The 71,338-nt window shown below is 47.9% G+C and overlaps 1 protein-coding gene and 1 long non-coding RNA gene across 2 annotated transcripts; one reads left to right on the forward strand and one right to left on the reverse strand.

Annotated features, from left to right (window-relative positions):
• The first annotated feature begins 3,335 nt into the window (after positions 1-3,335).
• On the forward strand, positions 3,336-32,235 carry GPR26 (G protein-coupled receptor 26). The gene is made up of 3 exons (XM_004050239.5): positions 3,336-4,503; positions 12,187-12,300; positions 25,235-32,235. Exons 1-3 carry the CDS (start codon positions 3,836-3,838, stop codon positions 25,464-25,466), a joined length of 1,014 nt encoding a protein of 337 aa, XP_004050287.3. The 5' UTR covers positions 3,336-3,835; the 3' UTR covers positions 25,467-32,235.
• A 17,709-nt stretch (positions 32,236-49,944) lies between these two features.
• LOC129524910 (uncharacterized) lies at positions 49,945-57,402 on the reverse strand. The gene is made up of 4 exons (XR_008668874.2): positions 57,305-57,402; positions 50,773-50,882; positions 50,559-50,660; positions 49,945-50,019 (listed from the first exon to the last, which is right to left on the reverse strand). It is a non-coding gene; the product is annotated as an uncharacterized lncRNA (long non-coding RNA).
• Positions 57,403-71,338: the final 13,936 nt, after the last annotated feature.

The raw sequence follows: 71,338 nt of genomic DNA on the forward strand, positions 1-71,338 counted from the left end.
GAAGGTGGCTGAGGACCTCTGGAGTGTGCAGAAAGAGCCAAGCCGTGGAGCTAGAGGTACTGGCTTCATCCCTCACCAACTCTGTCACTTAACTTCTTTGAGTCTTTGGGTTCTCATCTGGAAAACGTGGGGCAGCAATAGAAGCTTTTCTTCCTGTCTTTGTTGCAAGAACTAAATAAAGTATGGTAATGTTTGGACATGTTTTATAAACTCCAATGTGCTAGGAGAATATTAATTGACATGTTATATTGTCAATATAAATATAAATAAATATTTATATAAAGATATAAAAAATATAAGTGGGATCCCGTGTGTCTAGAGTCTCTGGTGAGGCTTCAGTGAGTGCCTCCAGGCCAGAACATCAGGTCCTGGTTGGAGGATGTGCCCAGGTGATTGTCTGGCATCCAGTGGCTTACCTTGACCATTTCTCATAGAGCACACTCCTGAGAGCATGACCACAGACCACCCTCACCAGAACTATCTAAGGAGCTCATGAAAATGCAGACTTCCAGACCTTCTGATTTGGAAACCCCAGGGGGTGTGACCCAGGAATCAAACTCTTTAACCAGCACCCCAGGCTTACCAGGTGACTCTGATACACACAAAAGTGTGAGAATCACAGATCCAATAGTGACCCCAAAACATTGGCTGATTTACTCCACAGACAGTACTTGGGCACTATCTTAGTCTATTTTGTGCTGATATAACAGAATACCTGAGACTTGGTAATTTGTAATGAATAGAAGTTTATTGTTCATGGTTCTGGAGGCTGGGAAGTCCAAAATTCAGGGGCTGGCATATGGTGAGGGACTTTTTGCTACATCATCCCCTGGCAGAAAGTGGAAGAGCAGAGGGAGGGAGACACACAGGGAGAGAGAGAGAGAAGGAGGGGGTGGTGGCAAACTCATCCTTTAATAAGGAACCCATTCCCATGATAATGGCACTAATCCACTTATGAAGGCAGTGCCTCCATGAGTCAAACACCTCCCATTGGGACCCACCTCCCAATACTGTTGCATTGGGGGTCAGGTTTCCAACACATGAACTTTGGGGGACACATTCAAACTATAGCACAAATAGCTCCTATCTCCTGCCAGGAGCTATTTGTAGGGGACACTTCCTTGGCAGCAGGAGAGACACACAGATGAACAGCGTCCTCTGCTGTCATATACCAGGTATTTAATGAGACACGTAGCCAACACTAAAATCTGTAGGCTACATGAGGGGGCCAAGGGATGATGATATTGCTAGCATTCTGCCCTGTTTCCTTCTCTGGGAAGCAAAGCTAAACATACACATTACCTTATGTAGTCATCACCACAGCTCTGAAAGGTAAATAAGAAAACCTAGCCTCAGGGATGTTGAGTAACTTGCCCAGGGTCCTATGAAATCAGTGAGTGGTGTGTCGTTAAATGTTTAACCACAGGCTGGGGTGGGAGAAGCCCTGATTTATGGAGTTTGCTGATTTCTATAATGCAAAAACTCTCATTGTGGTGGATTTTAAGCAACCAACATTCTGTCACTGAAGCAGAGATGGAGAGAGATGCCCATAATGGGCCCTTTTGAGCTGGTGTGAGCTGGCTTCAGAACTCCACTGTCTGCAGCTGTCAGTCACTCAGATAACTGTCAATGAGTGTCATCTGTGGACACACAGAGAAGAGAGGGAATCTTGTTTCTGGCCTCCTGACACCTCATTTCATGAGCATTTAATAAAGTTTGGGTGTTTGTCCCCTCCAAATCTCATGTTGAAACATAATCCCCAATGTTGGAGGTGGGCCCTGGTGGGAGGCGAAGGCGATTGGACAATGGGGGCAGAGCCCTCATGAATGGGTTGGCACCATCCTGAATGACTTCTCAGTCCATGAGAGATATGGTGTTTAAAAGCCTGGGACCTCCCCCTTCTCTCTCTGGCTTTCACTCTTGCCATGTGACATGCCTGCTCCCACTTTGCCTTTTGCCATGATTAGAAGCTTCCTGAGGCCCTCATCAGAAGCTGAGCAGATGTTGGAGCCATGATTGCATACCTTGCAGAATCATGAGCCAATTCAACCTCTTTTCTTCATCAATTACCCAATCTCAGGTATTCCTTTACAGCAAAGAAAAATGGCACAATACAGCACCTACAATGTGCTTGGTACCATGTGAAGGAGATAATTAAGTATAATGAGGTCTCTACCTTCAGGGGGTAGAGTCAACCACGTCCTTGCTTGGCTTACTTTATCTAGTGGCTTGAGGCCCAGGAATGTCCAGCCACCACTGGCCACACCGGGAGGCTCCAGAATAGGGCCATCTATGTCCAGGACAGGGACCTGAGGTTGCTGACATGGTGCAGGGGGTCACTGCAGGGCAGTGTCTCACAGAGTTGAAGGGGGCTGCAGGGGCTCTGAGAGCTGCCCCTGTCTGTCCATCCCCACCCCTTCCCCACAGAGTCTTGGTTGAGAACAGAAGGGCCACAGTCCCTGCACACTTTCCTGAGGGGAGGCAGGGGTCCCCTGTGTCCAGGGTCTCTGTTGCTTGGACCATGCCTGCCAGCTGACACCCTCCCCATTTTCTGAAGAGTTCTGGCACCTTATATCAGGCAGGTCCCTCATAAACTAGAATGTGCTGCCTCACCAGTCTCAGGGCAGAGGGGTGTGTGGCTTCAGGGCTGCAGGAGGCAGCTGCTGGAACTTGGAGCAGGACAGCAGAGTAGCCACCACACTAGGGCTGCTGTTTAGGCTGGTTGTGGACAGCCTGGCTTGCCCAGGTGGGAGCAGTCAGGGTCAGAAAAGGCCTCTCCCAGCTGGAGAGATGCCCAAGGGATGTTACAGAGAGCCTCGGGGTCCCTGCAGCAGGCTTAGGATTCAGCCGAAGCTCTGGCTGTAGGGCGAGGGAAAGAAGGCACTGAGAATCGAGTAACCTCAGTCATGTAGCAGCTGTTCTTGGGACAGGCAGACTGGGACACTCACGTCAAGGTCTGCCAGGATAGCATGCAGGCGGGGACAGGTGGCACTGGGGTGTGAAGGTGTCCAGGCATCCCTTCCTTTTCTCAGAGAGATTTCCTTGACTCAGCCTGTCTTTGACACACACGGGGGGATGGAGGATGTTGGGGGAAGGGAGCCACAGTGAGCCAATCACCCTGCACCGGAGCCTTCAGGGCTGGTTCCCTCCGAGCCTGTAAGTGTGAGTGTGTGTGCGCGAGTGTGTCTGTGTGTGCACCAGTGGGGATTTCTGTGATAGAAGCAGCCAGATTCCAGAGACAGAGAGAAGTGGAGGGGGAAGAACAAGAGGGGGGAGAAAATTGGGGGTGGGAGAGACAGACGGAGAGAACAGCGCGGGGGGCGGGGAGAGGGAGAGAGGTGGAGGGGAGAGCAGAGAGAGAGAGCGAGCCAGAGAGCAGAGAGGGAGGAAGAGAGAAAGCAAGAGAGCGGGAGGGTGCGCGGAGCGGAGCGGAGACAGAGCTCGCGGGCATGAGATGAGAGCGGGAGGAAGCAGAGGCAGAGGCGGAGCAGGGGCGCAGGTGCCTGCAACCCAGGATCCCGGGGCGCTAAAGGCTTCGGGTTCGACCGCACGCTCAGTCGCTGGCTCCAGAGGTGCTGCTGGGGGCCAGGGTTCGCTGCCGCGCGCCAGGTGCCTGCCCGTGAGGCGGCGCGGGGCTCCCGGGTGGCTGCGCGCCCAGGCGCCTGCCCGGGAGGCCGCCTGAGGCTCCGGGGTGGCCGCGCGCCCTCCTGGGAGCCATGGCGGCTGGGGCCGGGGGTCGCCGGGCGGCGGCGGCGCCGAGGGGCTGAGCCGGCCGCGGGCAGCGCCATGGCGGCGCCGGGTTGCGGACCCTGAGCGCCGGCGCGGGGCGCGCACCATGAACTCGTGGGACGCGGGCCTGGCGGGGCTACTGGTGGGCACGATGGGCGTCTCGCTGCTGTCCAACGCGCTGGTGCTGCTCTGCCTGCTGCACAGCGCGGACATCCGCCGCCAGGCGCCGGCGCTCTTCACCCTGAACCTCACGTGCGGGAACCTGCTGTGCACCGTGGTCAACATGCCGCTCACGCTGGCCGGCGTCGTGGCGCAGCGGCAGCCGGCGGGCGACCGCCTGTGCCGCCTGGCTGCCTTCCTCGACACCTTCCTGGCTGCCAACTCCATGCTCAGCATGGCCGCGCTCAGCATCGACCGCTGGGTGGCCGTGGTCTTCCCGCTGAGCTACCGGGCCAAGATGCGCCTCCGCGACGCGGCGCTCATGGTGGCCTACACGTGGCTGCACGCGCTCACCTTCCCAGCCGCCGCGCTCGCCCTGTCCTGGCTCGGCTTCCACCAGCTGTACGCCTCGTGCACGCTGTGCAGCCGGCGGCCGGACGAGCGCCTGCGCTTCGCCGTCTTCACTGGCGCCTTCCACGCTCTCAGCTTCCTGCTCTCCTTCGTCGTGCTCTGCTGCACGTACCTCAAGGTGCTCAAGGTGGCCCGCTTCCATTGCAAGCGCATCGACGTGATCACCATGCAGACGCTCGTGCTGCTCGTGGACCTGCACCCCAGGTGATCTTGGCGGGAGTGGGAGGTCCCTAGCCCCAGGGGCTCTTTTCCACCGAGCCTCTGTTTCTTCTGAGAACTCGAGGGTGGGGAAAGCGGCCCAGCGGTGGGGCTTAAGGAGGTGCTTAGGGTATCAGCAAACCAGGGCCACAAAAAATGCGGGTGAGCCCATCTGTACATCGGTTTTTGAAGCATCAGGGTAGAAATCACAGACAGTCAGAACTCTGTTGGGCTTCTTCATGCTCATTTTCTGTGTTTGTAGCTTTCACTTTAAATGGCACATGGGAAGTCCGTGGTCTTTGTTCCCTATTAAAGACCTTCAAAGTGTGTGATTCTGGCCGAGAGGGCGGCCTCGATGCTTACGGAGCTCCTTAAGAGCTTTTCAGACCCAAGCGTGTCGCTTCTCTGAGTCTTTCCCTTCTCGGGTGTGTGGCGCTGCCTCTGCCTCACGACTGTGTGTGTGTGTGTGTGTGTGTGTGTGAATTCTGATGGACTCGGGCTGCGTCCTTCCCTGTGGTGGGCCCTGAGGGGTGGGGTGGGGGGCTCTTCCTGCCCTCCCCAGAGAGCACTGTCCAATGTCTGCCTGACTTGGTGCCTAGAGGCTCCTGCAGAAGGAGTGTGCCCCAAGGCTCCTGGGGCTGAATCTGCCCCCACCTCCGTCCTCACGCTGGCTGCTGTTCTCAGGAGGGCAGATGGAGTTGGGCAAGCACGGGTACCCTCTGGGAACCCCTGCCATGGCAGGAGCCTGTCAGGGAGAGAAGGAGGGAACTCTTAGCTGCGCTGTCCTGAACTCACCTCAGCTTTCCCCAGGAGAATAGGAAATCGAGGAGGGAAACAGCTGGCAGCGTCTGGACTCTGCTATTTTACATCCTGTTGTCCCAGGGGAAGGCAGGCTCCCTGCTCTGTGTCCTGGGACCCTAGATAAGGGGGTGCTGGGGTCCAGATGGTGTCGCAGGTGAGGCAGGCAGAGAGCTCTGACAGGGCCAACGAGGGCCTTCCGTGTGAGAGAACCCTGGGAACCCAGGGGAGCCTCGGGGCAGAGGAAGCTCTATCCTCTGGTGGATATGTTCCACACCAGGGTTGAAGGGGACAGGCTGGAGGTGTCAGGCTGAGCATTCTGAGTATTTCCTGCACGAGAGCAGTAACAAGCAGTCCTTGACCTTCACAATGCCGACACACTGAAGGGCAAGTGTGCACGTGTTCATTGTCCCCCTGAGCACAGCCATTCCTGATTACACACTGGACCAATCTTCCAGCCACAGAATCCCCACAGATTCAGGAACAGAATGTACATGTGAGTGACTGAGAGCACATAGATACCAGGACATGTAAATGTGGGCGCTCCACACACAATCTCATGTGTTCACACATAAACTGTATATGTACCAGACAGCTGGCCATGTGTACACAGGTTTACAGGAGTGACATGAGTGCATTCTGCCACAAAGACATACATTGGCTGTCACAGCACATGTCTCTGCATGGTTCAGTGTCCTTCAAGGAAATATTTGCAGCCACAGTTGCAGAGCTATTGCCCTTTCCATGACTCAGAGCTGAGAGGCTCTTCTTTAGAGGGTGCATCCTTAGCGCTTGGGCTGGGACTGCTCTTAGAAGATGTAGGGCAATGTCGTTTAACTCCTGGGACTAAAGACTCCTAGAGGGGACCTCTCACCATGAGTCTAACAGCGGAGGAGGGTCGAGCTGGGAGTGGAACCAGTTCTTATTTAGAGCAGTACAAACTGCATTCCCACTCTTCCTCCAACTTCCAGAAGAGGAGGGGCCGTGGTTCCTGTTCACCCTATTTGGGATGTAGGGCCAGCTCCACTCCTGCAAATCCCTCTGGCTGATGTCAGGCCAGACACTGCAGAGAGAGTCCTGGGGTCTCAGGAGCGGAGGCAGCTACTCTGCTTGCCTTCGATTTCCCCTCCATTCCTCTGGGAGGACCTTGATCTCTTCCTAGCCCCGGGCTGCTTTGAAGAGCCCCTGCTCCCAGTGCCCTGGGACCCTCCAGGCCCAGTCTCTTTGGAGAGAGAAAAGACTTCTGGGGCCAGGGTTGCCATCAGCCAGTGCCAACAGCCTCCCTGGACTAATGCTCCCTGAGGTCATGGAATAGTGGCAGACCTGATAGCACTGCCCCTTTAGTGAACACAAACTTGTCCTTCTCTGAGGGGTTGATCCCCACCAAGCATGTGGGAGGGACAACACAGGAGGGGATGACCAGTCCTCAAGAGACCCTGACAGCCAGTCCACCAGCTTCTATCTTGACAGCACTAAACTCTTCCTCCCTACAAATGAGCAAGTACAGAGCTAGCTCAGGGGCTGCCCCGGGCGCCACCACTCTCAGGCAGTGAGCCTCCCAGGGCCATTCGGTGCTGAGAGCCTGTACGACCCAGGAGTGCTGGTCTTGGGCAGCAGGAGCTGGCTTCTCCCTCTGGACAGCCAGGACAGCAGCCGGAGTCTTTGCTCACTGGAAGTTTTGTCAGCCTCCACACTGATGGCCTGCTGGGACTTACTTACAAAGGACCTGTTTTGAGGACCCAGGGTGGCGTTTGTCTTTGTCAGGAAGTTCCTGGTGGTGTCTGCTCTACCTGCAGGATGTTTGGCACCATAAGTAGCAGTCCTCACCACTTTGCTTCAGCCACCTCCAAAATACCCGGGACCCTCTCTTCTTAATTCAATCTGGGACCCTGGCCCTGGGAAGCATTCCCCACTCCTGCCTTTCTGTGGTGATTTCTTGAGTTACGTTTCTGAAGCAGTTTGGAGTTTCTAATATTTGTTAAACACCTGGTGCTCCACCTGAATGAGCAGCATTCACTTCTCCCAAACCACAGCTGGGGACTAGTTATAGGCAGCCCCTCTCCCTGGTGCTCCCAGGCATGGCAGAGCAGGTGGGCCCCAGGGTGTGGTTGCAGGGACCTTGCTCTTCCCTGACTCACTGGCTTGGCTTAGTGATTTAACAGAAACAGAATGTTGACGATGAGGTCTCAAAGGGAAGCAGTGCCAAACCTAACTGGAGCTTCCTCTGAGGCTGCCCCAGGCTCTGCTGGGTCCCCCAGTGTGTCCTCTGTGTCCTGTGAGCAATGTCTGCAGATGTTGGCTGAGTGGCTGACTCTGGAGGGTGTCAGAATTGTGGCTCAGTAGACAGGAACTACACTGTGCCCTTGACTTTACAGATGAGAAAATGAGAGACCCAATTTTCTAAGAGAAGAGAAGCACTCGCCTAATTCAACAGATCTAGAAAGTGTCTCAAGCTAAGACTCACACTCAGGTCTGCCCCTAAGATTTATGGATGGAGCAAATAGTGCAAATGGAGGCTCACCAACTGTGTCTGTAGAGACTTAGACGTTCTATATTAAGCTTACAAACTGTTAAATGAAATGTGTTCTGCCCTCCTGCCTTGGTGAATATACCTTTATAATGACCGGCAAGGCTGGGTTCACATTTAGAATTCTCAGGCTCCTTGGGGATCAACCTCATATGTGCTGGGAGAACCGAGCTGGCCCACCTGCCTTGCCTCCCACCCCAGCTCTACCCAGCACCACGAGGGGCCTCCCTTGCACATTGCACGTTGCACACCCATATTCCATGCACGTGTGTTGCTCACAAACACCACCCCTCAGTCGTCTAGCTGGGCACACAGATGGCACAGTCTATCCTCAGGAGGGTGGGACCAGGGGAGATGCCCACACACGTCTTGCAGGCAGGATGAGGGCGTTTGGGCAAAGAATTCCATGTTTTAAGCATTTAGAGCTTGGTTTGGAATGGAAAGTCGGGGCTGTAGGTAGGCACATCCCCTTAGCCCTATGAACTCTTTATTGTGTGGGGAGGGATGGGGGACTCTTAATGTGCAGGGCCCAGGGCAGGGGTCCCTCTTGCTGGATTTGAGGGCCAGACTGCTTATGCCAGTGTCCTGACCCCAAACTCAGGGCTCTTGCCCTCCATCAGTCGGCTTGTTCCCTTGCCTTAAAAGCCAGAAAAACCAATCTGAGTCACTCCTTAAATACTCAGAGCGTGGGCTCTGGCTGGACTTCAGTTGTCTAGGGATCCTTCAGGACCCAGGCCCCTTGTGGAGAGAAGGGAGGTGTCTGTGGATGGAAGGTTTTAGCTGAGATCACCTTGTTGATTGACTTTTCAGATATTCCCAGAATGTGCCATCCCCTCTGCCCTATGACTGGAGCCGCTGGGGAACATGTCTTCCACCCCACATGTCATAATGCTGGAGGGCCTGTCTCCTTTTGTCTCAAGGAAACTGTTGTGTCACAGCCTCGGGATCTCTCCCCTCCCCCGCTCAGCCACACCAACACACATGCTCGCACTCTGGCTGAACAGTACCTGTCACAATGCTGGAGGGCCTGTCTCCTTTTGTCTCAAGGAAACTGTCATGTCACAGCCTTGGGACCTCCTCCCTCCCCCACTCAGCCACACCTGCACACATGCTCACACTCTGGCTGATGGTTCCTGACCGGGTTGCCTCGGGAGAGCTTTGAACCTCACACCCTCTGCACCATAGATTCTGCCTGCAGGTCTGAGGACTCTGGGTACCACCACCAGGCCCAGGGATGTTTGAGAATGCCCGCCACTCAGTGATTCTATGGCAGGCAGTGGGGTCTCAGGCAGCCACCCCAGAACTCACTCAGGAGACCTGGGAAGAGCCCTGACTCTGTCCTGAACTCTCTGTGTAACCTTGGGCATGTTGTAAACTTCCCAGTCCTCAGTGTTCTCATCTGAATATAAGTAAAATAACAGCTCATAGGGCTGCAAGATTTCAAGGAGCTCAGTTTTGCAAAGCTATGGAGGGGGAAAAAATGACAGCAAGTGCAAAGTGATGTTGTTCTGGGAGCGGGTGAGCTGTTCTCATACTGTGCTTAAATAATAATCAGAATAATAAGCAAGAGGGCCGTGATGTTTCCCTCGGAGCCTGGGGACGGCTCTGCCTTGCTCACCTCTTGCCACCTCCCTGTTCTCACCTGGAAAGCAGGAGAGCCCCAGGCAGAGGAGATGGATTCATCCTTTTCTTTTGGAAGATTTCAGGAAATGAGTGATGTGGCTCCTGACTAGGAGCACCAGACTAGAAGCCAGTGACTGGATGCTAGCCCCACCTGCACTGTACTCCCTGAGTGGAAAAATCACTCTCTCTTTTGAGCCTCAGTTTCCCCCATCTGTGATCTGGGGTGCGTGGATGAGCTGACCTTTCATACTATACATGGCTGTGGAGTCTTTTAGCTGGTCTGTCCCAAAGCAGAGGCATGACCATGTGGATGTGAACCCCCGGCACAGCACCCACTGTATAGACTCCCTTCGGGCTCCATGGCAGGCCCGGTGCCATTAAGGTTAGGAAACCATGTCCACCAGGTCCCTGGAGGCCCAGAGAGGGTCACAGAGCCAGCACAAGCATCAGATCTCCACCTCGGGCCTCCTGACTCTTGGTTCACTCTTGCTGCACCTTTGGCACAGTCTCTGGTTACAGCTGTCTCTGTCAAATGCATCGGGCAGAAAGAGAACTTCTGCAGTGGGGGGAGCTCTGTGGCTTTGGAGGTGGTGCACATGGCCCCAGAGTCAGAAGGTCTGGGTTCAGGTCCTGCCATCACCTAGAGTGACGAACCGTCCTGGTTTGCCCGAGGTAGAGGAGGGATTCTCAGATCTGAGCCTTTTCCTTTTAAAACTTGGATAGTCTCCTGCAAACTGTTCAGGAACAGTCCCAGATAAACTGGAACAATTGGTCACCCTATCACCACCATTTTCCCACTGTGTGATCTTGGGCCAGTTTCTTAACACTTCTGTAATTTATATCTTCTCATCTGAAAAATGGGGACCATGATGATATCAGTCCCTCACTCACATAAATGTTGTGAGTTTTAAATAAATGAATAATTCCCCATCACGATATCTAGCATGGCACACATATTATAGACTCAAGAAATGTGGGTTGCTAATTAATATTAATTTCTAGAAATTAATTAATAATATTAGTCATGAGTAATACATTTTCAGCCAGGACGAAATCTGTTTGTACCAAGCCCAACTCCAGTTCTCAACTCTTTAAATTCCTGGAAATGCAGAAGTCAGGGGGAAAAATCTTGGAAGAATTTTAGGAGGCTTCAGTCTAAACTAATGTGAAATTGTCCATCTGTGATAGGAAATCTAGTTAAGAGGAGTTCTGATTAAGTATCAAAATCGTGAGTCTCCTGGCAGGCAGGGAAGGCTGCCCTGGCATTAGCGATGTACATGAACCTGGCTCATGAATATTCTCTCCACTGCTTGCATTTTTTGAACAGACTGGCCTATTTTTGGAGCCAGGCCACTGCAGCTCAGGCTTGGCACTGCCAAGTTATCTTCACTTCCTGGGCAACTGTGTCCACAGTCTTCTTTCCTGTTCATTTTTTATCCTCTGGAAAGGTCCCACAGCAGAGTGGAGCAAAACAGGGTTACAGTTAGAGGCACAGGTGGCTCTTGATTCCATCCTCAAAGCTATGTCATTGATTCCATGGGGACTTGGGAGTCTCTTAGCTTCTTCAAGCTTGGTCCCTGGAGGAACCAAGTGACTCCTTCAATGACCCCATCATGTGGTGTCCATAGCTCCAGGCAGGGATGAGGCTGTGGATGGAAGAAGCAGGGTTGAAGACATGGAGGAAAGGAAGCCTCATGCCACATACTGTGTGCCTGGAGTCCAGGCTGCCCCAGATGTAAAAGACCAGCTTTGAGTCATGCACGAGGGTTCAAATCCTGCCTCCACTTAAGCAAATCACTTGGCCTCACAGAGCTTATGCTTTTCATTTCTTCTTTTTTCTTCTTCTTCCTCTTCCTCTTCTTCTTCTTCCTCTTCTTCTTTTTTGTTGTTGTCGTTGTTGAGACAAAGTTTCGCTTTTCTTGCCCAGGCTGAAGTGCAATGACACGGTCTCAGCTCACTGCAACCTCTGCCTCCTGGGTTCAAGTGATTCTCCTGTCTCAGCCTCCCAAGTAGCTGGGATTACAGGAGCCCACCACCACGCGTGGCTAATTTTTGTATTTTTGGTACAGGCGAGGTTTCGCCACATTGGCCAGGCTGGTCTCAAACTCCCGACCTCAGGTGATCCACCCACTTCGGCCTCCCAAAGTGCTGGGATTACAGGTGTGAGCCACTGTGCCAGGCCGAGCTCATGGTTTTCATTGTAAACCAGGGCAGGTAAAAACTTTCCTTGCAGGTAAAACACACCTGCCAGGATTAATTGTGGTAAAGAGAAGAATCTGAGATACTACTTAGAGAGTGGGGCACTCTGGAGCCAGCCCAGAGCAGATGATCAGTGAATGATATGAGCAATAATAAGAGGTAATGTTTAATGTTTCTTTGTACTGACTTGGGCACTGTGCCGGTGGCTTTGTGTGCTTCACACATGGAATGCATTCCATGCATCTCTGTGCTTTATGCATTTAATTCTCAAAACAGCCTCTTGTAGCATTTTATTACCTTATGTGTAATACACTAAAATATATGATGCATATTATTATTTTACACACGAGGACCTTGAGGCTTAGTAATGCCACGCTGCTTGCCCAAGGTCAATAGCTACAGCCAAGAGTTGACGCTGGGTCTTTCCGACTCCATAGTCAAGTTCTCACACTAGAGACTGCTGCCTGTGTTAGTAAATAGTGCCTCATCCTGACCTAGCAAGGGTGCCTCGTAGTTCACCTTCTCTCCTCTCTCACATGCAGTGTGCGGGAACGCTGTCTGGAGGAGCAGAAGCGGAGGCGACAGCGAGCCACCAAGAAGATCAGCACCTTCATAGGGACCTTCCTTGTGTGCTTCGCGCCCTATGTGATCACCAGGTGAGCCTGATTGGCAGGTGTGTGGTGGGACTTTGAAGAGCAAGGCAGGGCCCAGTGACCTTTAGCAGTGGCAGCCTCTCTTGGCCACACGTTCTTCTGCACGGTGTGTTGTGGGGGGCAAGAGTGAACTTGCCAGATTTAGTGAACAGGAGGCTGCTTGCTTTTCCTCTCCACCCTCGAATTCTTTTGGATTCAACTCAGAACCCAAAGGGTGTGAAAGACTCTCTCCCACTCGATTTCTAAATCACATAATTACACCCTTTATCCCAGGCTCCCAACCCCCAGGAGGCCCTAAAGAGAAGGAGAAGGTGAGAGAAGACAGAGGGAAACATCATCTTCCCCAAAACCCAGCTCCCCACATCCTGCTTTACTGCCCACTGAATGCAAGATGGCCCAACCCCCAGGTGTCCCCAACCTGAACACCCAGGTCAACAGCAAAGTCACCTGCCACCTGCACAGGGAGCAGGTAGCATGCTCTGTGTCCAGCCAGGTGGGCATACTTGTCCTGTGGCTCAGGGGCTCTTCCACTGTTAGGCCAGGTGCTGTGAGGCTTGTCGTGTTCTCTACCAGATCTCCAGATCCTCGAGCCAGCCAAGGTTGCAATACACTAGCCTTGGGTTGTGTATCTCTCAAGCCAGCTTGCTCTAACTGGAGCACTCCCCACATGTGTTAGCCAGAAAGAAGGAAAATATATATTACTCAATCAGTTTTGTGCACTGGAGGGAAAATAAAAACTCCACAACTTTGCATCTAAAGGGGCTTAACTAGTTGAGAAGTTGACAATAAAAAAGGAACTTTGATGGTTATTAGAAGGTGGATATGGAAGCTTTCATTGAATCTGGGAAGCAGCATCTGTGCAGAGTTTTCTCTGTGTGTGTGTGTGTGTGTGTGTGTGTGTAAGAGAGAGAGAGAGACCCAGAAAAAGAACAGATCCCAGCTGCCAGCAGCCCCCAGCATCCTCAGCTGCAGGAACCAGGAGGGGCACCCCTGCCTCACCATCACTCAGCATCTTGCACACCCCAGTGAGGAGGGGGCCCTGTGGACAGTTCGCCCTGTTTCCTCCCATTTGTCCTTACACTCAGCTGAAGCATGATTTGCTCTGGCCTCTGCCACTGCTCCCAGTTCTTCTTTCTGCCATCCAGGAGGCTGTCCTCTACTCGCAGGAGCCCCTGTGGATTGCGGACACTGGGCCTGACTTCCTGGAGACCAGCTCTCTTCTTCTTTTCCCCAGATAGACAACTCTGAGGTGCCTCCCCCTGTCTTCTGTGGCATGCTGCTTTATCTAGGGGAGATCTAGTTAGCGTGTGTCTCATTTTGAACATGGAACCAAGGCCTGTCTGCAGGTCTCTGGATGGGTCTGACTAGAGCAGAACTATTGGTTCTTCTTTCTAAAACTGTCCGCTAGACCTCAGCACCACCGACATTCTATGCCAGATACTTATTTGATGCCAGGGGCTGTCCTGGGCATCATGGGGTATTCAGCAGCATCCCTGGCCTCTACCCAGGGGATGCCAGTAGCACCTCCTAGTGAGGCAGGGGTACCTTTCCAGTCCTTCTAAATTTTGATAACTAAAAATGTCTTCAGACATCACCAAATGCTCCCTGGAGACCAGAATCACCCCTGGTTGAGAACCAGTAGTCTAGACCCACCACATCTAGCCAGGAAGCCACAGCTTACATCATTCAGGGTTTTCCACAAGACACAAAGCCCAGGCGACAGAGGAGAAAGGATTTCTGTTGCTCCCCAAGTGAGGCGTGGCAGAGGACTTAGCAGCATGACTCTGGAGTGTGCCTCTCCAGAGCCCAAACCTCAGCTCCCCCACATCCTGCCGTGTGACTTTGGGCCAGTGATGTGGCCTCTCTGGGCCTCCAGAAAGGAGTGCAGTGTTGTGAGGATCTAAGGACAGGGACCATGGAGACAGGCAGCACAGGCCTGCAGAGGACATCTGTGGTCTTCACTCTCCTTCCCTCTGGCACTTACAGCACCATCCACAGTGCCCCTGCCCCGGACTGGCTGCTGCACCAAGAGGGGATTTGATCCAGTGCGGGAAGGTGCATCAGACAGGGAGGGCACACAGAGCGCCTCCTCTTAGGTCCCAGAGGCCGGACAGCCGTGGGCTAATGAGGTGAATGGGCACCCTCAGAGGATAGGTGACACGGCTCCAACTTCAAACTATTGGACTTTTCTCTGGCTTAATTTCATTTCCCAACAACATTTTCCTTTTTTTAAAAAAAAAAATTACAGCTAGGTTCTCTCTAATAGTGCCCAGGAAGTAACGTTTCAGTAAAATGGATGATGATAGATACAACTCAATATGCTCCCTCCAAATGGATTTGATGCATCTTGGGTTTTAAAAACATTTACAGAACAGTTCATCCTCCATGGGGATGAGCAGCACCTTACCCGGGAGAGAAGCAATGCCCAGGAAACCTCATGAGTACAAAATATGTCTGGCAGAACCCCGCCGGGCCCCACTGCCACCACCCCGGCTGCTCCTGCCTTGGCTTTCTCATGTGTGTGGAGGTGCCATCCTAAGAACACCTCCTAAAATGAGCACACACCCACATTCCAGGCCAGCACATCTCTAGAGCACCTTTTCTGCAGAGCATAAAAGAATCCCTCCAGCGGAGGCATGGGTTGGTGCGACCCCGGGAGTTCCCCTCTGCTGGGGACATTGATCTTGTAGTCCTCTAACCCAGATGGAGCACTGTGTCATGAGAAAGGCCCAGGCTCCACAGGTTCTGGGGCAGGAATGAGCTCTCACAGCTGGGGCTTCACGGACAAACCTTGTGAAGTGGGCCTGGCTGTTCAGGGCAACTGTCCAGGGAGAAGGGACAGCATGAGCCAGGTCTAGAGCTGTGCTGTCCAGCACGGGGACCACCAGCAACAGGTGGCTACAGGGCACTTGAAACATGGCCTGTCCAAATAGATATGCTATAGGTTTAAAAACACACGAGCTCTGAGACTTAGCATGACACACTCTATATATGAAATTAATACATTTTTGGCCAGGGTCAGCAGCTGACACCTGTCATTCCAGGGCTTTGGGAGGCCAAGGTGGGAGGATTACTTGAGGCCAGGGGTTTGAGACCAGTCAGGGCAACAGAGTGAGACCTCTTTCTCTGAAAAAACATTTAAAATAATAACTAGTAATTTTATATAGAATTCATAGTGAAATGATAAAGTTAAATAAAATATGTAATTAAAATTAATTGCACCTGTTTCTATTCACTAGCAGAACATTTCAGGTGACACCCGTGCCTGCCTTCTCTCTCTGTCAGCCCTCACTGGCCTGTGGTCAGGGAAGTCAGGGGTGTGAGGTGTGCCGGTGCCCTTCTCCCCACCCCCTCCTCCTAGACCTTGAGCTGCTCATATCATTCTTCAGTGGCCAGGACCTCCATGTCAGCCACTCTAAGAGGATGCTCAGAACTTCCTCCTCCACCTTTCTCTCCCGTCAGGGCCCTGCTCGATGTCAGGGTTTATCTGGGAATGTTTAGTGAGCAGTCAAATCAGTGTCTTCCTCCTTGGGGTCAGGAGGCCTGAAGGGAGGAGACATCAGACCCTGAAACAAGGCAGCAGGGAGAGGAGTGCAAGGCAAATAGAGCCTCCTGGTGTGTCCTCCTGCAATCACACCCCTCTTGGAGCCACCTGACCTTGCCAATCCCTCTACCCCCACATGGCTTCCACAATGTCCAACCAGATGCTTAGTCTTTAGGGTGGCTGGGAGCCCCCACCCCAGGCACACCCTGATGGGCTTCTGTGAATTTATATTTACTGCACCAGGGGCCATCTGAGCCCCAGCTGTACATGGATGTGGCCAGGACCCCATCAGAGTTCCGCTTCCCCTGCCAGGACATGGACTGCCAGGCTGGGCAGGGTGTGGAGGGGACAGGATTAATCTCACAGCCACCTCCAGGGAGCCTGATGCAAACACTTCCATATTCCTTTGAGTCAGGGTTGAGAAACACACATTGCTTGTGAGGAGAAGCCAATTAATGGTAAGGAATAAATAAGATCGCCCTGCAAAGCATTCAGCACAGTGTGGACTTATCATCCACTCTGGAATCCGGATCACTGACATTTCCAGTAGCAACTTTTTATTTTTCTGCTGTTCTTTTCGAGATGATTTCCAAGTGTAGACATGACCAGTCTCAGAAGAAGCTGAAGGCAGGCCTCTGAAATGTAGTTGAAGATTTAACTTCTTACAGAAAATGAGCCCTTGTGGAGAACCAAAAGCCATGGGTTTTGGAGGCAAAGGACCCTCTAAGCTATCATGTCATGCAGGGAGGGTGAGCTGGTTGCACCATGCAGACCAACTTTAACCCACTGCTGGTGACTAGCAGAGCACTGTGTTGAAAGCAATTCTGAAGCCAGGCTGGGATTAGCGGGAAAGTGGTAGGAAAGGCTGGGAGAGGCACGCAAGCTTGAATTTTTTCTTCGGTTTGCCAACTTGGCTTTATGTTAGAATCGCCTGGAGAGCTTTACATCCAAACCCATATCTGGACCTCACACTGAACCAGTTCAGTTAGACTCCCTTGGTGTGGGGCTGGGCATGGGTGGCTTTAAGGCGCCTCAGATGATTCTAATGGCCAGTGTGCTGATAGCCATGTCTCTATTGCATCCCAACCCATTTTACTGCTGGAGGAACTGAGGACTGGGGTGAGGGAGTGTTTGAATAATTGCCCAGAGCTATGCATCTAGTCGGCAGTGGAACTGGACTTCCAACCTCATTGGGTGCTCCACCTGCCCCTCAGGCTCTCAGAGGCCTCTGGGGAGTCTTTGCAGACCCAGATCTCCCCTTCTCTCTTGTGTAGATCTGTGGCTGTGGCATTAAAGCCCATGGCAAGCAGAGAGTGCTCCCAAACCCCTTCCCCAGGATCCTCTACCCACTCCCAAGGCAGGTCTCCCGAGTCTTGCTGAGCGAGTCATACTCCTGGACTCCCATCAGCCCACTGCACTGCAGCTGCAATCGTGGACTGCAGCCTTAGGGCAGGCAGAAGCCTGGGGGAACATCCAGGGGTAGGTCCTGGAAAGTTCTGGAGCTCCATATGGAGGAAGTCACTTCCTTGGCTGCACATACAGGCTCTCTTGAGAACAGCAACCCGAGCTGCATCCCTCCAACCTGCCAGGTGCTCAGTGGTGGTGGCCCAGGGGCATTGAGCTCAGCTGCAGCCCCAGCACTAAAGAGGCAACACAGAAGATGTGGCAGGTGTGAACCCTGTTCCGGGTCAGATCCCTGAGATGGGAGACTCCTGGCCTAGAGGGGATTAATGGGGACCAGGAGGCAGCCCTTGGGTGGAGCTTGTTTGAGCTAAGAAATGTATTACCGCAACAGGTTCAGCTGGATCTGACGTTGCTGTGCCTTCCACAGCACTCCACAGTTTGCTCGGGTGTTTTTCTCCTGGGCCCTACAGCACCCCCAAGAGATGGACTGGGTGAGCTATGTGAGCTCCACTCTGCAAATGGGGGCACCAAGGCTCAGAGAGGAAAGAGACTGCACAGGTCATTTAGCTAGGAAGACTCAGGGAACCAGGCAGCCTGAGCCCATCTGCAGATGCCACTGGGCAGCTCCAGGGCCCCCTGGGCAGAAGGATGTCTCCCTTGCATGCAGCACCTCCTCATTGTTCTCAGCCTCCTCACTGTCCATAGAAATAAAAATCAAAACCCACCAAGGCAGTGACAGGCTGATCCCAGGGAATTCAGAAAGGAAAAGTAAGGACAAGCTCTATCTCCTTAATTAATTCAGGAATGTCCTTTCATTTTTAATCCTGTAAGTCCTCACTCTGTACCTGAAGCTGTACCAAAGCTGTCCAGACACCCTCTGCACCTAGTTAACATTCTCTTGGGTTTTTTTTTTTTTTTTGAGACAAAGTCTCACTTTGTTGCCCAGGCTGGAGTGCAATAGTGCGATCTCAGCTCACTGCAACGTCCATTTCCCTGGTTCAAGTGATTCTCCTGCCTCAGCCACCCGAGTAGCTGGGACTGCAGGTGCGCACCATCAGGCTGGGTGATTTTGATATTTTTAGTAGAGATGGGGTTTCACCATGTTGGCCAGGCTGCTCTTGAATTCCTGACCTCAGCTAATCCACCTGCATCGGCCTCCCAAAGTACTGGGATGACAGGCATGAGCCACCGTGCCTGGCGCTAACATTCCCATTTTAAAGATGAGGAAACTGAGGCTCAGTCAGGTTCCAGCCTTCCCCAATTCCATCAAGTGACTCAGCCTCAGTTCTAGTGCTCTGCCTGAAACTGGTGGCCGTGCCCAGCCCCTCACAATGACTACTCTGCTTCTTCTCTCAGCAGAAGCAAAGGTTCCTACTTTCCTCCCAGAGGGATGTGGGGAGACACGTTGAGGCACGACCTACTCAGAAACGGAATGCTGCAGTTTCCGAGATGACTGAAACCAAGTTGTTCATGTGTCACTTACACCCTTCATTGAGCTGTCAGCGCAGAAACTAATATTCCCCACAACTCCCCAGTGACTGTATCTAGGCAGCCAGCCTTGCCGCTTCCACCCGCCTTGTACCTTATAAATGGAGACGTGTCAAGAGTGTAGGTTGACGTCAGATGGCAGCTGGGAATGCTGGGAGCTGGGAGGCCAGGATATTGAGGAAGAGAGGAGGATTCTGCTGTAATATCTGCCACCCCTTTGAGTTGATGGAGAAGATCCCACTGGCTGGGCGGGGGATTCCCTTCTCTTCACATTTGCCTGTTAACTTTCTCAGATAGGAGAGCATAATTCTTGGGTCAAGTGTTTAAAAGAAACATTCCAGTGTTCCTGTAGGTTCTCAAGCTTTCTATTGGAGAGCATGAAGTCTTTATAACCATACCTGTCACTTAGTGAACACCTGCCAAGCACCTGGGGCTATCATCGCATACCTTATTGTATCTGGGATAGCTTTAACAAGGCAAGTGCTAGAATCCTAGTCTCACAGAAGTTCAGAGAGGTGAGATGAGTTGCTCAAGGACATATGGGTAGGGAGTGACTGAGACAAGAGTTAAAGGTCAGCGTCAGGCCAGTTGGCTATAACTCAGCCTTTAGGCCATGCCACAACACCAAAGACTGGGGCAGGCACTGGAAACACAGAGAAGCCACATGTGTATGTTTTCGGCCTGATTTCCAGTAGGGCTACGCATAAGTACCATGACATGAACTCAGATGGCCTCCAAGCTCCTGTGAGTGAAGCAGGCATTTGAGTTTCTCTAGCAAAATTGGTGGGCTCCCCTGCAGTCATCCCCAGTCTCCCATGTCACTGACAGTAGTTTATGTAGCTGGAGTTCCCAAGAGACCATCAGCACTGGTAGCCAGAGCCACTGGCAGATGCAGTTGGCATCTCAGAAAGACAGGACATCCAACTCTACCAGCCAAAGAGCCGCCTGTACTTGTGTACTGGGGCACACGAGGCCACAGTGGGCAACATATTTGCAAAGCTGCACCTTCACTCTTAATAGAAGTCTGACACCTCCAAGTCACAGTCACACAGGCTCTGTGTCCTCAAAGCCCTAGGTCACAGAGGACTCTTCCCAGAGTCTTTGAGCAGGGCCTGCACATACACAACAGGTTCTCATCCAGAAGCTCAAATGACATATTTTCTGAATTAAAATCCACATGTCTGGAAGCATTTGTAAGGCTATGCTCTCCACAGCAATCTACACTTATAAATAATTGTGGTTGTCATAAATCATTGGAATCAGGCTTTGAGGCACTTGAAAATCTGACAGTACCATTATTGTGGCTTTTCAAAGTCAGGAAAATGTGTAGATGGGAAAGGGGTCTCATATGCAGGGGATTCCCAAAGATTGATATTCTATTAATAAAATGACTTCTCCATTCTGTCTCATAAAAATTTAAAGCATCAGCTCATTACTTCAAATATGCAGGTCTTCAAATACACAAGCTGAGTTCTCCAGAAGTCTTGGGAAGACCCTGGGCTGGCTGTCCAAGGAATGTTCTGTGACCCAAGTTGCATTTAGTACACAACGTATGTGTGTGTGTGTGTATACATGTGTATGTATGTATGTGTGTGCATGTGTTTATGTGTGTGTGTGTGTGTGTGTGTGAGTGAGAGGGAAAGAGGAAGAGAGAAAAGAAGAGAGATGATGGTGGCATAGAAGGTATAAATAAAGGGTGCTAATTTGTCACTTTAAATTCAGGATTTGAAAGTACAGGTGCTTGATCACACTGAGGAATGGGAACCTGAGTCAAGGAGGCCAGTGGGGCAGCCTGGCACCAGGAAGGCACATGGTCGCCGGCACCTGCCTTCCAGTTTCAAATCCTGGTTCCTGCATGTTCCGGCTTTGTAGCTTTGACACTTCTCTGCCTTGGTTCCATCTTCTGTACCATAGGGAGAGTGATACTGGGGTCCTGAGATGGTATCTGTGAAGCAGTTAAGGAGACACAGAGCCCCTGGGGGCCCACAGGAGGTGCTGGGTCAGGGGCTGCAGGGGTTACGGTCCTGTTCTCACTTCGGAACTTGCTTCCCTTGGGGATTCCCATTGTGGAGCAAGATCAGGACACTGGTCTCTCCAGAGGCTCAGAGAAGGCCTTGGAGTTCTGGCAGACATGCCTCCCTCCTGCCTCCCAGGACTGCCTAGGCTGCTGGGTGGGAATGTGAGGTCCCCATGGGTGAGGAGCAAGGGTGGGCAGCTTCCTGTCTCCATCAGCCCTGGACTGCGGCAGCCAGCTCAGATGCGCCAGTCCCCCACATCAGAGGGGCTTGTCACTGAGAGAGGAGGCATGGCTCCATGGAATAGTTCCCTGGACAGCTGTCAGAACATAAGAGTACAAGCACACAGGGTTTGGGGGTCTGGCAAGATCTGTGGGTATCTGCTCTGTGTCTCACCCTAAGTCAGAAAAATACACATCTCTGTGCTCTGCTTCCTTTTCATCCACAAGCTCTGCGCCCTGCAGCACTTTGTATCCTCTCCAAACCCACACACCCCAGGCTTCCATAGGGGCTGGGCTCCTGTGTCAGAATCCCCTGACACGCTTGGAAGAGGGGATCCCGGCCTCTCCCCAGCTCCATCCCCTCCCCCAACCTGATCTGCTGACCGAGGGTGTGGACCTCACCCCAGGGGATTTTCCGGGGGGAGCTGTGTCAGGACAGGCATGTGAGCCTTTTGAGCACATAAGCATGAACGTTTCCCCCGAATGGAGCCTCATGCCCCAGAGAGCACACGGAAAGTCATCTTGTGCTCAGTGGAAGGTCTGGGCAGGTGGCAGGCAGCGATGTTTGTGGGGACAGGCCCTAATTTCTAGAGGGTGGCAAGGGCGGCACCCTGTTCCTGGGGCTGCTAATCTTTGTCAGATCTCCAGGGTTGACCTTGGCATACACATGCTCTAGGAGTGGGGTGGGGCTGGTTGATGCTGTTATGGCCAGGGGTCCCCAGAACAACCACACAACCACACAGCCTCCCCTGCTCCCCATGCGGTTCTTCAGGTGGCATCTTGGTTTGCTAGGGCTGCCATAACAGAGTACCACAAACCGAGCGGCTCTAACACAGAAAGACCTCTCACAGTTCCCAAGGCCAGAAGTCCAAGATCAAGGTGTTGGTTCCTTCTGAGGGTTGTGAAGAAGAGCTCACTCCACCCATTCCCCGAGCTTCTGGTGGTTTGCTGGCCATTTTTGGATTCCTTGGCTTGCAGATGTCTCACTCTGATCTCTGCCTTCGTGTTCACATGGCACTCACCCTGTGTGTGTGTCTCTGTCCAAGTTTCTGCCTTTATGAGAACACCAATAGTACGGAATTAGGGGACTGCCTTACTCCATTATGACCTGATTTGTATCTGAAACAATCTTATTTCTAAGTAAGATCACATTCCGACACTAGGGGTTAGGACTTCAACATGTGAATTTTGGGGGGAGATGCAATTCAACCCTCAATGGGGGCCATGACAAAAGGAAGCCAAGTCCTGCTCTGTCAACACCTGAGCCCAATAACCCCTCACTGTAGGGCTTTCTGCCAGAACTGAGCAGGAGATAGGGCCTTACACTGGAGACTTCTGCTCTGCGAGCTGCCTCCCTCCCACGTCCCGTCCTGAGACCATCCACTAACTTTGACTGTGGAGGGGGAAAGGCATTAAATAAACTGACAACATGGAGGAGGAGAGGCTCCCTTTAGCACACTGTGACCCTGCCCACTAGTGACATGTGACTGGGCAGAATTGTAACGCCCCTTTCCTGGAGGGAAGGGCACAAGGAAGGGGTGAGCAGAGCTAGATCTGGCAGGAAAACATGGACTGAATTGTCCCTCTCTAAAAGGTCATCTGGAAGGGATCTGGTGCTTATCCAGATGCCTGCCCGGATCTGGAATTAGAAAGAAGTCGTTGTGGCAATATCGAAACCCTTGCCTCTTCTCATCAACAAAAGGAGCTGGGGGCTGTCGGAGCTAGTGTGGAGCATAGCCAGCAGCCAGCCACAGCAGGCGCAGGGAACCACCTGCATGGGGCCATGAGAAAGCAGCTCAGCCAGCCACAGCCGGGCCTGGAGGGGGCATTCCAGCTACCCCCCGCCAGTGGCCACGTGGCAGCAGTGTCCAGGCCTGTATTCAGCCAAAGCATCTCTTTGCTTGGAGGCCCTGATAAAGGCCAGACATTGGCTTTTCAAAGCAGAAATTGTCATTGTGCACAGTGTGGACGGGCAAGTCACAAAAGTTCCAGACAGCATATAGTGACCTCAAGGGAAAGGGGTTCTTGGAGCTGGAAGGGACCCCAGAGCTTCCTTTGTCATGTCTGCAATGCTGAGATTCACATCTTGGCGTGGCCACTAGCCAGGACTTGGACTGCAGTTAGATGGAGCTGGGCTTCCCATGCAGGAGACCCTGACTTGCTGCTCATCTCTCTGAGCCTCAATTTCCTCACCTGTAAAGTGGGAATAATGACTCTCATTCTGCTGGATAATTGTACAGTTAGAGATTGTACACATAAGTGCTCGGCCCAAAGGAGACACTCAACTGGGAATTATGATGTCTGAGCCAGGTGGAGAGCTGAGACTTGCCATGAAATCTCTGAGAAGGAAATGCAATAGATTTTACCTCTTAATTACCTAAATGGTGAAATTTTAGATTGTCTTGAATAATTTTATTCTGTGAAATCTACAGAGCCTGCAAATAACAATTTTGATCTTGCTGGATGGTTTGATGATATCTGGTTCTTTCAATAAATCCTTTTGGGAGAGCCAAAATGCTAAGCCTGAATTTAGCAAGGTATAAAAAACTATAGACATTTTGAAAAAGCAATTTGGCATCGCATAGCAACAATGTGTTGGCATTCAGCTAATTCATTATTATTATTAGGTGTGAATTCTAAATTCAGGTTTTTTTGTCCCTTTGAATTCATCACTTCTCAAAATAGATTTCTTTAAAGTATAGATTTCCTAAGTGTTCACAGCTCCATTTCCCCATTCAGGCTCCCAAGCATATGAGAGGAGACATAGCCACAGTCCCCCACAGGATCAGAAGGCAAAGGTAGACAGTGGTGCTGAAAATGGGATGCTAACTAGAGGGTCCTCAGAGTGGACTCCTTGAGAGCCTGTTCCAGAAAGGGGCATTTCTGTGGAGGATCACAGTCCACCAGCTTCCTCCTCCTCCTCTTCGCCAGCTCTACAGCCCAAAGAAGGCTTAAGTATAACCAATTGAAGATAGAAGCACTGAGTTCCAGCTCAAGCTCAGTTCTTTCTGTACCTGGGTCCTCACCTGGGCAGATCCCCAAGCTGAGAGCCACCACCGCCTTCTATCTGCAGGTACTCCAGGTAGAATACAGGTACTAGACCCCCAGTCAGAGGGAAGTACAGGTGCTGCACCTTCCATGGCCACTGACTTGCTGTGTGATATCTGGCAACCCCTTTCCCTCTCTGGGCCTCAATTTTTTCATATGACAGTGGGTGGAGGAGACAGTGTTATATGATCTCCAGACTCTCTCCCAGCTCTGTGGGTCTTTTCTATTTCATATTAATGCTGGATAATGTCCAGATATGGCCAAGGGTGCTGGACACACTTGAGAGAGTAAATGGCCTGATTTGGGTGGAGGGTAGAATTCTGTTGAAGGCTTTCCCTGACCTCATAACATGGTATTAGCACCCTTGCCTGGAGCTGTCTGGTGGCACCGAGAGGACTCTAAGATTCATGGGCTGTGTCTTTCCTTGCCCTCCCCCAAAGAATGAAGGTCCCTTTAGGATCACCTGACCGTGGCTATTGTCAAAGACCACCAGGATCCGAACCCAGGGAAGAGGCCTTCCTTGCCAGCATTCTTTCCTGTGCATGACATACTTTGAGCTTTGCAAAATGTTTTCAAAATTGTTCTCAGCCCTTCCTTCCATGCAACTTCCTTAGGAACACAGAGCCAGGATCGGAAGCAAACAATGGGACCAGACTCTTCTAGTTAAAAGATCATTGAGACGATATTGTGCCACCTTTTTGTTTTTCACATGAGACATGCAGGTCCAAGGAGTGAACAGAGATGCCCAGGACCATATGACAAGTCAGCAGCAGAGTTGGCGCCAAAGCCAGGACAGCCAGCTATTAGCTAATAGCTGGGTTCTCAGTGCAGCTTGGATTTCAGAGTCAGACAGACCTAGGTTCAAATCCTGCCTTTACAATTACTGGCCATGTGACCTTGGGCAAAGTATTTAACCTCCTGGGACATCTGTTTCCTTGCATGTAAAACAGAGATGGTCATATCTCCCAGGGCTCAGCAAAACCACATATGGAAAGTGCTTAACACAGTGTGTAGAATAAAATACAGCCTGATGAATGTTCACCATCATCATCATTATTGGTGTAAACTGTTATTGTTATTTGAGGAGGCAGTCTCAGATAAATTGAGGGTTGGGCTGGGAAACCGTGGTCTGCAGGGCACAGACAGGCCCTGGCCCATGGCCACTCCAGGCGGTGCTTAGCTGTGTCCTCATTAACAGCTTCCCTGTCTCTCCGCAGGCTAGTGGAGCTCTTCTCCACGGTGCCCATCGGCTCCCACTGGGGGGTGCTGTCCAAGTGCTTGGCGTACAGCAAGGCCGCATCCGACCCCTTTGTGTACTCCTTACTGCGACACCAGTACCGCAAAAGCTGCAAGGAGATTCTGAACAGGCTCCTGCACAGACGCTCCATCCACTCCTCTGGCCTCACAGGCGACTCTCACAGCCAGAACATTCTGCCGGTGTCTGAGTGAAGGACCGCGCTCCTGCTGAAGAGTTTAGAATGAGTCAGCGGTGAGAAGAAGGGTGGGAGGGCGTGGGGGCCCCTGGGTGGACACCACCAGCCACCAGTCCCTGGCATGCCCAGTGATCCTGGTTCCCTGGCTTGTAGGGGCTCCAGAGCCTGCTTCCTGGTTCCTCAAGGGCAGATATTGGACATTCCTTATTTGTCACCAAAGGATGACTGTAGGCCGTGTGCTGGCCTTTCTTTCTAAGAAGCTGCTTTGAGCTCCTGGACTCACCTGAGGCTCCCTGGGGGATGACGCTCAGTTCTGTCACTGTCAAGGATGCAGAGAGCTGGTGGTAGGTGGGAAGCATGGTGTCCACCTGCCTGCTGACCACTGGACGCTGCTCCATGCTGAAGAAAAGTGAGTCTCCAGGGGACATTTCAGCCATGCTGAAAGGGAGGCTGGCAGTGGTCATTTGGCCCGGATCTAACATGGCACCTCGTCTCCACAGGGTAGTGGTGGCTGCTTCAACCCAAATATTATTCAGCTGGTCCTAACGACATTGTGCCCAGCTGGGACTCTTGGGCTCTGTGCCTGAGGGAAAATGTTTCACAACTAGTGGCTGCCCAATTGCTGCTGACCAGTTGTCTTAGAAATGGTCAATTGGATTCAACTTTAGTCCTCTCCTTCCCCCTAAAAGCGAATGTTTGTGTGTGCAGACAATCTTAGCATGAAAATGGTTTAAATAGGCTGGTCCTACATGTATTAGGTTCTTTCAAGTTTGACTGGGAGGTCACCTTTTTCTGATTTACAAGTCCTAATTGTTGGAGCTCAGTAAAGGTAGGAGGAAGGTGGCTGGTTGGTCCTCCCTTCCCCCTGTTTGTGACCTGAATTTACAGGAAGTGTTTCAACTTGTCTTATGCATCTTATCTGGCATGTCCTGGGAGATGGATGGGCAAGAACTGGCCTGAGCAGGGATTTTTGCCTTGATTTTAAGTCACTGGGTTCCATTGTCCTGGCACCTCCATTTCCTTAGTTTCTGTAAGCCTATTAACAGAAAGTAGAGGCTGTTCAAGGTTATCAAGAAAGTGCCCTGTGCTAATGATGAGACAGTGAATTTTTTTTTTTTTTCGAGATGGGAGTTTCACTCTTATTGCCCAGGATAGAGTGCAATGGTGCGATCTAGGCTCACCGCAACCTCTGCCTTCCAGGTTCAAGTGATTAGAGACAGTGAAATTTTTATGGAATACTGCACCTATAAAACACATGCCAATCTGTTAGCAGTCCTGACTTGATTTAATAAAAACCAAGGAGAGCCACCCCTGCTTTCTGGCCATCTCTTCTTTGTCTACCATTTCAAATTGACTTGTGAATACTCAGAGCAGTTATTTTTCAATCCTCCACTCTAAGTGATTCCTCCAGGGTGGGAAGCACGGGGAGCAATGGAATCAGATGGCTCATTCTCTCCTTCCAGCTCTTTACATCCTAACTTTGGAGGTATAGAAGGAAGGATGTGGTCCAACGGGAAGGAAGTGAAGAGTCTATTGGTTTTTACTTCTAGGCAGTCCCAATTTTTAAAGGCAGAGAAGTATCTGCATCTTTATTTGAAAAGACGTCTTATTAACTCTTAGCTCCTCAGTTAGAAAACAATTCACCTGGCTTAGTCTTGTCTAGTTTCAAAGTTTCCACGGAGACTAGAATGGAGACAGGTGTAGCTTCCAAGGAGGCCTTGGCATCTTGCAGTTGCTGTCAGAGATGGGCTCATGTCTGCTTGGGGAAGCCAATGGGGCACAATCCTTCCCAATTTCATGATCTGGGGCATCATGTTGGTAGCTGAAGTCAGCCACGGTGGGAGTGTTTATACCATGAAAATCAGCAAATGCTATAAATCAGGCCTTTTGCCCCACAGAGAGCTGATTTTGAAACATCTACTAGCACACCACTGCCAGACATGACTGTGTGTGTCCCTGAAACAAAATTGCTCTGGCTCAGAGCTCCTTTGGCCACTCATATTACAATAGCAACAGACATTTGCTTCCTGGTGGCAAGTAACTGTGCACCCTCCAACATCCCAACCCCAGAAGGACCAGTGGGATTGAAAACCAGCAGAAGCCAAGACAGGATGCACAGCTGAATTGGAGAAGAGTAGCTCCCTTCTCACACAAATGCTTTCAAAGTTGGGCAAAAGTGGCCCAGTGCATGAGGTCAGTCAACAGCCAAATTCCAGCAGCAAAATACATTTTCATCAATATCACTTTGGGAGAATAACTGTGGCACATGCTCTTTCTGCTTTCTCTGTACTATATAGGCAACATGTTGTACTCCCAGTAGCAACTAGATCTCTTTTACCTCTTCTTTAGCCAAGAAGCAAGATCTGTCACCCACAACATCACATATCTTGAAAAGATGCTTTTCATAATTTTCACTATACCTCTAAAACCAATTGTACCGGCATCACATAGACAAAAACTCCAGATAAATCCATTGATTGGGTATTTTCATTATTATTTGGACACATGAATTAAATCCCAAGGGAAAGTGAGAAGAAAATTAATGTATTAGCAACCAGTGTTAGCCAACTCTGCTGTAATTACCTTTAGATAAATGTTTATTTTCATCTCTATACAGTCTATCAAATTTGCCCCCTGGCTTTATTACTCCCAATTGAATTATCTACCTCATTTTGTTAATTTAATTTATCAAAGGTAACATTGTTTTCTCAGGTATAACACATGGAAACACCAAGATTTTCAGCGTCTGAATCAAACTAAAATTACTTGCTTGACTTCACTCCAGGGTGAGAGTTGACCTTTAAGGCCCAAACTCTGGTGAACTGTTGGACTGGGTAGAAATCTTTCAAGAAGCTTGAAAGTAAGGCCATAAAGGAGGGGCTTTCAAATTCCTAAATCCACACATAGGGCTGAGTTCCTAGTCCTACACAATCAGAATTTGCCTTTTTAAGTCACCCTGCAACTACTCCGGCTTTTTATATGGCACCTTTCTCAGGGAGGGGATTTTACAGCCGAGGGACCTCCAAAGGGAATGTCCATTTGCATGTGTGCCCTGGTATTTAGGGTTTGTCTCATGGTCAGCTCGCCTCTCAAAGATGGCTCACCAATCACCTGCCTGTTTTTACTTAGAAAGCAGGCTTGGGCAGGAGGGGAAATGGATTTGAACCATCTCAGACCAACTCTATCTCTTCTAGGACTCAGCTCAGCCTCCTGTCCCCATGAGCAATAAAACTCTCTCCTTATGTCTGTGAAATTCGTTTTCTTTTTCATGGTGCCTTTCTTTCTAAGAAAAGATGGAAAGAATGGGGCCAGGTTCATGTCCCGGTTGTCACCCTTTTACATGCTTGGGTGCAGGTAGCTGAGGCCTTCCCGTGGCTGCAGTGTGACCCTTGGAGGAACCAAAGCCTGTGCATTGTTAGAATTTAGCCCAGATGCAGGATAAACTAGTTTGCCTGAGTTTAATGAGGATATTATATCAGGTACCAGGAATCCCTTGGGTCAGCTCCTATCCTCTGGACGGGGAGCACCATGGGAAAAAGAGGTCCGAGTCATATTTAGGGCTTCATGTGTCTGGAAGGGAGCCATTAGCTCTTAAATTATTCACAGAAGTCACCACGGAAGGTTGTTTAAAATACAGATTCCAGCATCCCCTCCTCAGAGATCAATTTCAGCAGGGCCAGGCAGGACCTGGGTTTCCGCAGTTTTAATCATCGATGCCCAGGTAACTGATAGGAGTTTTCTTCAAACCATCCCCTAAGGAGAAATGATCTTAGACACTTGGATAAACTCTATAGAAAACTGAGTGTTTCTATGAATACCTATCTAGGTTTCAATTGTCTTGTATCTTTCCCTAATTCTCCAAACAGTTCAATCTCCAGCTTTATTCAATGGCTGGGCCATTTTGTTCTTGGAGGGACAAAATTGACCTCTCCATGAAATTGCAAAAACCCATCTTCATTCCTTTTTATGGGGCTCCAGGTCATAAGGATGAGATATATTTGGGGTACTGGCAGAGGATGGCAGAGCTGGCTGGCTCTGAGCCAGGAAACCTTGTTAGAGGAAGGGACTGTGGCATTCAGAGGGGTCCCCTTGTGGGTACTTGCTTGGGTCTTGGATCAAACTCTACTGGGGCAGCCTGGCTGTGGGAGGTGATGACATCCGCCACCTCTGCCACTACCCAGAGCTTGTCCTGCCCTCTTCCCAGCCAGCCTCACACATAGGAGCTGAGCCAGGCTGAGGCAAGGTCAGCGAGAGACAGTTCTGCATGCCAGTCTCTGGGTGTGGGTCTCTTGTTGGCTCCCAGCTCATCCCGTGTGGCTGACCCTTCCAGGTCACTTGGAGCAGCCAGTAATGACAGCGTCCTAACAGCTGGTGGGTATGGAGGAAAGACTAGACATCAGGCTATGGACTCACATGGAGGGCCCTGGTGTTGGCTCTGGGACCTGGGCTGGGCCGGACCTGGGGAGAGGGTGGGTGGAGCTTGGCCTCTGCAGTTTGCGCTTGCAGGTTCAGGGGAGAAAGTTGTCTGAGATCAGGGTTTAGGGGTAGTGTTTCCCATTAATCTTCATCATAATCTTTTGATGTAGGTGCTGTTATTATCTCTACGTTACAGATCTGGGAGGATTTGAAAGTCCTGGAGACAGGGAGGTTTTGGGGAGAATGCAAAACAGGGCAGGGCTCTCAAGGAGGGTGGACCAGTGACCATGGGGAAACTGAGTGTTTCTATTAATAAGTATCTAAGTTTCAATTGTCTTGTATCTTTCCCTAATTCTCCAAACGGTTCAATCTCCAGTTTTATTCAAGGACTGGGCCATTTTGTTCTCAGAGGGACAAAATTGATCTCTCCATGAAATCACCTGCACCTCACTCTGGGCAGCTCTAGGCTCAGCAGATGTTTTTCTGCCATTAGGAAACAGCCCCTTACTCTCAGCTCCTGCGCTAACACCCATACCCACCAGCTGGGCGTTGGGACCTCTCCCGTCATATGGCTGCCACTTGCTTGGGAAGGAATTCTCTAGACTCCTTTTACTTTGTATGTGTTTCTAGGGGAATTCTGAGGGAAGAAGCTTTGCGGCAACCTCTGTGCCCAGAACATACAGCTCACAAGCCCTTTGTGCCGACAGGGAATCTATCTAATTGTTTTAGTGTGTGAGGCTCATTGTCAGCCTAGATTTCCCTGAAACTCTGGGCCAGCAGCCCCCAGGAGCATCAGTAGGACCCAGCATTTCCCCTGGCACCAAAGTGGACCTCTTTGCACCTTGCAGCCGGGAGAACTGACTTAGAGGGCCCTGGTGTTGGCTCTGGAACCTGGGCTGAGATGGATTCGGGGAGAGGCTGGGTGGAGCTTGGCCTCTACGGTCTGTTCTTGCAGATTCAGGGGAGAAATTGGTCTGAGAGCAGTGTGGTTTGTAAGTTCCCCAACTTCCCCGCTGGCTCACACTGTCTCCCCAGACCAATGGCCTATTAGCCCCCAAAAAGTTAGTCCAACCCCAGGCCAGCTGCCTTTGCTCTGCTGTGGCCTAAGTTCTGGCCTGGTCAAAGGAAGGGGGCAGGAACTCCAGGCTTGCTCCTGCCTCCTCACACCTCATTCCACAAATGCGGAGCGAAAGAGCAGGAGCCAGACACTTTGGGGGGTTGACTGTCTAGAAAGGAGGAATCAGAGGTCCCAAGGAACACAATCGTGCAACTTCCTAGGGAATCTGCATCAGGAGAAAGAAGCAGCTAGGACACACGGTGGCTTCACTCAGCCTGGCCAAGATATCACTGCGCAGAAGAAGAGATCTGTCAGGGGTCCAGAGGAGCGGAGTCCTGGAGCCTCTGGGAGGGCAGCATGTGGCAGCTGCAGGCTGTGGTCCAGAACTATAAGCAGACTTGCCTGTCACTCTCCAAACATTTACTGAACACCTACTGTGTGCCAGGCCCTGTGCTTTGTCAGGCTCTGGGGGAGACAGGTCATTACTCTGCAGTGTGGGAAGCGGGGCTGCCCTGGAAGTGTGTACTCAGTGCTGTGGGGGTACAGAGGGAGGGCTGGAGAACTTAGCTGGTGGGAAAGGAGGGTTCTGGAAGGCTTCTCAGAGGTGGTGGCATTGGGCCAGAACTTACAGTAGGGAAGAGCATGTGGCAAGGCACAGAGGAGATGGGAGCCTGCCTGGTGAGGGGTCCAGTGGTGACAGAGCTCAGTGTGGGTCCAGAGATGGTGTCAGGTGAGGGCTGAGAGGGGAGGGCAAGTGCCCCTTGAGATGGGCTGAATGCGATGATGATCTGTGGCCAGTGGGAGATGATAGAAGTCTTGAGGTTGGGAATATAAGAATTAGGTCTCTTTTAGAAAGAGAGGACATGGAGAAAATCCATATATTTTTAGCTACCAAAAAAGAGAAGGAAGAAAGAAAAGAAACAAGAAGAGAAGCAAGAATGGGAAAGGAAGGAAGAAGGAGAGAAGGAAGGAAAAACAAAGGAAGGAGAAAAAAGGAGGGAAAGAAAAAAGGAAGGAGGGAGGGGAGGAAGGAAAAGAAAAGGAAGGAAGGAAGGAGTCCTAGCCACTTCTTTCTCCTGATGCAGATTCCCTAGGAAGTTGAACGAAGAAGGAAGGAAGGAAGAAAGGAGAGAAAGAAGGAAGGAAAATGAATCTCATTCATTTTGAGGGGCATCTTCATTACACAGCGTGGGGAGGGAAGCATAATTCACTCTTAAGAAACCAACCACACCAGCCAGGGCCCATCTTCTGACAATATCCTGAAGGGTTCGAATGTTTGTCTTCGGTAGGGAGTGCCACACATTTAATATCAATGCAGGGTCCTGATGGGCACTGCCACATACCCCCAGGACAAACGGAAAAATCCACACAGCAGAAACAAGCAGTTGGCAAAAGCTGTCCTCATGCTACTTGGCAATTCAATCACCCTCCCTTCACTCCCACACCTATTTCCGGGTGTTGCACAGTTTGCCCGTACAGTGTGTCATGTAAATAGCATCTATCATTTAAAGGTCAAATTTGATGAGTCTAATCAACCTTAGCAGTGTTCCAGTTCATCAAGTATACCCATATTTAAGGACTTTTAAAGTAATTTGGATTTTTAACTCAAAAGACGATGTGTACCCCTTGGGGCATGCGTGTGTTCTTAGGAACACCAGCGTGTGGTATTTCCTGTGTCCTCTCACGCATGCTCAGCATGTCACTGTTGTACTCATTCCCTGGCACGGAAGAATTGTTGCACATCTTTAATAGAAGCCAAAGCCCATGATTTGATGGTTTCAAGAGCCTAAAATCTGTATTTGGAGAGAGGAAGTCTACTCTGAACTGTGAGAGTTAAGAGTATCACCATCAAGGCGCAAGGCTTCAGTCTTATCCCGGACAATCCTCAGGGATTGGGTTTGATGTCGGGGGAGCATTGGATGCCATCACGTTGACACTCAATTGATTGGGTGACCCAAGATGGTCAGTTTCCTAAGGACCAGACCATAGTGACTGCTCATGCATCGGCTGAAATACCAAACACCCTGCACCAAAAGACTCAGCTTGACATTGCCTTGCACTCAACTCATGTATTACCAAATCTTTGCTTGAATTATTAATAGTAACCAAACCCTCTGCTCTAACAACCTTCGAATGTCAAGTTCCCTTGCAAGCTGAAATTGTTCCAAACCTCAACACTCCTGTTTTACAACAAACATGTAAATACAACCTCTTTTGGAGTGCAGAAACATTTGCGGAGTCTGATGTGCCACCAACCCCATCAGGATTTCCCCAGGGGAAAATGGCTAACTCTGGATCACAAACAGCACAAATTAAAAAGGTGCCTTGCCTGATGCCCATTACCACCTGGGGTGGTTTTTCTAGACACTGGAACAGGCCAGACTTAATTTTCTCAGGCTCGTCTGGGAGAAGGATCAAATCCTGCCATCTGGATGTGCATTATTCATGCTGGTGTTTGGTGAGGAAGCTCCTAGGAATGCATAGATCTCTCCTTCTGCCATAGTATGTCGTGTGTAGTGGATGCCAGTAGACAACTTTAGCCACTCCCATCCGTCCTTCTTCATGGAACACACTCATTTCGCCACACAGAGGCTTTACTCTGCCCAGTGTCCAATGGGAGAACCATCCCTTCCCTTTAGTGAGAGGACAGCTGGCTAAGTGCTATCCTCAGTCCTCCTGGAGGCTCCTAGTAATGAGGGCACTGAACACCAATTCTTTACATTCCTTGAATTTTCATAGATTCTACTTTTTTCATGTCTGTGCAAAGTGGGGTGGGGAACTCACACCAACCATAGCTTGGGGCATCCAGAGAGTGGCTAGTAGATGATAGAAGGGAGTCCAGTTAAGGAAACCTAAGGTATGTGCCAGCTGGTTTAGCATTCAATATGGAAATGCACTTTATATTTATTTGCACACATCAAGAATACTTTTGGAAACCAGGATTTAGAAAAGTAAAAGATATTTCTTTCCTGGGGACAAAGTGACCTGCAAATGATTGGCTTCTGTACAATGTTGCAATCCCTTAATGTCAGACTCTTAGGAAAATGGGTGGGACATCTGTGTGTTTGTGTTGGAGTGAATGTGCCCATAACCCTGTGCTCCCATAAGTCTGTGTGCCCGTGATCATATGCATGTGGGTGAATGTTTGTGTGCCCATGATTATATGCATATGGGTGAATATTTGTGTGCCCATGGTTATATGCATATGGGTGAATATTTGTGTGCCCATGAGCATATGCATATGGGTGAATGTTTGTGTGCCCATGAGTATATGCATACGGGTGAATGTTTGTGTGCCCATGAGTATATGCATATGGGTATATGTTTGTGTGCCCGTGATTATATGCATACGGGTGAATGTTTGTGTGCCAGTGATTATATGCATGTGGGTGAATGTTCATGAACACAAACAGCTACACTCGGAGTAGAAAACAAATGAAGCAAAAGTTTAGCATCCTCTCATGTGTGTCAACATTGTAGTTTTACATTTACTTTCTTCTAATCTATTAAACATAAGTATGGCTCCATTTTTTTAGTATTACCAGAAGCCCTCCCAATACGGCAATATTACCTTCTGTGTAATCCACTTGCCAACAGCTGTTTTCTGTTGAAATGGGACTCAAGAATCTTGAATCCAAGGCCAATGCTGCCTGCTCTGTTTACAATGGTTTGTGTTTTGTGGATACATATCAAATGCTGTAATATATTTTTATGATAGAATTGATGGTTAATACAGGGAAAAAGTATATATTGTGATTCTGTCCAATAAAGCCTCCTGTTATAAAATCTCATGCACACTTTTGATGACCTGATGTAAACACATTTTTAGGTACAGGTTAATTGCCAGAAATGTTAGTTCCATGTAATTTCATGGTGACACCAAAGTTTCTATTTCTTCTCTTTCCTGTCTTCCAATATTGTGCCCCTTTTCTCTCCCATTTCCAATGCCCCAGGTGCTCCTGCCCACCCCCTCAGCCTTCTGAGTAGTAGGTATTCATCCTTTGGGGGCCATCTCTTAACTTGCCCAAAAGCACAGCAGCCCTCCCCTTCCCAAACACCCCTGACCAGGGGGATGCGTATTCCCCACCCTCTCAAATACCTTGCAATTTTTGCCACTTTGGCCCAGTTCCTCAGGCTTTGCTAGATGACTAATTAACTTCTTGGATCTCAGAAACAGAGTAGGAGGGGCCTGGGAGAAGGAGGACCAGACTTCTTGGTTGCCTGCTGTGTGCTTGGCACTTTGCTAGGGGTCTTGGCTATAGTTTCTCATTGAGCTCCAGAGGTGGGGCTTCTCAGTTAGTAGATGCAGGGACTGAGTTCAGAGAGGTTAAATGACTTGCCCAGGATCACACAGTAAGGGGGCATAGAGATTTGAACCCAGGTGTGACTGATACTAAACTCCTATTTTTACCAAATCCATGAAGACGCTTCCTGAACTTAGACATGATTCAGCAAAGGCCTCTCTTTTACAGCTGGAGAGACTGACGCCTAGAGAAGGAACTGACTTCCTGATATCAGATACTAGAACTCATAAGTCCCAGGATCTTAGGCAAGTTACTCCATACTTTCAAAACTCTCTACTATTTTCTGGTTCAAATATCAGATTTGCCTCTTTCTATCCTAGCACATTCCCCTTTCTGTGGCACCATTTCCTCCCCTCCAAATGGGGAGAAGGACCCTCTATTCCTCAAGGTCTTGTGAGGATTAAATCAGCATGGCACATAAAGCACATAGCAGGTGCCTCACATCTGCAGACACCAGAGGCCCAATCCACATCACAGTGGCTCTCACGGGACTGGGGTCCCCCAGCCCTCAGCGACTGCTTCCTTAGGACAGTACTTCCTTCTCAGGCAAAGAATTAACATAAAATTAATATCCTAACATGAACAGCGACTAAGAACCAGAGCACACATGATCAAATTACCAGCATTGCCACTAACTGGCTGTACCACCTAGAATGAGTGACTTATCCTCTCTATGCCTCAGTTTCCTTGTGGATAACACTGGCTAGCATCACTACTGAGTCATCATGCTTCAGGCACTCAGAACAGCACTTGACACAGAGTTAGCTGCACAGTCAACATTGCCAGTCAGCCTTAGTGCTGTCTTTTTAGATAGCACTCTGTCTCCATAGAGGGGGTGTAAAGGCAGGCATGGGAGAGATTGTGGATGAGGGGACTGGGCTGGGGCTCCTTAACCTTGTTCACACCCATAGTGCTTACAACATTACAGCTTGATCCATTTCTGAGTGAATTTGCACAGCAGTCTCAAGCCTGACACTGGGGCTAGGTATTTGAGCAAGAAGATCCAGACGTGATGCAGCTGGGTATTCCGTGGTGCTCGATGGCCCAGCACCCACCTGGGACTAATGCAGCTGACTCTAACTTCACTAGGCCTGTAGATAATGGACATTGTGTATGGGGCTTCACTCCTGGGAAGTGAAGGAGTGGCAGGGGCCCCACAAACATTCTCTTAGGGTAGGCTCCAGGCCACTGTTCTAAGCAGATGGACCTCTTCTTGCCCTCCAGTGCTGAATTTGGCTGTCTTCAGGGGAGTTGTGAGTTTCCTTGTAGGTCAGCCCAGCCCCAGAAGAAAAAGGAATCAGGAAAGCTGCTATAACTGGGAATGGGAATGGGATGCTTCAGTCTGTGGGGGCCACTCTCCCCAGCATGGGAGCATCTCTAGTATCAGCTCCAGGGGAAGACCCTTATGCTGCCTAACGCTGTGAGTAGCTACCTACCCTGAACACCTATCCAGTCCCAGATGCTGCACTAAATACTCCAAAAACACCATCTCATTTAATACCTCAATATTCCTAGGAGGTGAGTGTCTTTCTTATCCCATTTTACCATTGAGGAGCCTCCAGGGATGGAGCAACTTGTGCAAGGTCACACAACTGCTCCCAGAAAGGCCAGCTCCATCTCTCTAGATCCTAATGCCTCTCCCTTCTGCATGGGCCCCGCAGGCAAGCTCGGGGGCACCCAGGGAACCACTGTCCCAGCGTCAATATCTACACTGCAACTTACACTCCCTCTTTGGTGACTTTCAACAAGAGTTTAAGATGGATATTTACAGAGTCACATTCCATCTTGGCTTCTAACTCATGTCATTTGGCCTGATACAAGGCTCTTCACTCTCTTAGCTGTAATTTTCTCAACTTTAAAAATAAAGCTAGGTGTAAGATTAGACATAGAAACCAATAGAATAGAGTTCAGAAATAGACTGACCCATAGATGATCAATTGACTCCAACAAAGATGCCAGGATAAGTCGGTGGGGGAAAGGATAGTTTTTCATCCTATGGTGTTGGAATAGCCACATACAAAAATAAACAAATAGACAGACCTCCACCCATCCCTCACCCTATGTGCTGAGCTTAACTTGAAGTGTCTCAAGACCCAAATGTGAAGATGGAAAATATAAAACTTCCAGAAGAAAACATGGGAGAAAAATCTTTGCAACTTTGAGGCATGCAAAGGTGTCTTTGATAGAATGCGAAAAGCATTAACTGTAAAATTAAAAATTGATGAATTGGAAATTCATCAAAATAAAAAACTTCTGCTCTTGAAATACCATTTAAAAAATGAAAAGACAAGCTACAGAATGGAGAAAATATTTGCAATACATAGTCTGGCAAAAGAATGGTATCGAGAATACATAAGACAAATAACCTGTTAAAAATGAGCAAAAGATTAAGGCCTTGCTTCCAAAAAAAGACATGCCAGTGGCCAAACAAGCATATGAAAAGGTCTCGACGTGATTAGCCATCAGCAAAGTGCAAATTCAAACCACAATGAGATACCACTACATACCCATTGAAATGGCTAAAATTAAAGATCAACAATACTAAGTGTTGAAGAGAATGTGAAACAACTGAAACTCCCACACGTTGTTCTTCGGAATACAAAATGATTGTATCATTTTGTATCTTGTGAAAGAATGTTCACAGTAGCTTTATTTGTAATAAACAAGTGTGTACTTTAATTGTACTGGTGGTTATGCAAGTATATACATTTATTAGAGCTCATAGGGTTGCAACACTTTAAATGGGTGCATTTTATTGTATTTAAATTATGGCAGAATAGAGTTGATTTAACAACAAGGAAAGCTGTTTCTCTTAAAGGTAAACATTAACTTACTATATGACTCAATAACTCTACTCCTAGGTTTTGTTCCAGGAGAAATGAAAATGTGTCTGCAGAAAGAATGTTCACAGTAGCTTTATTTGTAATAAACAAAAACTGAAAACAACCCAAATGTCCATCAAACAATTGTGGTATATTCTGTTTTATTCCATTTATACGAAATGTCAAAAAAAAAAAAGACTAAACTAATCTACAGTAACAAAAAATAGATCAATGGTTATTTATGTTTGGGATGGTAGAGATTATAAAGATGCACAAAACCGATATTTTGGGGGTGATGGAAATATCATGTACTTTTTTTTTTCTTTTTTTTTTTTTTAAGATGGATTTTTGCTCTTGTTGCCCAGACTGGAGTGCAATGGCGCAATCTCGGCTCACCGCAACCTCTGCCTCCCAGGTTCAAGCGATTCTCCTGCCTCAGCCTCCCGAGTAGCTGGGATTACAGGCATGCACCACCACGCTCAGATAATTTTTGCATTTTTAGTAGACACAGGGTTTCTCCATGTTGGTCAGGCTGCTCTCGAACTCCTGACCTCAAGTGATCCGCCCGCCTTGGCCTCCCAAAGTGCTGGGATTACAGGCATGAGCCACCATGCCCGGCCAAGGGAATATTGTGTAATTTAACTGTACTGGTGATTACGCAAGTATTTTGTTAGAGCACATAGGGTTGCAACACTTTAAATTGCTGCATTTTACTGTATATAAAGTATGGCAAAAAAAGTTGATTTAATAACAAGGAAAGCTGTTTCTCTCTAAGATCTCTTCTAGCTCCTGGAAACCTTGACAAATATGCAGAATTACCTTCTCCTCATTATGAAAATTCTTCGCTTTTTCACACTGCCTTAAATTCTCCCAATAAAATGGAATTCATCTATGCTAACTCATCTTCCTTTAGAGCAGGGGTCTTTAACCTTTTGTGTGGGCCTGTTGCCAGCCTGGGAAACCTATGGACTCCTCCAAATAACACATTTCAAAGAAGGAGGTAAAATAGATAAGATTTCAAAGGAAGCCAGTAATATTAAAATATAGTTACCAAAATATTTTTAAATATTTGCATTTGCAATATAGTAATATATGTACTTTGTTAGCACATTAAATGACAAGATCTAGTGGCAGCCTAAACATTACCATCATTCCAAAATATGAGCTGAAACAATATTTCAAATGCCTGCAACAATTGTAAAGTGATATCAAGATGCATGTGCTTTCTGTTGGTGACAAAGTCACAAGCCACCTGACATACCTATAATCTATTCCTCACTTGCAATTGAAAGTAATACTAATTTATTTATTTATTTATTTATTTATTTAGACAGAGTTTTGCTCTTGTTGCCAAGGCTGGAGCAATGGCTTGATCTCGGCTCACTGCAACCTCTGCCTCCTGGGTTCAAACGATTCTCCTACCTCAGCCCCCCAAGTAACTGGGATTACAGACGCCCACCACCACACTTGGTTAATTTTGTATTTTTAGTAGAGACAGGGTTTCTCCATGTTGGTCAGGCTGATCTCAAACTCCTGACCTCAGGTCATCTGCCTGCCTAGGCCTCCCAAAGTGCTGGGATTACAGGCATGAGCCACCGCGCCTGGCCAATACTATTTTAATTAGAAGTTAGTGAGAATGAAGACCTAATTTTCCATCCAACTTCATAGATTGAATTCTGTCTATGGAACCCAGTTCGAGAACCCCTAGTTTAACAAGTGATTTACACCTAGTGTGAAATTTTTAATCAGATTTATTTCAGTTAACTCTGAGACTATCCCCTCACACACATGAAGGTGAAAAGAAGGCTTGGAGCACCAGCTAGGGAGGACAGGGAGGACAGGAAGGCCTCTGAGGGTGGGCAGAGCTGGAGAATGGATGCAAAATCAAGATGGGAAGGAGCCGCCTCAAGATTTCATGGGTGTGGTGGTGGGGGACCTGGTTTAGCTTCTCTCCTGTTCTAGACAGCTCTACAGAGACAGAGCTCAAGGGAGGGTTTTCTACAGGTTCCCCAGTCTGGAGTGCCCAGCTCCTATGGGCCCTAACTAAGGCACTAGAGGAAGGATGGACGAGCAGAGCCAGGAGTGGGCACACCTTTGTGCCCAGGCTTCTAGGTCTCCTGGGTTGGGCAGGACACAGAGCAAAACCCCTTCCCCAATTCACACAGCTCCAGTCAGCTGCTGGCTGTTGGCAAGGCAAGGCCCACCCCCCAGAGCCCATCCCCCACAAGCTGTCCTCTGAGACCTCACTGCCACAAGGGTGAACTCCCACCCAGGGTTCTGGGCTTTGCTTCAGGGTGCTTTGCTCTCTGCCCAGAAAAAAATCCCCCAGAAAAGGAAAGACAAAGGGGTGGTTACCTGCTGAACTCCCCACAGGTTTACCCTGAACCGAGGCCCAGAGAGGGGAAGGGACCTGGCCAAGGTCTCCAGCAGGTCGGGGATGTGCTGGTGCCCTGCCAGCCCTGGGCTTCTGCCCTCTCCTCCCCTCAGACCAGCTCCCATGGGAATGTGAAGAAAGGAGGGCCACAGGTACCAGTGAGGCCACCCTGGGGACACACAGGTAGTTAGAGGCAGCTCAGACCTCAGACGTTATCCAGGGCACTTTTATAAACAGGAAAAATGTGGCCGGGCAAAGAGTAGAGGCTCCTGCTAACACCACCAGCTGGTAGGTGGTGAAACCGCACATTAGCCCTTGGATACGTGATTCCCCAGCCTGACCATGTATTAGAATCACCTGGATTGCTCACTCAAAACATGTCTGCTGGCACCAGGCCTGATCCTACAGAATCAGCAGCTCTGTAGAGGGGCCTAGCATCTACACCATCAATGCCCAGATAGCTCCAGTGTGCAGTCAGGTTTGGGGCCCATGGCACTGAGCCATTCCCAAGTATAGCCTAGGAAGAGATCCTGAGCTGTGGGCAGAGGGAGGGAAGAGCTCGTGGAGAGCGTCTGGTTCAAGACACTTGATTCACTTCTTTTTGTTGGTTGGTTACATCTAAAACTAAGGATGGGTGGCTGGGGCAGGGGCCAGAATTTAGTCTTAGCTGAGCTGGGGGCCAAGTGGAGTGTGCCCTGAGGCTTGGGACAGGAGCATGTGGGTGGGACTTCCCTGACCCCCACCCTTATTCTGACCCCCACCCTTATCCTGCCCTTCAGTGGCTATGAGGGATGGCAACCAGGTCACAGGGCTGGACTTTGTGGCCTCAAGCCCCAAGGAGTAAAGCTGGGCAGGGCTTTGGCCTGGATCAATGGCCTTAGGACTCAGCCCACACATAAGTGGGGTGAGTGCAGCGCAGGACAGCGTTTGTGTTCTCCAGAATCTGTCTTCACTCTGACTCAATCACCAGGGGATTCTGCACCCCGGTCTTAGTAGAAATGCACCTCTGAGTTTCAGTTTAGCTCCCTGTCCATCACGTCACCACAGTGGTCCATGGAATCTGTTGCGTCCCACAGCTCAGCCCTTCCACCTTGCCCAGTGTGCCCTCCTCACCGACAGCTCCCGCTCCCAGCCCCCTGCCTCTCCACTTCTAGGGCTGCAATCTGCTTCTGTCTTCTCCTTGGATCACACACTTGGACCCGGCTCCCTGTTTTGCTCTGGGCTCTGCTTTCTCTTGTGGAGTTGGTGTCACCAAGGTCTCAGGTGAGAAACTCCTTCCTGCCGTGTGACTGTCTGTGGAGAAGTGGGGCACCCTGTGGGGGATGGGATAAAAGGGGTGTCCGTGCACTCCAAGCTGTGGCCCCTTGGGTTATAGATCAGTTTTTATCCAAAGACCCTTGTGATGAGTCCAGGCTTGAGTTTAGACCCTATTCCAAGACATGAGTTTGCATTTCTTCTTTCATTGGAAGATGACATTTCAAAAACTTTCCTTGGCTTTCAAAAAGCTTAGCATTAGATGATAGAAATCAGCTCATGGGCCCCTTGCTTTTAGGTGATATTTATTCTGTTTCATCCTTGAATATCAATTCGTCGTGCATCCAAACTCGCTATGTCAAGCCTTTTGAATGAATGCAGGGTATATGTCTTAAATTAACTCCATAAAACTTGAGTAGCTAGCATAGAAATTTAAGGAGGTATGTAAGCAGGACGTTATTTCCCCCAGTTCATCTGGCCTTCTTACACTCAGTGCTTTCAGCAGCTGGAGGGCGTTTTGTGTGAAGTTATTGACATGAAGGGATGGGAGTGAAATCAGTTATCAGATAACAAACAAGTGCTCTCATGTCTGATGGGTAGAAGAGGGGGCACTCACTTCCTCAACACGTGAGATGACACTGACTGCAGTGAGCTCTCCCCAGGAAAGAGGAGGAGCCCTGGGCAGGCGGGATGGGGAAGGACACTGCGGGAACCATGGAGGAAGTTTGGAGCTCCCTGCTGGAGCATGCAGCCTGCAGGGCTGCAGACAGAAAACCTCGTTCCGCCCTGGTTTGGAGGTTTGCTGGCTGTGTGAACCTTGACAATTTACTTCTCCTCTCTGAATGTCAGTTTTCTCAACTGTATAAAGGAAACAGTAATAGCTACTTTGGTTGTTTGTGAGGGTCAAATGCAACACACATACAGAAGCCCTATAAAATGCAAATACTTTTATCCTCAGTTCTGTGCAGAGGCCACTGTGTTTACTTATGTATTGATTCTCTCTGTCTTCTCTCCCACCCCTATCCTCCTCCCCACATGCCCTCACCTTCTTGGTTTTGCCCTCTCAGAAGTAGGGGAGTACAGTTATTCGGTTAGAGCAGTTACACTCTTGGGGGTTTGCTTCAGCCAAGAAGACAGTGAGCCGTGGGGATCGTAATTAATGGAGGCAGACTGATTAGAAATGAGCCACTGGATCGGGGTGTTTGCTGATTCATCTTGGAAACACTAGGTCCTGAGTCCCAGTTGGCTTCTACCACATCGGTCATTGTTCTACTTCTGCACTGTTCTGTGCAGAAGCACCTGTGTTTACTCATAAACTTACATATTGATTCTGTCTCTTCTCCTACCCCCATCCTCCTCCTCATATCCTAAGTGCTCAGCATGGTGCTAGGTACACAGCAGGCACTAAATAAATGTTTCTTTAACTAAATTCCCATTAATAGCTACACTGTGTGAATGGTACTTTCATGATAGATTTTTCTGTCACCCCTTGAGTTTCTGCAGACATTAGGATTCACAGAGAATGCTGTGTTCCAAGTCAAAATATTCATTATGACACATGCTGTTTGCAATTTCCACAATCCAAGTCATTACCCATAATGTGCTTGGGGAGGAAAACAAACCTCTCTTGGAAATGCTGCCGTGTAGGGGTTGGGGTCAGAGCTCTGCCTCCAAACTCCGTGACCTTTCCTGGAGCACTTCTCTGTTGACCGTGACCAGGAGGCATTCCAGGCTTGGGAGCACCAGCCAGAGGACCCCCAGCCAGATGAGATCCAGTCACACATCTCAGGCAAGGTCAGACAGCCCAGGGACCCCAGGAATGCAGCCCACCAGATGTGTGCTAAGGACAGCATGCTTATTTGGAACGCTGGGTAACCTGTCATGCATTGCAGAAACATGGAGATCCCCCTGTTTGACATTTTCCCCTGTTAATCCCATTTTTTAAAAATAGCTGTGCGGTGTAGAAGTTTCCTCCTGGTCTCATTAGGTGTCTCCTTATAATTGCAGGTTTTAAAGCAAGCTCAAGGCAGAGCCTTTCAGAGAAATTAAACCTAAAGAGAAAGAGAAGAGAAAAAGAAAATGCGTAGGAGCTGGATAATTGCATGCCTGTGTCTCTAGGGGTGGGCTCAGGCACACAGAGCAGCAGATGGGATCTAAATTGAAGGAAAAATCGAAATGAAACGCAACTCAGACACATGATCATCAAAGCAAGCCATGAGAATTTCTGGACAAGCCTCTAGCTAGTTATTGCTTGGTGACTTTACCTAGGTAATTGGCTCCATTGTCTCTCCCCAACCCCAGATGTCACTCAGCTGCACCTCCTCTCTTTCCTCTTGGTGGGGGAAGATTTCTAGAAACTGCTTCTTGGGCTGCAGGTCAACGGACATCAGCCAAGAGACAGTTTTCCTCCGCTTTGCCTCCCTGCATCTCCCACCAGCTGCTGCACTTTGATCCAACCATCTGCAAACCTACCCAGGACACATGGGGCTCCTAACCCTGTACTGTCACATAGCAGGTGCTAGTTTTGTTCTGTTTTTAACATGGGCTCATGCTTAGAAGCAACTTCAGCATAGGTGAGTAGAAAGCCATGGGCTTTGGAAGCAGAATGACCTAGAATGGAGTCCATTGCTTGCCATCTTTTTCACCTTAACCTCCATTAGCAAACTGTTGACAACAGTAGCTGAACCCTTAGATTAAGTGAGCGATTCTGGAAGGTGCTGGCACACAACAGGCAGCATTCATGCTAGTTCACCACTTAGCCTCTAGTTTCTCTGGGGTAGGGGCCGTATTCAGAGTTTTCAGAACTTCTAGCCCTTCCAGGGCAGCATGAGGCAGTGTGGTCAGTGAGAGGAACCCCATGGGTTTGAGACTCTGCTTGCCAATTCTGTGATCTTGGTCATGGCCCCAATGTCTCTGGACCTATGTCTTCCAGGGGCCATCAGGGATATAGAGACGTCATCCCAGGCCTGCCTGCCCAGCTTAGCTGATTAGGCTGCCATGAATTCTGGGTACTTACGCATGAAAACAGGTTCTATCAACTGTTAAAGGCGAGTCCTAACTGCAACCCAAATTAGTGCCTCGGGACAGCTAAGGAAGGAAGGAAGTGAAGGTCCCTGAATCCAGCTTATGTGTGGGCTGTTAAAGGAACCGGAATGCTTACCCAAGGCAGAGGACAGAACCAATGAGAAGATTTGTACTTGAAATAGACAAGACTTTTCTGACCATTAGAGCTGCCTAAAGAAGAGCCAGGCTGTCCCAGCGAGGAATGCATGTTCCATGGCTGCTGGGGCTATTGAGGTAGACACCAGATGAACCTTTCTCATGGGGTCACAGCAGAGTCTCAGGTTCTGGAGGATTTTGTACAGTGCAGAAAGTCCTCCCCGGGCAGCAGCTGGAATCATGTGGGGAACTTGTCAGTCCCACTGACGCCACGGCCACCCCAGACCAACTGAACCAGAATAGGGAATATGAGCTCTACTCTGGCCCCATCTAATCTTGCTCCAAATGGAGCTCAGAACCTTCCAATGGTTTCCCATTGTACTTAGGACAAAGATTATATCCTTACCAAGGTCTCGAGTCCTCTTGTGGTTCGCTCTCTGCCAGCCTATTTAACCGCATCTTGTCCCTCTCACTCACTCACAAGTATGTGTTCTGCTATAGCCTGAATGTTCATGTCACCCCAAAATTCCCAAGTTGAAATCCTCACCTCCAAGGGGATGGTATTAGGAGGCAGGGCCTTCGGGAGATGCTTAGATCCTGAGGCTGGAATCTTCATGAATGGGATTAGTGCCCTGAAAAAGGAGACGCCAGAGAGCTCCCTTGTCCCCTTCTGCCATGTGAAGACACACCAAAATGGTCATTTATAAACTGGGCATTAGGACCTCACTAGACACCAAGTCTGCCAGTTCCTTGATCTTGGACTTCCTTTGATCTTAGACTCCAGGACTGTGAGAAATACATTTCTGTTGTTTTTAAGCCATCCAGTTTTAGATATTTCATTATAGCAATGCAAATAGATTAAGTCACAGTCCAACTGCTTAGTGCCATGGACTTATCAGAAGTACCACTAACACATTCACTGTGCCTTTTGACTATTCTTGGTTATTATTTTTTTACTTTGATTAAAAACACAGGTGCACTTGTTACTTACTTCAGGTGTTGTCTAGGACCAGGGGCAGCCAATTATCCCATTACAGAAACCATGTACTTGGAATAATGATTGTGCTTCAGAATAATCCAATTCCATTCATCTGAGTAAATTAAAAGACTTTATATTCCTGTTAAGATCAGGCATACGAAATGACTGAGTTCTTATTCCGGGAGAGGCTAGCTTGGGTGGCTAGTGGATGGAAATTCTACCCACGGAGATCAAGAACTGGGGGTGGGAATGATGGGTCCATTTGGGGATACGTTGAGTCTGAGGTGGGTGAGTCCAGGGGATAGTTGGTTGATGGCTTTAAAGGAGGGACAGTTGTAGGATGGGGAGGAAGATTTGGGAATCATCTAGATTTAGGAGGTGGTTGAAGCCATCCAAGTGAAGAAATTACCCAGGAACTGTGTGTTGATTGAGAGAGACTCAGAGAACCTCTGATGGGGCAGGTGGAGAGAGAACAGGGAGACTGAGAAGATGCAGAGAGATGAGCAGTGAGAACTAGAAGGAGCAGGGCCACAGGAACCCAGGTTGGAAAAGCTTCAAGACTGAAAATGGGGCAGAAAGCATCAGTAAGGTGAGGCCACCTCGATGATGTTGGACAGCGGAGTGAAGACAGTGGGGACTATGGGACTGTGTCAGGTGTGGTTTGGGCAGCAGCGTGGCGGTGAAAGTCAGCAAAGAAGACAGGAACGTGAGTGGGAGATGAGGAAGGACCTCATCTCCCATTGGATGGATAAAAACTGGCTGCTCCTCTCTGCACACTAAACGAAGTGAAAAAGAAAAAGAAAGACAAATGTTTCTATTTTTCCAGCCCCTCACTGGCCCGGAGGCCTCTTCTTCCAGCCTCATAGATTGTATGTGTGTGTCTGTGTGCCTGTGTGTGTGTTGTGTTTAAGTCACTTTGCTTTCAGATTCTTGCCTTAAAACTATTTAAAACAGGGGGAAAAAGTAATGCATCCTGTATCAGTCAGGGTTTTCCAGAGAAATAGAACCAATATATATTCAGAAAAGTATTTTAAGGAATTGGCTCATGTGATTGTGGGGGCGGCAAGTGTGAAACTTAGGCTGGAAACCCAGGCAGGAGTTAATGCAGTTGTCTTGAAATAGAATTTCTTCTTCTCTGGGAAACCTCAGTTTCAACGGATTGGAGGAGATTTTGCCCCATTATTGAGGATAACAGTCTTTCTGATTTAAAGTCAACTGAGAGTATATGCTAACCGCATCTACAAAACACCTTCACAGTGACACCTAGATTCTTGTTTGATTAAACAACTGGCTACTATCGCCTAGCCAAGTTAATGCATAAAACTAAACATCATACATTCCAAATCATGCAAACTGCTAATTTCCTGCCTAAGCTTTATCACTGACAGTCTCATTTCTGTTTAACAAGATGAGAACAAGAAGATGGAAAATGGAACAAGAAGAACCTGGGGTGGGGATCCTCCTCTGGCCCCTCAATAAGTCATGGGATAGCAGAGGTGGCTGCAATAACCATGCTTTCTAAGTCAATGTTCAGCTCTTTCAGAGAATTCACTTCCCATGGCCTATAAGGCACAAGGAAACCTCTTATTTACCCAACAGTTACAGTCTCGAAGTGACTTTCTCCACGACGTGTTAGCAAGCAGGCACCTTCTCAGTGACAAACATCGGGGAGCTGATAAAACGCTCCCTCCCACGCTCGGCTCTTGTGGTGGATTGAACAACACTAAATTGGTTCAGAGTACTTGTTGGTATTTCCCCACCTTTTTTTAATGTCAACCTATTAGCAGCTCGAAGGGATGTCCCTTGAGGGCCACACACGTATTATCACAATGGAAGTGAGACGCCACTGACACGCCCACACAGCTGCCTCTATAAGATGTTCTTCCTTCCAACTGAACCTGGCCACTCGGGAGTGAACCAGACAGCAGGACCGGCTCCGCCTTGTGTGGGTCACTGGCTTCAGATCAGGTGGAGCAGGTGGAGGGGCTGCAGGGGGCTCCTTGGGATTCCTGTTTGCCCACACCTCACCAGTGGGCTTGCTGCCTTTACCTCTATGCAGCCGTTCTTCTTTTCCTGGCTTTTAAAATCAGTAGGTCCCCAGTGAGCAACACCCACAAGAGGTGTGGTTGCAAGTCTACCTGGGACGTGGATCTGCATTTCTCGATCTGACCTACTGGAAAGACCCAGTGGCTTATGGGAAAATGATCAGCCTTGGGCAGTTAAGGGCCCCCCTGGCTGATTCCCACAGTTGTTAAGCAAACATAATTTACCTACTTTTTCCTCTTTGGTACTCTCATTTCTGTGTTACAAGAAAAGAGTAGCACCTCTGATCCTGTTGCAATAAAAAGTTTGAGATTAGGGCTGGACACAGTGGCTCAGGTCTATAATCCCAACACTTTGGGAGGCTGAGGCAGGCAGATTGCTTGAGCCCAGGAGATCGAGACCAGCCTGGGCAACATGGTGATCCCCCATCTCTACAAAAAAATACAAAAATTAGCTAGGCGTGGTGGCATGCACCTATAGTCTCTGCTACTCAAGAGGCTGAGGCAGGAGGATACCTTGAGCCTGGGAGGTCGAGGTTGCAATGAGCCATGTTTGCACCACTGCACTCTGACTTAGGTGACAAATTGAGACCCTGTCTTAAAAAAAAAAAATTTTTTTTTGGTATTACTGAGATAAAATGTGGATCCATTAGACCAGGGATTCCTATCTGGGGATCCACAGACATTTTGGGATTTATTAATTTGGATGGTGAAAAAACATTTCTTTGTTTTCACTAACCTGAAATGTAGCATTCCTTCAATCATTAATGTGACCCTCAAAAGTAGTATTAGCAGTGCCTATGACTTTGTCACTAATAATAATCATAGATATTTTCATATCACATTACAGTTGCAGAATTCTAAAAATAGCATTTCTGCTCATCACTTCAAAATTACAGCAATATGAGTTGGTTGTCAGATCTTGTGTTGAATGCATTAATAATGAAGCACACATATTAATATATGACACATTTGTTTACTAAAATATTCTTGTAATTGCACTTTAAGGTAGTGGGTTTCCTTTCTAATCCTATATACATTGTTTTGTGCATTGTAAAATATGTTTTTGAGGAATCCATGACAGAGAAGAGATTCCGAACCTCTGCACTGGGTCAATGGTTTTCAAACTGCAAGAATAATCTGAGCAGTCATGGGTCATAAAATCAACTAGCAGGTTGTGACAGCCCTTTTACTTTAAGAAAAAACATGAATAAAATAGAAAATATCAGAGTACATCATGTACTAAAGATACATCAAATCTTTATCATTGTGTGGTAAGTGTGTACCAGTTGAAATGTTTAAAAATCATGAGCCTAGACAGCAAGGGTTGTAAAGACAGGAATCATGTCTATATTTTGCTCATCATTGCCTATCTCTGTAGTACTTAGAACAGTGCTTGAAGGTAGTATGTGTATTTGACTTCTCCAGAAAGATAGAATCAATAGAAAATATAGACATATGAGAGGAGATTTATCAGGAGAATTGGCTCAGGCGATTATGGAGAGGTCCCACAATAGACCATCTGCAAGCTGGAGACCCAGGGATGCCACTAGTGTGGCTCAGTCCAAGTTCGAAGGCCTCAGAACCAGGAAAGCTGATGGTGTCACTCTCAGTTCATGGACAAAAGCCTGAGAACCCAGGGAGGGCTGGTGTAAGTCCTGGAGCCCAAAGGCCGAGGAGCCCAGAGTTCTGATGTCCAAGGGCAGGAGAAGAAGGGTTTCCCAGCCCCAGGAGAGAGAGAGAGAAAGAATCCACCATTCCTCTGCCTTTTTTTTCTTTCCGGGCCTCCAGATGACTGGATGGTGCCTACCCACATTGACGGTTGATCTTCCCCACTCAGTCCACTGACTCACACACCAATCTCCTCTGGAAACACTCTCACAGATCCACCTAAAATTAATGCTTTACCAGTTCTCTAGGTATGCCTTAATCCAAACAAGTTGACACCTAAAATTAACCATCGTGATCAGTGCTCAAATATCTGTAGACTAGAGAAATGAAAAACCAAAGGGTAATACCCATATGTTACATTTCTCCAACAAAAATGGTTATAAAGCCATTCAAGAAAGATTTTTTGAGTACTTACTGTGGGCTGGGGTATGCGCCTGGCAATAGAATTTCAATAGCGAAGAGTCTCAGTTTACCCTCATGAAGCTTTCAGTCTAGCAGAATAAACAACTTCGTTCAGTTTGGGCCAAAAAACAACAACAACAACAACAACAGAAACCACCAAAACTGTGAGTCTAAGGTGTTAAATACATATTTTCTGGGTACATGCTGTTTACAAAGACACTGAGGGGGGCTTGAAGATGCAGGTCATGTGGCCTTTTATGTGGAGGAGCCTAGTGGACCCTGATGAGAGAGCAACCAGGTTCCCATGTGGCCAAAATGCAAGGCAGAGAAAGCCAAGGGTCACAGAGGAAGTCCAGCAAGAAGCAGCACTCAGCAGCTACCAGAGAAATTCCAACAAGCACATATCTTAGGACAGTCATCACCTTCTTGTACAATATGAGAATTGCTGACTGTTTTAACAGCAGTCATCCCCTCCTGGCTCAGATGCTACTGTCATCTGGCTGTCCAGCTCCATCTTTCCCTTTTTAGTCCAAATATTAAACATTTCTTACTTTTTATACATTCAAAATATCTACACTTGTCTAGACATTTTGTATTTCATTAACTCATTTCTTTTTATACCTCATACCTTCTTCCTGGGGTTAGTTCCCTTCTCCTTGAAATATATTCACTAGAAGTTCCTCAGTGGGGATACTTTGGTGGTAACAGGATCAGGACTAGAGTGAGGCACCTGGGAGGCAAAATTAAAGTAAATGTGTCTGTATTAGTCTGTTCTCATGCTGCTGATAAAGACATACCCAAGACTGGGTAATTTATAAAGGAAGGAGGTTTAATTGACTCACAGTTCCATATGGCTGGGGAGGCCTCACAATCATGGTGGAAGATGAAGAAAGAGCAAAAGCACATCTCACACGGCGGCAGGCAAGAGAAAGCTTCTGCAGGGAAACTCCGCCTGATAAAACCATCAGATCATGAGACTTATTCACTAACACAAGAGCAGCATGGAAGAGATCTGTCCCCATGATTCAAACACCTCCCACCGGGTCCCTCCCATGACACATGGGAATTGTGGGAGCTACAATTCAAGATGGGATTTGGGTGGGGACACAGTCAAACCATATCAGTGTTAACCCTCACTCTCAGGCACTAACCCTAAACTTCACATCACTGAAAATGAGTCCTTCTCAAATTTTATGTTCCAGGCACCTCACTTGCCTCACCTAGTTCCAGCCCTGGGTGGTAAATGTTCTGTTTTTATCTAAATGTAGGTAATTCACTCTTACTCTTGAAAGCCAGTTTCACTGGCTGTACAAGGTTAACGTTCTTTTATTTATCCAAAGATGTTTTTCCACCATCTTCTGGTTTCCAAAGATGATGGAATAATATTTTTGCTGCTATTGAGAAATCTGCTCCCAGTATAACCATTTTTTTCTTTTGTTAGTAATTTGTCTCTTCTTTCAGGCTGCTTTAAGCCATTCTATTTGTCTTTGGTGTTGAGGTTTAACTGCCACACATCTAGAAGTGGATTCTTTTTAGCAGACCAGCTTAAAGGATGTAGGAAGTCAGATTTTTTCCCTCCCATTATTTGCAGAAAATGCTCAGCAGTAATCTCACTGAGTATCATTTTTTCCCCACTCTTGCCATGATCTCCTTTGAACTTCAAAACCTATCTATTGACTAGCCTTACTTTACCTTCTACACATCTTAATTTCTCCTTTATATATTTTTTATCTCTTTTTGTCCCTCTGATGGTTTCTGGGTAAATCCTTCAGATCTATCCTCCATTTCACAGTGATTTCTTCTGCTATGTCAATTCTGATCTTAAACTTCTCCATTACGATCTTAATTCCTATAATTATATTTTTAATTTTCAAAATTTACTGTTGCTTCTGGTCATTTTTTATAGTCTCTTGTACCTTACTCATGTTAACAGTGCCTTCTGTATATACTTACTGTATATTCTGGAATTCATAATTTCATTATTAAGTGTCATCGTAGCTCTGTTCTGTTATATGTTGTTTGGTCTGACTCTGGCTCAAAGGGCTTGTTGTCTTGCTATTTTGTAATTATTGTAAACAGGGGACTCAAACTTACTGGCAGTCTTTTTCTGGGAGTTCTGAGTAACCGCATAGTGTGTCCTTCCTGGGAGGACTTGTGTTTGTTCCTGCCAAGCTCTTAGGGGGCACTGAGGACCTGGGTGCACTGTAAATGAAATGTTCTCCCTTAGGTCTCTTGAATTATACCAGTGATGTAACTTCTCCAAGGGTCAACTTCTGGTAACAGTATCTTAGGGGAGGCTTTAAAAAAGATAGTCCCTCTTGGAGCCAAGTATGAAGCAGATGGGTTTCCATGGCATTCAATGCTATTGGGCAGGTTTTCTCCTAGTTCATACATGATCTCATAGCGTGACTTTACTGAGTCCAGTCTTTAAGCAGGAACATCTCAGTCTGGGCCCCTGCCCTGCACAGAGCACAGAAGCTCTGGGCCACGTGGAGCAGCAGGTGACCCCAGTGAGTGGCAGCAGTGATGCTGTGCTCTGTTATCTGCCTGGTCTCCAGCTCCCACCCTATCCCTAGCCTCAGGAACTGTCTGCTACTACAAAAGGTTCAAGAGCTTTGAAACTGAGTTGGGGACATAACTAAGAGCTAATCTGTCAACTGTGCCTATATTTCTGGGCACAATTCATTTAGTCCATATAAATTTATCAAGCACTTGTGATATACAGTTACATGTTCTAGACACAAATGAATCTATCAGTGAACAAACCTGAGAAAAATCCCTGTGATTATAGAGCTTACTTTCTAAAAGGAGGAGAAAGACAAAATGAATGGAGAAATTACATAGGAAGTTATAAAGCAAGAAATATGTTAGAAAAAAAACTCAACCAGAGAAGGGATTTGAGACTGCTGAGGGCACATATTTCAAAAGGTGCTTAAGAAAGACCTCTTTGAAAAGATATCATTTAAGCAAAAACCTGTGAGGCAGTGAGCCATGCTAATGTCTGGGAAGAGAAAACAGCACTTTCAAAGGCCCTGAGGTTGGAGTGGGCTTGGCATCCTTGAGGCTGGAGTGGAGAAGTGAGGGAGTGTGGCATGAGGGCAGGAAGCTGGGGAGGTCAGAGAATGCCAGACCATGAAGCCCCTGTGGACCATGGCATGAACTCACGTTTTCCTCTGCATGAGATGAGAACCCCTGGAGACATTGGGTCAGAAGAGTGACATGGTATGACTTAGATTTAATGGGATTCCTCTGGCTGTTGGGTTGGGAATAGACGAAGGTAGAGTGGAAACAGCGGGAGAGGTCAGGGGAAGCCAAGGTCTTGACTAAAGTTGATGGAAGCTCAAAGCAAGGTGGTATTTCTCAATGGGACTCTGGGTCTATTTGGGAAGAAGTACCAAGGGGAGGAGCTAAGAAATTGGCTTGGGGTATGAGAGAAAGAGCCAAGTCAAGTAGAACAGCTCTAGGGTTTTTGCCGAAACAGAGGAAGGATGGAATTGCCACACACATAATGCGGGGAAAACTGCAGGAGGAACAGACTGGGTGAGGAGAAGTCTGGGCTCTGCTTTTTGAGTTTGAGATACACAAAGGATAGTTAAGTGGGCATGTCCAGGAAGCATATGGATGGGCAGGTCTGAGGTCAGAAGAGTGGCCTGGGCACAGGACAAATTTTGAAGTTATCAATGTCGTGAGATCAAGTAGAGTTAGAGAGAAAAGGTCTAAGGTCTGAGTCCTGACCTCCCGACTCCACACCCACTTGCAACAAGAGCTCTGAGTGCCTAATGCAATAATAGTACCTAGACACAGGTATAGTCTTTTAAAATAATGCAAAGGTCTTTTGCAACTACTATTTTGTCAGACACCACGCGAATACTTTTTGTGTGGCCGATTATAAAAAGCTCCACAATCCAGTCCTAACCCATCTTCCCAGCCTTGCTGAGTCCCCCTAGCCAGCCCGATTTCTGTCTAGTTCTGATCAGGCCATTTCCACGTGCTCCTCCTTGTCTTGGCAAACTCTCTTTCCTCTCCTGAAAGAGCTCTTCCCATTTCACCGATTGGCAAGTGATGTTTTGTTGAGAAGTAGATCACCAGGCACCTCCTGGATGAGCTGAACTGCAGGGGCTGAGGGTATCAGGAGACAAATTCAACCTACGCTAGGACAAGAGTGGCAGGGAGGCATTACTGGCTTAAGTAACCAAACCACGGATAGAAAGGAGAGGTACCTGGCCAGGTGACAGATCATATGGTTATCAACACTGACCAGGGGGTGGGCACTATGGGAAGACAGATGTCCCATTCTCTTTGTGGCAAGAAGGAGCCAGCCTTGGCAGAAAGGAAGCTAAGCAGGTCTCTCCAAAAAGCCCAAGACTTTCCTGAGATCTGGGCATGGAGGTGGCTCTGTTCGTGGCTCTATAGCACTCTGCAGCATTAGGCGCCATGTGTTCCAATTCCCGGTTCACTTATCCGCTTCCCCACTTAGACTGTGAGCTTCTTGCAGAAAAGGACCGTATTTTGTTCAGCAGCATGTGGACTAGTGCCTAGCAAGGAACAGGTGCTCAGTATAAAGGTTTACAGAGAAACAACAGAAATAGATTCCTAGATAGAGAATGTATGCTGGAGACATTCATACTACAGACACACAGATATTGCCTCAATTTAACTTCCTCTCCCAAACAAGTCAGAGGGATTCCAACATCAAGAGGAATGCCTTGCACCTGACAGCACTAAGACCAAGCTCCATGAGACCCAGGTCATATCTCCTACTTTGCTTTTGCTACAGCCCAAGCACTTGCACCCAAGCCATTTGCATTCACATAACTGAAGTTGTGATGCAGTCTAGCCTCTGAGCTTAAAAGTTAGCAGATGCCAGCCACCAAGTGGCCCCAGCCAGCCTTCAACAGTGAGGTCCCATTCCCAGGAGGATTTGTGGTCAGCCAGCCTGGTTCAGGCTGTCCGGGAGATTTGTCCTGCATTAACCCCAGGGACATGTGGTGGCGTTTCACTGTGATTCCCAGGGGTATGCCGTTTCTCATAAGACAGGACCGACTGTGCACATGTCTGGATACACACCTGCACACACACACCACACACACCACACACCACACACCACCTGTGATCTCACAGAAGAGCCCCTGACTGTCCCTTGACTGCAAAGGAAAGGTGTTGAGACTTCAGAAGCTCAGTCTGTCTCCATCCTAGTCTCTATGGAAACTTTGAAACCAGACATGACTAGGCCAAGCCGAGTTATTTGTCTCCTAAATAAGGAGCTACATCAGAGATCAGCCCCTGGGGCTATGAGTTAATAAGACAAGAACTTTTCAAATAGACATGCACAACACTTCTCCGCCTTTAAATACTGGGGCCGTGTAGACTAGGGACAATTCCTTCACGGAGAACCAAATGTACTTCTATGTCACTATCGCCAGCGTTGGGCTGATGCCTGCAGAGGTAGGAATATCTATTAATATTATAGGGCCACCCTTTGGTAATGATAATAAAAACAAAATAATTATAGCTACGACTAGTTGAGCACTTCCTATGTGCCAGGCAGTGGGTGAAAGGCTCTACCTAAAATTATCCTCTGTAATCTACACAAAGCATTAATCTTTCTTTCTGTAAATATCCTCAGATTCCCAGATCCACTCATTTCTTCCCTCTGCTGAGAGTTCCCTGTGGTCTAGATGTTCTGGGGCTGCTGCTTTGGGCTTCTCTGCCCTATGCCCATTTGCCGTTCTTCTGGTAACTGCACTTTGACTTTCTTCTGGGAAAGCTCTTCCCTACTCACTGGGTGGTATTGTTTAAGAGCTGACTCCATCCCAGCTCCACGGCTGGACATATGGCCAAGGTCTGGCTGACTGGCACCTTCCTTGGTCACGGTCATACTATTTCACAGCTGGACACTCGGCCCAACTCAATCCTGTGAAGAGCAACACCAGGATATTTGTAGAAGACATTTATAAACAGGCCTTGTGTCATACCAGAGTCAGTAAGCTAGCAAGATGTAAGTTTGGAATCATAGGAACTTATTTAACTGTTGCTCTATAACAAGCTACCCCAAAACTTAGTGGCTTAAAGCAACAACTACATTATTAATTTCCATGATTTTGTGGCTTGGCTGGGATCAGCTGGGAGGTTCATCTGCTGCATGTGATGAGGGTTGGCCTGCAGCCATGCAGGGGCTCTCCTGGGTTGGAGTATCCAGACGGCAGGTGAAGCAGGCTGTTGGCTGGGAGTCAGGTGGGACTGCTGACAGGAGGGTCTCTGTTCTCTATGCAGCCTCCCCATGTGGCTTGGACTCCACAGTTTGGCCAATGAGCTCCAAGATCAAGCGTTCCAAAAAGGTCAAGTCCCAGTATGCAAGCACTTACCAAGCTCTGCTTGTCAGTTCAATAATGGTATGTAAATGAAATCATACAGTACGTAGCTTTGAGCTTGTCCTTTTCACTCACATAATGACCTTGAGGTCCACCCAGGTTGCTGTGTGTACCAAGAGTTCATTCCTTCTTATTACTGAGTAGTATTCTATGGTTTGGATGGATCACAATTTTGCTATCCATTCACTTCTTAATGAACATATTAGTTCTTTCCAGTTTGGGGCTATTATAAACAAAGCTTTTCTGAATATTCGTTCCTATACACCTCTTTGTTATCAACATACATTTTCATTTCTCCTGGATAAATACCTATAAGTAGAATTGCTGGATTATTTAGTAGGTTTATGTTTAACTTTTTAAAAAATGACCAAACTGTTTCACAGTGTTAGGCCATTTTACATTCCCATGAGCAGTAGAGGAAAATTCTAGCTCCTCTACAACCTCACTAACACTTGGTATGGTAAAGTTTTAAAAAATTGTAGTCATTCTCATAGTTGTTTTGCAGCATCTCAGTTGGTTTTAATTTGCATTTTCCTAATGACTAATGATGTTGATTATATTTTCATAGGCTTATTTACCTTCCATATATGTTCTGTGGTACAGCTTGTTCAAATTTTTTCCCCATTCTTTAATTGGGCTCTTTGTTTTCTTATTATTGAGTTTTGAGAGTTCTATAAGTTTTTTTTCATAAGATATATCCTATGCAAAGATTCTCTCCCAGGAATAGATTATAGACCTAAATGTAAAATCTAAAGCCATAACACTTCTACAAGAAAACAGAGTTGAAAATGTTTGGGACTTCAGGTTAGGCAAATACTACTTAGCCGCAAAACCAAAGGCAGGTTTCACTAAGCAACAAATTGATAAACTGGACTTCATTAAAATTAAAAACTGTTCTTCAGAGGACAATTTTAAGATAATAAAAACATTGACACTATTTTAATTTTATTTTATAAGTGAGTATGTTCAGCTGTATAAAGATTGACCGATTTGCTTAACTTACCTAGGAAATGAGCCTCCAGGCCTTGGGCCTGGGTCTGAGTCATTCCAAATCACATGCTTTTAGTTATTTTCTAGTGTTTCCTGAAAATGTACAAAGGCTTCCATTTCTTCTTTAGAAAATGACAACAGCTCTGTAAAGCACTTCCCAGTAACTCAGAGGGGGCAAAACACTCAGAAATATTTCCAAAATCCAAAAAGAGAAGAAAAAAGAAAAGATACATTTTTAAGGGGGGGAAAACACCACTCACATGTACAACTTAAACACTCAGAAAAATTTCATCAATATACTCAAAATTGTATCATCAGAGTGCCAGCTGTTGACTCTGCTACTTGGGAAGCTGAGGCAAGGGGACTCCTTGAGGCCAGGAGTTTGAGTCCAGCCTGGGCAGCACAGCAAGACCCCATCTCTATTTATTTTAAAAGCCTTAAAAATAATAACCCCTTCAGGCCCTTAGGAGGAAATGGTGAGGTCTACTTTAGAGAAATGGTTTCCAGCTAAGCCTTCCAAAGGGGCGTCTTCTTTTACAGTCACCCAGGCCCCCACTCTGTTGGTGAAGATGACCAAAGCTCTAAGCCTGGCCCGTGAATAACTGCCAGGAAAGACTTAATAGGATAAAGTTGGCTGACTCATTCTGATACCAACAGCAAGGACCCTGGAGGAGGAATCCACCTCTCTTCCCTTCCCTGCCTTTACTTCTAACTCCTCAGAACAAAGTTGGGTCTCACTGTGGGTGCAGAGTCCACTCTGAAGCTCCAGGGTCACCTTCTAAGTCTGCCAGGGTTGGCCCCTGGGGATGCAGGCCAGGATTAAGAAATAAACCTGAGTGCTCCCCACACAGTCCTCTCCACTGAGTTCCTATACAGAAGAACAAGGTTGAGATAAGAGCCAAAGGCGATTCTGAAACGGACAGGAGGGCACAGATGGGGAGTTGGTGGAAGAAGATGGTGGAAGGGAAGAAAAGTATCAAGAGTTCCCTTAACTGGGAAATCTCAAGAGAGGTGAGTGGACAAACACAAGTGCAATAGGGGGTGAAGTGTGTGAAGGAGCCACTGTTCATAAGCACCTGCCTTTATGGACACGGCACTTTCAACAGGATTACACCAATCCTGAAGAACTTTCTACAGATATACTGTTCTCAGAGAAGAATTCACAGCAGTTAAGAAGTGTTTTGTACATCAGGCATTTTATAAACATTATTATATTTAATCTTTTAACAGCCCTGAAGTGTTGGTGTTATTATTCCCATTTAAAAGATGAAAACATTTAAGCTCATAGAGGTTAGGATCTCAGGTTTAGCAAAGTGTCAAATCCAGACTCAAATTCAACCATTCCTCTGTACCAAAGGGATGTTTCTGCCCTAAAGTGGGATGAAAGTCACTGGGAAGGCTCCCAGGGCCATGCAGAATCAGCCCTAATTAACACGGAAAGAAGACAGAGCTGACTTGCAGGAGCCCATAGAAGACAGGCGGGCAGGGCAGAGGATGCAATGGGGTGGCTGAGAGTGGGTGAGGGGCTTCCACAGGAAAAGAGAAGCAGGAATTTGGGAGCGCATCATAGGGTGCCTAGGTCTCTGGTCATGCTGCCTGACATTAAGGGCTGGTGACACGGAGCTTTCGCTCTGGGACTCTATGCTGCAGGCACTGCAACCAGCCTCAGACATGAAGCGTCCTCTGGGGGCTCAGGAAGAGTCAGGCTCTCCTGCTTGGGGGAGTTAGGTCCATTTGCTCCTGGGAAGTCCTCTCCAGCATGCTGACACCTCGGGCGTCTTCTCCCCAGCCTCCCTGGACTCGGCTCTTTGTTGAAAACAAACAAGTACCCAAACTACCTTCTGTCACCAAAGACTGCCAGAATCCCAGGCTCCTGTGGGGACCAGCTGGCTCCAAATCAGAGGTAACACAAGACCTCCCTGCCCTAGAATATCTGACTCCCGCATGCCTGAGCATGGCCAAGACATTTCCACAGTGATCATGAAAAGTTGTGTTTCTAGTGCCTAAACCTGAATCTTTTATCATGTTCAGTGTCAGGCAATAAGATGAGAAATCAGCATGTGACCAGAGGAGGTCAGAATGACCTACCTTGTCATTCAGGCCTGTGCTTTTATCCTTCACTAGATCCTCAAGAAAAGTCTTCAGTCAGATGCTCCTGTGCCCCAACCCAGAGCAAGAGTCATCTTGACATTGCAAAGTACAGTTTCACACAAACATTCTGAATTTAAAAAGAAACCCCACAGCCTGAGTTTTGGTGGTAGAAGTATACCATTACATGTTCAAAGGCTTCTTCTCCTTCTCATTTTCTCAGACACAGACTCAGGAAGGACACTCAACCAGCAATGCAAAGACTTACGAAGAGATTGATGGGATTTGGAAAATACAAGCAAATAAGGTGCATCTGTGAGCTGAAGCCATAAGGTGGAACATGGGTGGAGGAGAATGGGAAAGTGGGTGCTTCTACAACAGAATATTGGGGGGTTGCTCCCAGAAAAAGGTGATTGCTGGGCTGCAAAAGCAGCACACAGCTCTGTGGAGACAGGGATTCTTGCTGTCTTCTTGACCACTGCGTCACTGGCACCATGTGGTCAAATGAGTGTGTGTTCCATTGACAGTGCACTTGACTAGCAGCATGATCGAAATCAAAGAAATGTGTCAGCTGAGCTTGATCCCTCACATCCAGCAGTCCCCAAGTCCCTGCTGCCTATTACCTTCAACACAGCATTTCCTTTAAGGCCATAAAATGTCAAAGGGGGAAATGATTTTCCCCAGGTTATAAGGGGCCCAGCAGAGATAAAAGTAAGGAGGACTGTCTGCCGACAGGCGCCGCTCCTGTATACCCAATATGAAGCCATTAAATTCTGGAAAGTGTAGTTAACTTGGGGGATCAGTACAGAGACCCCCCATATACACAGGGTACAGCATGGAGTATATCCATCACGGCAGGAGACAAATTTCCCTGCAGCGCTTGTTAAATTTTATTAATCAGACTCAACACGTAGTGCTTAAAGGGAACACAGAAGCCCGGTTATGTAAGGTAGTTTTACCTAGATCACTTATAAGAACTTGAGGCAGCAATGACCAGATCATGTTGTCCCTGCTCCCGGTCAAGGGTGCTGTCAATGGAACGCACACTCATTTGACTACACAGTGCCAGTGACACAGCGGTCAAGAAGACAGCAAGAATCCCTGTCTCCATAGAGCTGTGTGTTGCTTCTGCAGCTCAGCAATCACCTTCTTCTGGGAGCAACCCTCCAATATTCCTCTGTAGAAGCACCCTCTTTCCCATTCTCCTCCACCTGAGTTCTTAGGAAAGGTAACCTCCTTTTCCTAGCCCCAAGGGAAAGGGAGGACACATGACCCAGGCCTGGCCACTTGGAAAATTGCAATCTCTGTGCCAAAGAAACTGGGACAGAGATGGGCATGCTATCTACATTTGGAGTATCCCTGGTCAACCCAAAGTCTTTCTTTGAATTATTGAAATGAAGCGCTTTCCTCTGCAGGTCTTTTAAGATGGCAGGATGAAAGTCTGATGCTGCTAAGACTTATCTCTAATGCTATGTTTTGAGAATTTGTTCAAAGCAACTTCAGAGGAAACCAGAGACAAGATATAAAGAGAGGTTCCCAATGACATCATCTATGCCCAGATTCAGCCATGTGTGATGTCCGCATACCCCTTGAAGTTTCTGTCTCCTTAGCCAATGAATTCTCTTGTATCTTAAGCCTGCTTCAGTTGCTTTTCTGTAGCTTCCAATGGAAAGAGCCCTAACCTCTATAATGAGGATGCCTCTGGACTTGCAAATGGAGCTCCATTGGCAAGCAAAGTCAAGGAACAAGTCAAACCCCTCCCACCCATGGTACCCCAGTTTTCCACTTATACTTAGACCACCCCCATCTTTAGTTCCCACCTCTCCATCCCCCCATAACCAGCGCTACTTCCCCTCCCACAATGGCCCTCACTGGACTCCTAACAGCTCAGGTCCCTCTGCTTTGCCAGATGTCCCTGCCTCTGTCCCTTTCCCTTAGAATGATTTTTGGTGCCAGATACCACAACTCTGGGAAAGGCCTCCCTCATGCTCCCTTCCCAGACCTCAGGGGATACGCTTCCCACCCAGCCTCCCTGCCAGGAGAGGAGAGCCAGGCAGAAGCAACACAGTCTCTTGTGGAACTTTTCTAGGACAGAAAGGCAAAAAAAAAAAAAAAAAAAAAAAAAATCCTACATGCAGAAAACAGAATACAGCTTTTCCTATTGAGCATCAGTAAAGAGTAGGGGGTTACAAAAACAGTTTAACACACACAAAAAAAAATCCTTTATTTGAATTGCTTTGAGACAAATGTGACTTGTTCCCCCAAAAGTTAATTTTAAAAAAAGTGATCCTTGTAATCTAATCTCTTAGAGCTCATATTTCCCCGGGACAGTATTTTAGGGACTGACTTCAGCTGTGACCGAGTTAAAATGCTTTAAAAACATTGCATCAAACAACAAAAGTTCAAATAAAGATGGCCTCCTTTTTTTCAGACTCATTGATATGATTTTAGAGGCCTAGGTTATATGCATTAGTTCTTCTGGCGGTAAGGAGGAGAAAAGAAAAAAATTAACAGAGTTGCTTCTAATCAGAGGTCACAAACCCATGTCCGCAAACTGAATCTGACATTATTTTTATTTAAATTAGTGGCCAAGAAGACATCCCTGCAAAATCCTGATTTCTGGCTTTACTGGAGGAGTCAGCAGAACTGGAAACCCCAGGATACCTTTTGTGCTGTGCTGTTGTGCTCGGTAATTCTAGCATTTCCGGTAATTTTCTCCCGTTCCCACTAGGTACACTGGTTTGCTGCCCCTATCCGTAGTCTCGTCCGGATCGACAGTAGTGGCACCTCCCCTGGCAACCAGGCAATCAGGTGGCACATACAGGTTCTATGAGGGGTGACCACAGCCTGGGTGCTGGGAGAGAAGGTGGCGGAGTGGAAAAGAGCTATTCCAGCCAGGCCCTCCCGCACCCCCACTAGGATCTTCTCTCTTGAGGGACTCCCAGCCTCCCTATGGAAGAGCAGCCAATCTAGAATCTGCCCCTAGACTCTGGGCCGTCTGTTTTCTCCTCTTCCACCCCTCCCCGCATGGGGCTGGTGCAGCCGCACACTCAGGCTTGAGAGGTCAGCCTGCGCGGGCTCCCTCTTCCCAAGGAAGAGGATCTTGGGCTGGCCCAGATACCGCTTCTCCTGAAGAAGGATTTCAGTCAGACTACGAGGACTGGGAAATCCTAATTCAAATCATTCTAAACAATCTTAAGAAAAGGAAGTTCCATGATCCTTTGAAACAGCCCACAACTGAAGATCTGATGGCTGCTGTTCTTCACCTTGCTAAGTAGTTCACTGGCTCCTGGCTGGCGCCCCCATCTGCTGCCCCAGCTTGAAGAAAAGCAAGATGGCGCCTCCCCTCATTAAAAACTACTGTCTGGCCCAGGAAACCAGGAGGGCAGGCGGGTGACTTACCTTCCAGGCAGTGCATGAGGAATTGCAGAAAGGGCTCTCCCTGACCTGGCCTCCCACTAAGGTCTAGTCCTCCAGGGGCTTTGGGCTTCGAGGGGGCAACTCCTCCTGGTGTGGAGGCTGGGAACAGGCAAGTGATGCTGACGGAAGGATGTCCCGAGGAAGAGCCTCACGCTGCTCTCGCCTACAGTTATTTTTCTATTGGCTGATACATGTTAAATACAAAACTCACGTCAGGAACGAGAATATAAATCAGCCTCTGGCATTTATGCTGAGTGGGATGACTGATAGTCACTTAAATGTGAAATCCAATCCTGCTAATTTTTCAGTAGCTCGATGCATCCCCAGGAGAACGCAGAATTTCTTTGCAGGACACAGCCACCACCACCAACTGTTTTCTTTCCCATAGAAGGTACCTTTCTGTTCCAGAAACATACTCGTTCCTTTGTGTAGAAAACTTTGCATGAGGCCCGGCGCAGTGGCTCGCGCCTGTAATCCCAGCATTTTTGGGGGCCGAGGGGTGGGGGCAGATCACTTGAGGTCAGGAGTTCGAGACCAGCCTGGGCAACGTGGTGAAACCCCATCTCTACTAAAAATGCAAAAATTAGCCGGGCATGGTGGTACACGCCTGTAATCCCAGCTACTCAGAAGGCTGAGGCACGAGAATCACTTGAACCCAGGAGGCAGAGGTTGCAGTGAGCCAAAATCATGCCACTGCACTCCAGCCTGGGTGAAAGAGTGAGACTCGGTTTCAAAAAAAAAAAAAAAAAAATTGCATGACATATGACACACAAGACATAGGCCAGGACTACAGAGGTTAACTAACTATATTATCTGGTTGGTCAGCCCACACAGGGCAAACCCACTGTACTGACAGACATCATTTAGAAAACTTGGTACACCTTCGAATCCATTTTTAATTTATAGAAAAATACTGTGCTTATCTCCAAGGATTATAACCAACTGATACTATGGAGGCATATGCTCCCTTTCTGAGCAAATGATGACTTATGTTCCTTTCCCATCAGTACAAAGAAGAGGTAGAGTGTTTGTTTGCTAAGACTCTAAGAGTGGAAGAGAATCCTACCTAAAAATGAGCTTTTAGAATGCAGAAATAGTGCGCTGGTTTGTTTGGCTAAAAGCCAATGGGCTTCATCAGCTTAGCACAAAGAAATGTCCCAAATATGGGAGAGATGGACAGGGAAGATGGATGGCAGCCTGGCTGATTTCAAGGCCAGGAGTCATGGCCTGGGCCACCATCCTGTCTGGTGAGGGGGAAAAGGACCATGTTGGAAGCACTGGTGGCCACGTCTAGGATTAACGTTTTATCAGCAGTAAGTGGGAGAGTTAGAAACGTTGGACTTCAGACTCGACATTGCCACTAGAACCTGTAGCGTGGAATCCCTTCGAGCAAGCCCTAGAGTGCCTGAAATGGTCTATCACTATCCCCTACAGCTGCTGCTGTGTTCCAGACCCTTGCTTTCTCCCCTGGACTGGTGCAGGAGCTTCCAGCCAAATGGCTGCTCCTCTCCCCAGTCTTCCCCCCTGCTAACTCCATCCTTCCTGCTGCTGCCAAAGCTTCCTCACTAAAACATGAAACAGATGAATTGGAGAAAGGCCAGTCATCCTTGGCTCTATAGCATCTCTCAGGATTGCTGAACCACATATGTGTGCATGTAGATGTGAATTTAGGTGTTATGCATGAACACATGAACCATGGATCCCCACCCAGGCAGACCTTATAGAGATAAGGTATATTTTCTCCCCCAGGACATTTCATTCTTCTGCAGTGACAGGTCCTCCGTCTCCTAATCCCACCATCCCCCAGCCCATCAGGAGGGCTCGAGGTTTACCCCAGCCTCATCTCTCCCTCCAGAAAGCCACTTTCTTGGACAAAGATGCTTACATCCTGCAGCTCTTTCTCCATGCCCTTCTTGAATGACTTCTACTTGCAAGGTGGCTGAGTACATCACACATTGGACAAGGGATTACCTCACCTGACTCCCTCCACCTGTGACCCCATGGTATCATCTTCTGTACATCCACAGCAAACCCACTGGGACCGAAACAACTAGAGAAACCCGAAGACCTAGCAAATGCCATTTTGGTGAGGACAGAGACATTTCCTGTTTCCATCTCTGCTTTATCCCCTGAGCCTCGCACAGTGCCTGGTAAACAGTGGGTGTTTGTAAATACTTGATAAATGAGTAAATCAATGAATCGGTGTTCACCCCAGCCTTTAGTCCTTTTCCTGCCCTCCTGTTACCAGTGGCTTAGGATTCCTTATAACCAACAGTGCATCGGGGAGAAGCAGGCAGAGAAATTCCTGGGCCTTCACTGGTCCAGGTCTTGAAATGGTGAATTCAGAACATCTTTCTACTCAGTTGTCCCATGCATGGGTCATTTGCCCCGGCTCACCTTGCAAAGATGCCTCACTTGGTGTTACAGATGCCAATGGTGACCAGCGCCAGTCTCCTCAGTTCTGTCCAAGGGCTCTGCATTGCTGGCTTTTCTCACTGGGCCTTCTGTGGGCACCCAGGAGCCCACCAGCCTTCACACAAGTGTAGCTTGAAAGTGCAGGGAGTGAGCACCCTGGGGATAAGCCTTGGCCAATGGGAGGGGAGCAGGGGACAAAACCTCCCATCCTGCACATGGCCATAGCAAGACCATAGCAAGAGGCATTCCATAGGCTCCCGCTGCCATTCACAGTGAACTTCATCCTAGCTTCTCCCCTACCATGTCTCTTTCTCTGTTCCCTCCCTCCTGCTTCCTGGAACCACCCCCCAGATGACTCCCTGCACTCAAGTTCTCATCTCAGACTTGACTGTTGGGAACCCCCAAACCAAGGCACACAGTTACACAAAATATCCCATTGTGGATATTGTTGCTCCAAACTCCCACCTTGCAATCTTTTCAATCGTCTGTCCTTTACTAAATGCCAGTCTCTCAAAATTTCTGCCGCTTGATAATTGGAAAAAACCTCAGGCAAGTTCCTGGCCATCCCCAGGCCTCATTTTCCCATCAGGAAGAAGGAAATAAGCACACCTGTCTCCCCAGTCTCCCTGCCTGGCTCACTGGGCAGGCAAATGTGTGGGAGGTGATTGCGAAGGTACCAGATTTGCCAAATATACGCTTGCAATTAAATCCAAAGGCCTGTCCCACAGTTGCTTGACTTTTTTTAAAGGCCAATTTATCCTCCTTTCTTAAAGACTAAACAATTTTTCCACTTCATTTATTAAAATAAAGCTCTTTAACTTGCATGCTTTTAGACTAACGGAACAGTACTCTGAAATGACCCCATCACTTCTCAGTGAGAAGCTGTGCTCCCTGTTCTTTGTGCTTCTTGGGATTGCAAGTGCGGCCTTTGTGAGTGCTCTGTGGGCCTGGAGCAGCCATATGGAAAGGCTCACAGCTGAACCCAGCAGTATCACTTGCCTTCCTTCTTCAGCATCACCTGCCTTTCCCCACCCTGGTTTTTTTTCCCTTTCTAATTTGGGGTCCTCTTATAGCTCCTCAAATACAATGTACTCGTGTACCTCAGAGCCACTGCACAGACTGTCCCCTCTCCCTAAAGAGACCCCGCTCTTATCTTCCCCCTCCCCTACCCCACCCAGTCAGCCAGGTGAACTCTGGTTCATCTTCTGCATCCAGGTGAAAGGTCACCTTCCTTGCCAGTCAACCCCCACCCTCCCACTGCAGTCATCAGAGATGAGCAGCCTCTAAAACCTGCCCTCGAGGTGCACATACATGCCTTTGCTGTCACCTATGTTAGAACCACAAGGCTGGAGTCTTTCCCCCTTAAGAGTTCCCAATGCCTATTAGATGGGACCACAGCAGACACTCAAGAAAGGCTTTTCACAAAGCTCATCTTATAACAAACCTGCATTTTTAGGGATTCTGTGCCTCTTTGAGCCTCTAGGGAGCGAGTAGAGGTGATTTGCAGGGAGAACCTGGGCATTTCCGCACCTCTGACCTTACAACCCTCAAGAGCACCAACATCCCGTCCTGATGCTGTGTGATCCCCGCTGCTCCAATAGTACTGTGGGTGTTGGCACAACAGACAGAGCCTGAGCTGGAAAGAGATTCTCACAACCAATGCTAGGGCTGCAGGTGAAGGACATCGCCAGTTAGCAGCACCACGGAGAGAAACTCTGCTCTGAAGAAAAGTCCATATATCACTATCCAGAGGCAGTGGATCATGAACAAATACTCCTGTGAGCCAAGTGCGCGGGTTTGGTTTGCCTCCTCTGTACTAAAAGGGGTCAGGGTAGGGTAAGCGCTTAGTATGGCTCCACCTGTACAGCCCTCTGTGAGGCAGCCTCACCTCCTCATTTGCATAACGGAGCTGAGGGGAATTTCCTGCCTCCCCTAGGGGGTTGCTGAGAAGAACAAATAAAATAATGGATGTGCAAATCCTCTATAAATTGCAAAGTGCCATGTAAATGAAAAAAATATTTACCCTATATTCCTAAAAAAAGAAAAAAAATGAGGGCAATAGAGTTGACTCCAAAACATGAATTTTTAAAAGCAGCACAGGATCCTCCTCGGCTCTCTGCTGTTCTCTGTGGGCACCTTGCAGGTGCTCAGTTCCACCACCTTTCCTCTGCAGATGAGGACCCTAAGCCAGAGCAGAATGAAGTCACTTGCTTGGAATCACACAGGCAGTGAGTGACAGAGTCTGAACTCAAATCACTTCCTCTTTCTTGTGGAAATAAAGACTAACCAAATGGGAATGAGCTGTTTATTCCGAGCTTGCTTCAGCAAGGGAGGCAGCCATCATCACTTGTGTTTTCATAGAAACTCAAAGAGGAAAGGCAGGGAGAGGCCAGCCACAGCGGCTAACACCTGTAATCCCAACACTTTGGGAGGCCAAGGCAGAAGGATCACTTGAGACCAGGAGTTTGAGACCAGCCTCGGCAGCATAGTGAGATGCCCATCTCTACAAAAAGTTTAAAAAATAATTCACTGTGTATGGTGGTATATCCCTGTAGTCCCAGCTACTCAGGAGGCTAAGATGGGAGGATCACTTGAGCCCAGGAGATCGAAGCTGCAGTAAGCCATGTTTTCGCCATTGCATTCCAGCCTGGGAGACAGAGTAAGACCCTCTCTAAAAAAAACAAAAAACAAACAAACAAAAAAAAGCAGGCAGAGGAGTGGGAGAGCTTCATAGCAGAAGAAAAGGAAGCTTCCGCTGGTCCCTGACTGGAGGCTGTGGGCACAGGAAGCTGTAGATGGACTAAGTAGAAGCAGAACATTCTATGTCATTGGTTAGGGGAAAAATAAAAATCTAACCTTCTCTGGTTGGTCCTAAGTTGGAAGCAGGGACAAAAACTAGGGAAGCGGTTCTTTATTATTCGAGCCTTGGTCATTTTGGACAGACTGTTACAGAGGTTACTGTGTGGCTTCCTGAATTGCGCTAGATATAGTGGCCTGGCTTCCTGCAAGTCTGACTTATAAATAGTAGGCTGGTTTCCCAGGCTAGTTTTCTGGACTGGTTGCTGCAGGTTGTGGGTCAGAATTCAATTGCTATAGATGGTCAAGCCTTCCTTGCACTATATAGTCAGTCTCTCACTTTCCTGTATCACCTGACTCAAAACCCACTGCTTTCACAAACAGGATGTCTTTCTTTATCAGGGTTTTAGGAACATAGATAATTTCATCCTTAATGAAATAACTAAGCAAGCAAGCACCCTAGAAAGCTCATGACCTTTTCCGTTATCCAGAAGAAGGATCTCATAAAGTTCTTTATTGATCAACTAGAAGAGAGGAAGCAATGTTTGGAAATAGCACGTTTTCATACTCTGTAAATTCAGAATTGTCCAGGATCACTGATAGTGTTTACCAGGCTGAAAGTTTCCACCCAAATGTGTGAACACAGCAGCATTCACAGCTCCAACAAGGTTAGTGTACACAAACATTTTTATTCTCATCCTCTAATTCCCTTCTTTTTTTTTTTTTTGTTGTTGTTGGTTTGTTTTTGTTTGTTTGTTTGAGATGGAGTCTCACTCTGGTCACCGAGGCTGGAGTGCAGTGGTGCAATCTCGACTCACTGCAACCTCCACCTTCTGGGTTCAAGCAAGGCACGTGCCACCATGCCCGGCTAATTTTTTGTATTTTTTAGTAGAGATGGGGTTTCACCATATTGGCCAGGATGGTCTGAATCTCCTGACCTTGTGATCTGCCTGCCTCGGCCTCCCAAAGTGTTGGGATTACAGGCGTGAGCCATCACGCCCGACCCTCGTCTTCTAATTCTTAACAATGGCTGCCAAGTTATGAGGTGAGGCCCAATGACAGCTCGGGCAATGTTAGAAATTGTAGGCGATTTGGGGAGGATGCTGGGAAAGGGCCTCAGTGCATAAAGGAACATCTGAAAACAGCTGAAAACAGCCCAGTAACAGTGTTATTCATTTTAGTCACTGTGTAGTGTTTTGGCTTCTGGTATCTAAAGTTCTCAGGCAGATTAAATTATGAAAATGTAAGCAAAATTGTTCCTGAGTTCTGTGTTGCTTATGGGTTGGAGATGTTGACTTTTGCACCATCAGAGAGACCTGAATTGGAGTCAACCCAGAAGCTCTTTGAACCTCATCTTTTAGGAATTTTCATGGAGGCTTCATCATATAGACATGGTAAATTATTAGCCCATTCTCTATCCCCTGTCCCTCTCCTGGAGGATGGGATGTGGGGCTGGAAGTTCCAAGCTTTTAATCATGGCTTGGTATTTCTGGTGATTAGCTCCATCCAGGAGCCCACTAAGAGTAGCCTCATTGGAACAAAAGGTGCTCCTATCACCCAGAAAATTTCAAGGGATTAGGTGCTCTGTATCAGGAACTGAGGTCAAAGACCAAACATTCAAACAAAAGATACACCTAGCACCTCTATGGCTCAGGAATTACAAGGACCCGGGAACAGAGACTAAATATATATTTCTGATTGTAAATCACACTATCACAATATTGCTCCCCCAAAAATACTCAGGGTCCTGTTCTGACAGATGCAGGGGATATTAGGTAGAACCTCAGGCTGAGTTCCCCAGAAACAGCTTCTGGGATAAGGATGTGTGTGAAAGAAATTTATTGGAAAGTGAGTCCAAGAAAACCTGATAGGGGCGTGGAGACCTTCGATCAGGAAAGGAAGGCACCAAGCAAAGATGTGATGTCAAGGAAAACCTTGGCTCAGTCCCATGGGAAGTTCTGGGGACCATGTAGAGTCCAACTCAGAAATATCCTGATCTAGGAGCGAGAGAGCTGGGGTATTTATAGACTCACACCCATCACTCATTGGTGTGATCACTCATTGGTGGGGGAGTGCTCCAGAGAACAGCATTCCCAGGCACTATGGCTCTCCAAGCACAGGCAAGTGAGCTCTGAAGGCTGAGGGCAGCCCTATGCCTGGAGGGGCCAGTGCCCTCTCTTCAGAGTAAGAGCTCACCTCTCAGCAGTCTTTTGTTTGTCCATTTGTCTATGTAAATGAGACAATAATTTTGTGCCTACTAGGAAAGACAAGAGCTCTTTGATACTTGGAACTGTGAGTTTTTATGAGTAGCAGCTAAAATGGTAGAATTGAAGCTATAAACTATCTACGGGATCATAAGTCTAGGTGTCTGTAATTCAGAAAACTACCTTTCATTGTGTATTTGATGTTTTTGTATATCCAGAGCGTATTAATAAATTGAATTTTAAAAGTCTCTTAAATTAAAGGAGCTAGGCTGGGCGCGGTGGCTCACCCTTGCAATTCTAGCACTTAGGGAGGCCGAGGCTGGTGGAATCTTCAGAGGTCAGGAGTTCAAGACCAGCCGGGCCAACATGGTGAAACCCTGTCTCTACTCAAAATACAAAAATTAGCTGGATGTGGTGGTGCATGCCTGTAATCCCAGCTACTCAGGAGGCTGAGGCAGGCGAATTGCTTGAACCCAGGAGGCGGAGGTTGCAGTGAGCCAAGATCACGCCACTGCACTCCAGACTGGGGAACACAGCAAGACTCTGTCTCAAAAAATAAAAAAATAAAAGAGCTATATTTTGGTTGGATACAAACACTTCTAGAAATGAAATTTTCCCAAATTACGAGAAAATAAGGACATTAAACTTTTAATACTTGAAGTGTGTCAGCCAAAGCTAACTTAAAAGCATTTTAGGAATCCATATAATTAAGGTAAATCTTTGGCAAATGAGACTAGTTTAATAATTTTGATTAATAACAAGGCAGCTATGTCTTTCTAATTAATGCTATGTATAACGTGAGGTAGATTTTATTCTACTATACACACTGTTTCCTAACCTTATTCAGGTTTACTGCTCAAATAAGCTAGCATTATTCCTAGTTAATGTTTAACGCTATAAAAAATGTAAATTTGTGTTCAACTAAATGGAATCATTATTCTGACAGACTGTACACAGACATCCCTCATTTTATTGTGCTTTGTGTTATTGTGCTTCATAGATACCTCTTTTTTTTATAAATTGAAGGCTTGTAGCAACCCTACAATGATCCGTTGGTGCCATTTTTCCAACAGCATATGTTCACTTTGTGTCTCTGCATCACATTTTGGTAATTCTCACAATAT

The sequence above is a fragment of the Gorilla gorilla genome, chromosome 8 (assembly GCF_029281585.2).
Source record: "Gorilla gorilla gorilla isolate KB3781 chromosome 8, NHGRI_mGorGor1-v2.1_pri, whole genome shotgun sequence".
In the NCBI taxonomy this organism is placed as follows: domain Eukaryota; kingdom Metazoa; phylum Chordata; class Mammalia; order Primates; family Hominidae; genus Gorilla; species Gorilla gorilla.

Excerpts from the sequence above, each read along its gene's own strand:
- GPR26 (XM_004050239.5), top strand. The coding sequence starts at position 3,836 with ATGAACTCGTGGGACGCGGGCCTGGCGGGGCTACTGGTGGGCACGATG. Across the intron at positions 4,504-12,186 it reads CTCGTGGACCTGCACCCCAG|TGTGCGGGAACGCTGTCTGG; the intron begins GTGATCTTGGCG and ends TCTCACATGCAG. Across the intron at positions 12,301-25,234 it reads GCGCCCTATGTGATCACCAG|GCTAGTGGAGCTCTTCTCCA; the intron begins GTGAGCCTGATT and ends GTCTCTCCGCAG.